We start from the raw sequence: 72,089 nt of genomic DNA, 5'->3' as shown, positions 1-72,089 counted from the left end.
AATCCACATGTGCTCCTTCTGACCTTATGTTATAAATTTGTGGCAGCAGGAAAGCAGGAAAACATTTCACAGGTGAAAATATGGAATTCAGTTTACACCAACCCTTATGAAGCCATCATGGCTACAAAATAAATTAATTCCACTCATGACTGGCAATTGATGGGAGCAGTGGCAGGGCCAGGCTGTCTGAGGGGCAGGGGCAAAGAAAATCAAATGGGCACCAGCATGCGGAAAGTTGTCATGCATTTACGGTGAAATACTTCCAATGTCTGGTTTCGATTACAACACCTACATTGCATTGCATTTTCTCCACTGGAAGGTGCACGTCATCATGTGTTGTCCCCTGGGAGGTCACCCTAGTGAGCGCTTTATTATGTTTTGTCCACTAGAAGAGCACCCTAGAGGGCCGTTTATCATGTTTTGTCTGCTGGAAGGGCACCCTATTGAGCACTGTATATCATGTTTTTTTCCCGCTGGAACGGCACCCTAGATGGTACTTTATCTTAGCAAAATATGCAAAATACAAATTAATTACATTGATGATTGACAATGGAGGGGAGTGAGGTAAATAAAGCCTTTCTTCATTACAGTAAAATACCTCAGGTTATATTGCATTCTGAGTCATTTTAAGCACACAGAACACTCCCAGCTTGATGTGGTCACCAGATATCATTACTGGAGAAGGAGAATCGATGCTACAGAGCGGGGTGCTAATTCCTCTGTCTCTATCAGGATCTTTTTCATAATGTTGTCAGACACTTCAAACAACAATCTGAGCCTGTCTGTAGCAAAAAAACAACACTTTTAGTGCCCATAAGAATGCCATGGCAAAAGTAAGTTAGTATGTATTCAGCAAGGTCAGGCATAAGCTCATGATTTTTACTACCCTAGATGTATTGTTAGAGTGTATGAAATACACAGCGGTGTATTAGCCTATACATTCTCAACAAGTAACACATCATTGAATCAATTTTAATTTGATTTATTACAGCTCTACGCTACAAGTGGCATCCATTTGTCTTTGCACCAAGAGGAGGGCATCCCTGCAGTTTATAGAATTTGCTATAAGTATCTGCCATATTAAAACAGGGATTTTAAACCTTAAATCTTGTATGTGTTTTGTTTTGTTATAGAGTTTTCTTTCACCATTTCTCTCTTACACTGTCTTGTTTATCTAATGCAGTTAAGAGTTTTTTTTTCCTGTGCTGTCTTTCTCACTGTGTGTGACTTGAGTTTCACCATCGCTGACCCGTTTTGATAATCACTGAGGGGTCCAATCTTCACCGGGTTCCCAGACAGACACTCCAGTCCATGTACCCACTGATGTTTTAACTGATGTCCCTGAACTTTCAGGAAATATGTTGTTTTAAATGTTTAAATTAATTGATTGAATAAAACTATTTTTGTCAAGAACATTGTTTGGACTGTTTTTTGATATTTTTTGTTATGCTGAAGTATAATAATATTGCAATATTAACTAAATGTGGAATATTATATAATTTCAATATTATCTAAAATTATTAGTAGTAGTTATTAACACTAATGTACCCTTATTAGATATTACAGTGCAAAATTGTACAATAGAATGCAACAGAAATAGACCAAATTACAAAATACAGTGAAAATAGAGTAAAATATTGTTTTGTGGCCATACCATATTGTTCTATATTATGAAAATTACATTAGTGTACAATTACAGTAGTTTATTGTATATCCAAATACAACTGCAACTTGCCGGCAACCATGCTGCCAGCAGCTTACTTCAAATAAACAAGGAAATCATTTACAATTATGTTACATGTGCAGCAGCAAATGAATCCATACATGGATGCACCAACACTTATGAAGCCATCATGGTGAAGAAAATCAATCAATTACGCTGATGATTGACAATATATTTTCATGAATAAAAAGAAAGCAACTCTAGAAGCAACACCCAGGAGAGCTTTGTTAGATCCTATTGAACCAACTCAGTGTAGCTGTGCAAACTTCAGATTTGGATTCTTGAATTGTTCTGTGGCGTATCTTCAACCTGCTGGTTGTCACAAGGACTAAGGGTAACAAAACAGAGGCACTGTTCCTCTCTGCTCCGCCATTAGTGATGTTGTGTCACCCACTCCTGGGGCTCCGGCTTTGTTTTCCCATCATGCCCTCGCTGCCTGCTGGTTGGTTTAAACAAGCAGTATTCTTCTTCAGCCTTTCAATTATACCATGCCCCGCAGCAGCACCCTGCACCCTCCACATACACCGAGACGGGAGCTAAGAGAGTAGGAGGGATTGATTTGAATTTGGCGTTTAATGGGTATTTTGGTGTTCCTGTGTATTGGTATTGTCATTGGTTGGTTTATGACTAGATATTTTCTGTATTAGGTTTTGCATAGAATGACACACCCCTGCAGAGGAACTGGGAAGAGTTCAAGTTAAAGGTCCGGTGTATATGATTTACAACGATTTATTGGAATTAAATCTAATATTAATTAGTATGTTTTCATCACTGTTTAAAATAAAAATGGTTGTGTTTTCATTGCCTTAGAATCTGCCATTTGTAACTACAGAGGGAGCGGGTCCTCTTGGGTGGAGCCATCTTGAACCAAGTAGCTTAGAAAATAAAAACCAAACACTGGCCACTGTAAGTTCTCCTTCACACTCACTGCTAGATGCCACTAAATCCTACACACTGCTCCTTTAAGCCTTGAAGGAAGACGAGAAGTCCATTTTGTGGTGAACCTCAGGCTATGAAAAGAAAACTTAAAGCTGAGGTGGGCAGTTTATTTTTGGTGGCATTGGGCAAAGGTTTCACAATAACCTTTTAGCATGATGCACTTCAAGTGTTCTGAGACAAGCTAGACATCTGCTCCTCCTCTTTGCTCTGTTTTCAGACAATACATGACACTCTGCATATTTACAGATGTTTACATTCAAGCTGCTCATCTACACATTTTGCACAGCATTCCTGAGACTTTTACATTTATACTGCTTTTACATTAAATTTATTATGCTGCTGCTTTCTGCACATTTTTTTTAAACTGGTTATCATATATTGGACAATGTACACAATGTGTACATTTCATGTATTGTATTGTACATATCATTGGTTACTTTATTCATGTTCTTTTCTCTTTATCTCTCTTCATATTTTTATTTATGTCTAATATTTTTATATTCATAGATTCATATCCTTTATGTTTTATATTTTTCTTTACTTTTTCTACATGTGTTTCATTGTTTAATGGTAATCAGAGTGGAAGGCAGAGGAAGAGTTTTATTGTACAGGGAAACTTGTTCTAATTATGCATATGACAATAAAAGCTTTGGTTTAACTTGATATCAGTCAACTAAATTAAGTATTATTATAAGTCAAAATAAACTCTATCCATACTTTATTTGTTCTGTCTGGTATGGTTTGGAGGGAAAAAAGAGTGGATGTGGGTTTATTTTAGACTCTTTTTTTTTTACCTTTATAATACTTAATTTGGTTGGTTGATATGGTATGTGTTGTTTGACATTTGTTTGTTTTATTAGGCTAGATTTCTGAGTTTATTCTTATGTTACTTGAGTGGGTGAAATGCCAGATTGTGGATGCCTTACTGAAGTAAAGTAAAAAATAACTTTACTTTTTATTATTATTATCAATATGTCCCTACCAATATCCAGGGACTACTGATCTGTCCCTAGTAATAATTTGGATAAAAAAATTAAAATATAACGACTGTTATCTGTCACTGTCTAATCAATGTCTAATGTAACTGTTTTCAGTATTATGACAAAGCACCTGTGTTAATTATAGACGTAAAATAACGCATTTTTGAAATATTGTGTCACCCCCTCATTATGTCTCACATTGGTTTGGTTCACTACCTACCTATAGCCAATCGTTTCTTTTTACTGCCAACATATTCAAAATCTAGTGAGCTATTCAGGCCACAAGGAGGAAAGTGAGAAATACACACAAATTTTATTTTGTTATTTATTCCTGTGCATGCTATAATCTCAGTCAGTACTCCTCTGGCAGCAGCAAAGCATCTCTCCATGTTTATTGTCCCGCACCAACTGTGGTATGAAATATCTGCCCTTACATCCACCAAACTGTTGGCCATTTAATCTGCCCTTGTCCACAATAAATTGTGAGAACAGCTTCCTGGATTCTGTGTTTAAATCTGCACCACATAAGATGTTCTGTGAGTCTATTTTACCACAAACAATGTAGGTTTTTGATTTAGAAACTCGAACCCATGACTGGAGCCAGTCACAGGTAAACATCTGTATTTGACGCCTTGTGAGTGAGACTCAACAATTAACTCTTTCTCCAGAAGCATTTACAGCATCTTTAACTTGAGAGGTCAAAAGTCAAAATATCTTTTTCACAGTATTAGTTATCACAAATAAATAATATTCACTTAAGTTTTATCACCCTAAATTTAAAAAGTCAGTTTAATTACCCAAAGTTAATCCTTCCATTGCTGTCCCACTGTCTCGTCGGACCATCTCTCCCTGTCTTCGAGTCCCACGGCAGCTCGACACGGGTCAAGTTCTCTTATTGAAAGGGTGAGATAGAGGCAGGGACCCTGCAACCACAAAAGCGGGCCGTCTAGACAAGGCCCCACAGTCCTGACCCCAGTTAGACCCTGTCCCCCCAGGGGCCTATAATACCTTTGTTTCCATGTTGATAAATTCTATTTCCTGTCGAACTCGCTGCACAACAAACACTGTGACATCCAAACTTCGAAAACTTGGACTACAGGCATGAACATAGCAGTGTGTGAATTAGTGACTTTCAGAGTAGTGAAAAAATGGAGGCTGTATTTTACAGATATGATGTCAAAAAGTAGTTTGAAAATATGTTTATTTGTTGAAACAAATGAATCAACAAAATAAACTAAACAGAAATGCTGCTAATTTGGTGCATTAAAAAAAACTGTGACCTTAAATGCTGGTATTTAAGAGTTTAGTTCAAACTAGTTCAAATATTTCCTCTGATTGTCTTTAGATTTGTCTTGATGACGTGAATATGTCTGGTGTTATGTTGACTGAGGGTCCCTGGTTCCCATAGACGCATGTCTGGATTTTGGTTGTGGTGGGGGTTCAGTCTGGTGATTTAGCCATGAATTATCACCTAGTCACACAGCGTAAATTAACATACAGCCTTTAGACAGAGTATACAAGAGCCGGCCACTTCTATTCAATGGCACACAAGGGAACATGCTCTGCTGGTCTGAGTCTCCTCATAGTGTCTGTGTTAGCACACGGCCTGCTCATGGCTAGGTGGTATGCTAATTAGCTAGTGTTTGCGCATACATATGTGCACTCTGACATCAAAATGTTGGATCGTCTACATGCCAACACTCATTATCGGCCGGCCAGGAATAAAGAGTTTAAAAAGGCAATGTTGTGATCGGGTATAGAAAAGGTGAGAAAAAGGGGAAATATTTTGATAATAATAGTGAATTAATAAATCACCCACAGCACAGAAAATAACACTTATATAGCACATTTCAGATAAACAGCATTTTGAAGGATGATACAGACAGATATTAGAATTTCCATGTAATTTGGCTCTGAACAGACGTTGTCCTCTGTTACATTTGACCCAGTCAGTCGGGACTGAACAGGTCAAAGCAACACAGCAGTTTAAACTTGAACAGTTCATATTATTCTTGTTTTTATTAAAAATGTATGATAATGTCCTTGTTAATATGTAAGTCCGAACATTTTATGTAATTTATATTATTTTTAAAATATATTCACATTTATTTTCAGGTTCAAGTTTAATTTCATCAGATGTTTTACACCAACAGTATCTTTTCTAACAGAAAATTTAACTGTATAACACTGTAAAAATAATGTATTACTTCATTTGATAATAGTTATCCTCTTTTATTTGTTTAATGATTTGTAAAAGTTGAAACACACTGTAGAAAATAATACCAGAATTTAGTGGAATCAACTAATCTTTCCTCTAAGTACACAATTTTTATTTATTCAAGGTAATTATCAAAGAACTAAATATTCAACAAACTCATTATGATGCACTATGTTCAAAAAGAATAGAAATGTATGTTGTAAATAGATTATAATAAATGTTTATCAGTGGTTCAAATTAACATCTTAAGCTTATTAAATATGGTTTCCTGTGTTCAACTGAATTGATAATTAAAAGTTTATTTGTTTTGAGTCATCATAAATTTACCTCAACTTGTCTTTTCGAGTTCAGTCAACTTCAGATTTTAAGGCTGGACACTAACTTTTTAGAGGTGAAGCAAATAGTTCATATTTACAGTGCAATGACAAAAAAGGACAACCAGACGTCTCTCTGTTGTTTTCACCCCGACTGTTGACATATTCTGTTGGTGAAATGTGACACACACATGCTGTAAAACACATCGTGACCACATTAGTGGTGGGGGGAAAGAGGGGCGAACTGTAGAGGGGCAAAAGAAAAAACTGTTGCGTCTGTCCCAACAATGACTCCTAACAATTAAACCTAAACTGCTTCTATACTGCAAAACTCTGACATGGCAAACGTCAGGAAGTGTCAAGTGTCTCTGCAACACTACGATGCATCGTCAAGATTTCTTGTGTTAGTGTTGTGTGCTGTATGTGTTGATGCAGTTTGTCATATCAGACTTGTAAGACTCAGCGATCCTCCGTGTTAATTTCATACTGCATCACTTTCGTACTTTGTTATTTTCATGCCAGCTCTTCCTTAGATTGTAAAAAATTTAGTCCCAAGCTGCCATGAAATTTTAAGTTGCTGAATTACAAAAGACAAGCTGATGATTCAGAACAAAAAACATATTAACATTTATAAGACATTAAGTTGAATCAACAACTCTTCAGCTATACTTGCAAACATTACAAAGAAATGTGATGTCCTTTTAAATTTTCACATTTAGAAAAGTCAGTTCTTCAATTCACACAAAGAACTGAAGCTTCAGTTGCTCCTGTTAGATCCATTTCACTCCAGAATTCACATAAACACAACATGTGAATCTTCTCCCAGTGAATTTATTCATTTTAAATGTAAGGCAGTAGGGATTAAATTCAAAACTGCCCTTCATCATACAGAGTTTTAATCAAAGATTGTGAAAACAAACAATCATGACTTATCTTAAAGTGTATTAGAGATACACACCAAGTTTCCAGTATTTATGTTTTCCTCAAAGTGTCTCAGGAGAGTTTTAACTCTCACACAATACATGCTTGGAAATCTGCTAATATGCTGATCAGGTTTCAACTTAATTTAATGAGTTGACTGAACTGTGTACAGTACATTCATTCAACACACAACATTTCAAGTTAAAAAAACTACAGGTTAGAAGAACTCATGTTTAGAAGTTCTCAAGTGCTCTGAAAATAAATACTTGAAATGTGTATATTTACATTAAATTCAGGAGAAAAGGATGAAGTGACTGAAAATGATGAGTTAAATTCCTGTATGATTTTTTTTACAGTGCATCAGAATAGTCTTTGGTTTCTTATAATAAACTGAATTAATGAAAACAAAGGAGCATAATATGAGTTGCAATAAATGGACAAATTGTCTTCAAATGCACCGATTTTTAGTGTTTTTATCCCAAAATATAAAATATAAAACCTAAAATCTAAATATAATGTGTGAATAATAACAGACTGTGGTTGCAATTTTTCATTCTTTATCAATAAGTTCCTCAAAAGTGTCACCCAGCATTTCAAGACAGTGCATGGGAAACCTGTTCTTTGTCCTCCATTTTCTGCCGCCATGCCAGCTCAACACTCAGAGCCAAAATGCACAGAGATAATAGCAACACATGGTCCTTCTAGCTTTCTTCCATTGTTCCTGCAGACTCCTTGTCCTCCCCTCTCCATCTTCTGCCTCCCCACAGAGAGCCATGAAGTGTCTGAGTCATTCTCGATTACAGTATGTATTTATAGACAGCAGAGTCAGGACCCGGGCCCCGTGTGCATGTGTGAGAGTGTACGTGCGTGTGTGGGTGGATGGGTGTTTCCAACTCACACTGCCTAAAACTAGGGCCCTGAGTCCGATGACTCACCTCCGCTACTGGACGCCGCGACCGGCCAGGAGAGGTGACGTCATCTGTCCTGAGACCAAGAGTTAGTGCTCGCGGTGACCTCACTCTGATCCAGGTTAGGGAAGAAAAGTGTCTGTCATGTCCAGAGCTTAAAGGCACTGCCTTAAGTCCTCATTTTCTGAGCGCAGGTCAAAGTAAATATGTGGCATTGCACTTTGTGGAAACGAATGTGGAGAAGCCGCAGGAATAGTGCAGTTGTTATCTCTCTCTTTGTCTTCCTTCTCACCCACAGACACACAGTCATTTACTTTGTGTATTTCTGCACGAAGGTAAGAGGTGCTAAGAGGTTGGCAAGGGGTGGCAAATATATATATATATATATATATATGCTGATTTAATTGCAAACAATCTCATACACACAGAGGTGGGAAGTAACTAAATAGAAATATTTTGTTCCTGTACTTCAGTAGATTTTTCTGTTCTTTACTTGAGTATTGCTTTTTTGGACTTTCTACTTTTACTTCGTACATTTTAACACAAATATCTGTACTTTCTATTCCAAACATTTTCAAAAACAATGTAACAAGACAAAAATGACATAAAAGACGTAACAGGATGAAAACGGTGTAACAGGACGTAGCAAGAGGAAAGCAACATAAAAACTGCAACAAGACAAAATCAACGTTACAAAATGAAAATGACGTAAAAGACATAAGACAAAAACGATGTAAAACGTCTAACAAGACAAATATGACACAACAATATGAAAATGACATAAGTTTTAGACAACATAACAATACACGAAGATGAAAATGACACAAATGATGTAAAAAGACACAACAAAATACAAAAAGATAAAAGATGTAACAAGACATCATTAGATAAAAATGACATAAAACACATAACATGAAAACGATGAAAAGAAAACAACAAAACAATACATAACAAGACAAAAATGATGTCACAAGGCTGTAACAAGAAAAAAACTACGTAGCAATATATAACAAAATGAAGATGAAGTAAAAGACGTGACAAAACAAAAACGCAACAGGACAAAAATTACTTAAAAGACGATACAAGATAAATATGACGTCACGAGATGCAACAAGACAAAAGCGAGATAAGACATGTAACAGGACATCACAAGATGAAAATGACATGGAAGACATGACAAAATGAAACAGACAGAGAGGGAGGCTCGACCGTGGAGTAAAGGTGAGGTTCAGTTAAGTTTGGAGAGAAACAGCCAGTAGAAATGTCCTTCAGAGGGTTACTTTTTATCTTCATACCTTGAGAGTCTGCACTTTTTCACTTTTACTTAAGTAAGGAAGTTAAATCAGTCTTCTACTTTTATCAGTCTGGCTTTTTTACACAAGTATCTGTACTTCTACTTGAGCACAGAATGTGTGTACTTTTGCCATCTCTGCATATACACAATATTTTCTTGTTAACACCTACAAATGAAGATATTTAAACTTGAAAATATTACATAATTATAGTACATGAGTAAATTATTGAAGTGAAATATCTAAAGTCGGCATTAGAAAGCAATAATGTTTTATTTTCAAATTTTCAAACATTATTTTAAATATCTTAGACCCAACACGCAGCCTAAACTGATCATTAAACTGTGCATTAGAGCATTATCTGTTGCTGCATTCACTCACACTCTGACTTTAGAGATTCACTTTGGTAAATTTTTATTCAGCTGAAACTTTTCATACATATACATAAATATCTATGGAATGCATTATGTTGGTTGGTAATTTGTAATTAATTAATTAATCTACTGTTATAAAATAGACCAAGTAAACATAATTTGAAGAGTTTATCAAGAAATATTTAGGGTGCATTACCTTAAAGCAATACCATACCATGCCATACCAATCAAATGTTGTAATACATACAATGTTACAATACAATGTTGTAATGGAAAATATTTTAATTATACTTATTGCCTCGGCAGTTTAAAATTTATGCCATTTGAAAGTGAAAAACATTAGATATTAACTCTTTTCATAAGTTTGTTTGTTTGGACGGTACCCTCAGGCAACACTGTACCATTGAGAACAGTCTATAGGAATGACTGTGTCCAAAAGAGTACAACCATTTCAGCTAATTTTATATCAACAATCTGTCAAACCAAACTTTCATAATCCTCAAAACAAAACAGTGAGTTACATTTCAATGTTTGAACATTTGTGTTACTTTTAAATGCTTGTTTTCAGTTTCCTGGCACACAGTATGTCGCCGTCATTTGCTGTGTTGCTGCTATCTTTGGCTAAATGCTTATGAGTTAATATAAAATAAAATAGCTATCAATGCATTTTACACCCTGCCTTATATTGATTGAACAGAATATAAACCAGGAACACAAAATACCAAAACTGGGAATCCATAATAGCGTGGTGTGGTGAGAAATGATGGGAGTTAAACCATGTGAATAAGGCCACAAAACAGGGATTCAACATGACCCCCCTGAGAACCATGTGAAAAAATACTGGTATTAGTTTCCATAGGTATTGCACCATAACTGAGGATGTATTGTGTGAGTGTAAAGGACCCAAAATGGGTATGTTAAGGACAATACCGTACCATTCAGGGACATTTTGAACGAGAACTGTCCAAAACTGGGGTGGCAAGGCATCTTTTAGCATGTCACCCCCCCCTCTAGATCCGTCACTGTTTGTGCATGTGTGTGTGTCCTGATTTACACACGCATGAATAGTCTTTCATGCTCAAGTTTGGAAGAAAGACAGAGGAGTGGCTCACACCGCTGCACATGCACACACATACAAACACATATGCATGCGCAAACACAGGGCTGAGGCCTTCGCGTTGTTGATGTCTGAACATTTCAATTGAGACGGCTATAAGACCCGCAGCTGCCCGGCTCGCCCGCTTCAATGGGGGGGCCTTTTTTTTTGGGCGGGAGGGCGGGAAGGCGAGAAGGCGGTGAATGCTTTCCCGATGAGAGATGAGGCATATTGAAAACTATATTAAATTACCCTGATTAACAATTTAGCCACGATCAGGCTAGCCGTGGGGGTGCTCTATGGGGAGGCCCGGAGACTATTCATCCCCACAGCGCCAGGGTCGAAAGGTGCCCCAAGTTCACAGGCTCAGGCCCTTTGTTATGCTAACACCCCATCCCAAATCAGCTGCCTGCTCCACGGCCAGACACAAGCACTTCCCTGAGAACTTTCAGGGATTCGTCATTCCACTTCATCTTAACCCCCCCCCCCCCCACGAATCCAACACACACACACACACACAAACAAAGACAATCCTCAATCCCAAATTCCATGCACAATCATTTTTTTTGCAAGTGGAATATGGGTGTGGGGTGTTGGGTCTGTGTGTCTTCAAGATGGACATGAAATAGGTCTTTTTTTATTTTGAATATTTTGTCTTATCATGCAAAAATACTCCAAGGTCAGAATTTGCATAGTTTATTTTGTTTTAAGACTTTTAAATTGCAAAGAAATGTGGATTTTTTTTTTAAATTCTATATTTCTGCAAGTCCATTTTAGCAAAAACAAACAAACAAACAAAAACACTAAACTAAAAATAATAAAACATGTTTTGGTCTTTCTGTCTTAAGGGACGGATGATCAATACACATTAACAGGCGAGTTGATAAGACATGTAGCAGAGGTCAAGAGTCAAATGCTGGACAAATACCCTTGACCTAAGGTCAAAGTCTTTAGTGTGAACATGCCGTTGGTGCACAATCACATATGTACCAAATCTGGACTCAGTAATGACAACAGTGCATTTGAATTTAACAAAAAGATGCACGAGGTGAGCCTTTTGTTGTGTTTTTTTAATGCATTTTATTATATGAGAATAATAAATCACAATATTTTTACAATATTTCTTAATCCAAAAACATTAGATTTTTATTTAAAATTGTTTTAATGTCTTTAAGATATTCTAATTTATCATGAACTTTTATTTTTAAAAATCCAGTTTTAGTGATAAAGCTTACATACATTTTTTCACACACACCCTCTCTGCTCTCTCACACACTGACATTAACACTGACATTAACAACATCAACAGCAGCACCAATGCACACACTATAGCACATGAAATTGAATAAAGTGTCTCAAAAAAAACATGCAATATAATTATATACCACTGTTTGGAAGATACTGATTGTGGTCCTGAGTTGTAGGCGTGTGTAACTGCCCTCGTCTCTCACTCACTACCGCTGAGCCAAAACCTCAACCAGGAGAGAAAGGAAGAAAAAAAAATCCTCATCAATGCAAATTAGAGCCCAGAACCTGCATGGGGAGCCTTGCTTGCTTGAATCACCGGTTCTCCAAAAAGCCAAAATCACAGGCTTTCACTTCCAAATCTTGTTGTCATACACGACTACAGATGCTCCATATTAACACAGGATAGTCAGTCATATCCATGGATTAGTCTGCAGTCACTTAAAAAACCGTCTCCACACTCAGGCTGCCACAAGAGAAAATAAGGACGCTTCTAATTCTGCCAGCATAATTGCCTGATTATAATGAGCTTCTCTCTCTCTCCCCTCTCTGCCTCTAGCTCTGCCTTTATTTCTCAGTGTCTGTTGCTGCATGCACACACACACACACACACACACATTCACACACTGTAGCCTAATTTTGATATAAATCAGTCTTCAATTGAATAGGAGGAGGAAAAAATCAGCATTAATATTTTCTGGTGCAGTGGCGCTCTGCAGTGTTTGGTGGAACCTGCAGGATTTTCCCGTGACTTCAGCAGACAATAGAGAATGAAATATATAGTAAAACAACAAAATACAGTAAAACAGGCCACTGAGACAGAGAAAAAGAGAGAGAAAAGGCTCACAATATTAACTGATTTTGTAACTTTCGGGGGGTGAGTCTGGCGGTAAGGGTAGGCTAATGTGATGCCAAGCAAATGCCACTGTGCCAATGACGCGTTGTTAGTTTGTTGACCTTCTTTGTGTGAGATACAGAAGAAGAAAACAGCTGAGGAACATGGTTAATTTGACGCAGATGACAACCACAGAAGCCAACTCAAGTCTGCAGCCTCTTACGAGCTACCTATCATACATCTTGTTAGTTAAATTTTCTTTTTAAATTGCACATTTTGGTACATTTTAAAATCAGAAAGTCAGTCCACTGTGCTAAGTACTTAAATCAAGAGTGTAACAGTTTCATCGTCATATCAAAAGTAAAATAAGCACGAGCAAAGACTCACTTTTAACTTGACAAGTTGCAGTGTATTTTGTCTTTTCTCTCTGTGTATTGTGCATTTGTACACTGTTATTTTCAATGTTTCTAAATGCACAGGGATGTAAATCTGCATTTTTGCTCAAATCCGGCATTTGTTTACATCTTTGTTTTTTTACACTGATGTTATAAATGTGTGCTGCCTACATCAAATAGAATTAATACATTTATATATTCTTTTATTATTATGCCTGGTTGTTTAGGATTCCTTGAGGATGAAATATACATTAAGGAGAGGCCTGAAAACAGATTTAATTCTTTAATATCAGAGTTTTTGGTCAAAAAGATTCATCTCATGGTTTGGAAAGAGAAAACCCAAGAAAATAATTATGATTTAATATAGAGATTGTATTCAGTATCACCTACACAGCATCAAATTAATTACATTTGCATAACTATTTTATATTCAAATGAGCACGGAATGGCATCGTTATATAAAATGGAATAGTAACTTATTATTTTGAGCCTTTTTTAAAGCAGATTTTAGAGAGATTTCACAAAAAGGACCAATGTCAGCAATTTTGTTTATTACTATTAAGTTATTATGCTGTTATTATCATCTCCAATTAATTGCTCCACCTGCCGTGAGCAAAAATTTATATTTTTAACCTCAATAATAACAATAATGTCAGCTTTCAGGCATGAAAGTATGCATTTGAAAGAGACTTGGATACTGTTTATACACAAGCAAAAAATCATTCAGAATAAAAGGATAATTAAATATTTTTACAAAAAAAAAACAAAAAACAAAGAATCTTACAACTCCACAGCCATGGCACATCAGTATATGCTCCCATCACAAAAAATCTGCCACAGTCTTTGCAAAGTAAAACACATCAGCAACTTCCCATGACAAAACACTCAAGTATTGCAGACCACACAATGAAAGTATATGTTGCTGACTACATAATGTCACTTAAAAAGATGCATACAAAGTTTTGGAGTAGTTGTTATTCTGTCTGCAATGTTTTCACTTTGGCTATAGCATACATTGCCTTGTTCCACCAGGATTTGTTCTTTCATCCCTCTAAAGCTGTCTAAGCCCAGACGCAGGCTAAATGAGCATGCCCACTCATGAATGCTGTTGGTTAATTACAATCCCTGATGGAAAAACTGCTGAGGGAGAAGCCTGAGCACAGCCACACACGTTAGGGTGGAATCAGAAGCTTTTTTTTATTATTATTAAAAACACAAAATGTATGTGTTCAAGTGTATATGAATGTCATTAATTGTAATAGGTGTAATTTTTCTCCCGGCCTCAACACAAAATACGGAGGCATTCTGCATGTGCTTCAATTTGAGTAACAGAAATTAGATTGATGTACTGGCCGAGGTCCTTGAAAGGCCTTGTTGCTGTGTTGGATGCAGGAGCACCATAGAAGGTATCTGAGAATTGGATCTAATGTCAACAGTGGTTTGGATTGACATTTACATACAGTGTGATGGAGGTATTCAACTATTAGCTGCACTGAATGTGAGAAATAAATGAATGCTGGAAAAAAAAAAATTGAACTCCTGTTGGCTATAACCTTGAGTAAGTTGCCGTCTTGTCAGGCCAGAGTGAGCCAAGCTACACATCGATGCCAAAGAGGAATCAAGGATGTAAAATTCAAGAGTAAGGTTGAGTTGCACCAACACCGATCCATTTTTTAAACCTGATTAAATAACGGTTTAGCTAACTTTAAATTATGTTGCATCAGACTAGCTTAAAATGAAGAAAGATTAAACTCAAACCTCTCTTTAAAACTTTTTGCTCTAGTTCAGCCTGATCAAATTAAGTTCGCGATCCGGTATTAACATTTGAGAAGGTTCAACTTTTAAAATGGCTGCATTTATTAGATTTATTTGGAAAAGTAATCAAGTTCATTGAAGAAAGTTAAGTGATAGACTCAACACAACTGAGTTTCATGACGTGTTCTCTCACACATTTCTCTCACTCCAGTTGCAGCCAATAAGTTTTTCTCAAAGGAGAAATTAGAGCCTCTCACAAACAACCTAGCTTTAAAAAAAAAATGAAAAAAAAAATAGCTAGTTAGCAAACAATTAATTATTGTGTTAACTTTATAGCTAGCAAACAATGTAACTTAAAAAAACTTTTTAGCTAGCTAGCAAACACAAATGCAACATTAAAGAATACAGAGCAGCTGAAAATGAACAGATTTCCCATCTCTTTTGACTTACTATGTCTGGACAGCACTCAAATTTATTTATTTTTTATAATTTATTTTAATTGGGGTGAGCAAGCATCTCTATATTGGTTAAGCTTGTGTTAAATCACTAAGCTTGGATTTACTAAAAAGTTTTTAATTGCACATCAAAACTCTGATTAATTTAAAATCTAATTTTAAACCTGGTTTTGCTAAACTCTGATTTGAACTACCTGAGACTACAACTAACAGTTATTTTCACTATCAATTAATTTGCTGACTATTTTCTGTTGATCAATTAGTTGTTTTGTCCACAAAATGGTGAAAATGTTGTTCAGTGTTTCCCAAAGCCCAAGGTGTCGTCCTCTAATGTCTAATGTCCACAATCCAAAGATATTTAGTTTACTCTCTAGAGAAACCAGAAAATATTCAAATTTGATGCTGAAATCAGAGAATTCTGCCATTTTTCAATTAAAAAATTATTCAAAATGATGAACTGATTATCAAAATAGCTGGCGATTAATTGTCGGTTGATAATCGATTAATCGTTGCATTTTTACACTAATCATAGATAAAATTAACTTTTGTTGGTGCAACGCAGTCTAAGACAAAGAAATGTCTGTTTGCTGTGTCCAGAGCATGATTTTCTCCAGCATCATTACACAGTGAATACACAGTAGAGTGCTGCATTTGAGGTAATACAATTCAGAAATGGAGATTGTGCGTTTTACATTTAATCCTGGTACCTGCAAAACCTCCACTAAATTGTTGAACTGAATTTCACACAATGAATTCTATGGTATATTTCTGTGGTTAACCAAATGTGTGCTCCGAGTGCCACATTACTCTATTTAAGCAAAAAAGCTCCCGCGTTCTGTAAAGGAACTCTATGCTACACATAAATTATTCAGTAGTATTTGCATTTGCATTGTAATTTGCATTCTTGTAGATTACAGGGAATGAAGAAGGAGGCTCTGCACCAAAGAGAATTACATTCTGAACCAATTTCAGTCGTACTGGTGAGGAGTTGACATGAATTTTTGTTCTATTTTCCTCCTCTGCTTCGAGGTATACTGCTGAGATCAGTGACACACATTTCAAACTGTTGTTTGATTAATAAAAGAAGGAAACGATGTATAATGCTCACCAGCACTCACACGCAAAAAGAACTGCCATTAAAAATGAATCGTGACATTGAACAATGAGTCTATTTGATTGACTAGGCTGAATTTTTTTTACTGTAATATTCTCATCATCTTTATTTATATTGCAAGGCTTGTGAGTCGGAACTCAAAGGAACCAGTAGGCACAGAGGAGATGTCATATGGATTAAACACTAGGAAAGGGTGTGAAACTCTCACAGTACACTGAAGATCCTGGCTATTATGTTTCATCTAAAAATAACAAGCCTGACTAAAAAGAACAGACAACACTGAATGTGAAAAGAGAGAAAAAAAACACAAGCTCCAGAGAGAATATAGTTCAAACAGCAGCAGTAATAGTGCTGAGTGTGATATGGAATACAACGAGGAGAATGTACAGTACGAGACTCCCTTCAATTATAAATGAAAAGGAAATCAGTGTGAAATGTATGGAATAACCCAGATACTGAAATAAAACATTGTCTGTCTCTCCAGAGCCACTTTTGTGAAACATCGCCCTGTTTTCAGAGTCGTGAAGATTTCATGTGTCTTGATGCAATTTTTATTTTCTCATGTGAATTACAGCATCGCTTTAACTTAATTGCATTCATTGCTGACATCATCATTATTAAACAGCAGTCTTTAGAGATATACCTGCAGGCCTTGGGGCAGAATGGTAATTAACAGGGGAAATGTAACAGAGTAGATTGAGACAGTGTGGAAGAGGAGCCATCCTGCAGTGTGTGTGCGTGTCGACATGCCATGAGGGGCTGGTACGATGCATCAAGGGGGTGGGGTAGGTATCCCTGCAATAAGAGAGGAGGGCCTAGCCAACGTATGCGCATGTGCAAATACAGCCTAGACCTTACATACCCACATGTTGATGTACATGCCACTCCGTGTCTATATATGCAAATACATGCAAAAACATCTGTATCCTGTGTTTGAGAGTGGAGCAAATGATTGTGTCTGAACCGTGTTGCATGCTATTCTTATATATTTTTAATCAATGTAATTAGGAGACTTGTTGCAACTCATTTTCTTCAAAATATGTAAAGAACAACAACTCTGAACTAGTATAAGGTACTGTAAGTTACAGCAGTGGCACTAAATTGTTGGTGAACTCTAAAGATAATTTCTCACTCAGGTTATTTTATTGAGATCTCCACTCATTTACCACCTCAATGTATTTGTACTGATGGAAAAATTAAAAACTCAATGGGAAGTATACTGTAAGAATTTCAGTATGAGCAGTAGCCTACAATGTCATCAAGTATCAAAAGAATTATTTCTAGAGAAACTGACCCTTTTAAGTATTGTAATCATTTAATATATGATTTAACTAATAATTCACTGTTTATGTATTTTAAAAGAGAAATTTGTAATATATTTACTGTAATTGATCATAAAATGACCATGATATGTTATCAGAGATAAAGGATGCATGCTAATTTGAAATACTTGTTTCTCTAACAACAACGTCACAGCCATGTTTTCCTCCTTTGAAATTTGTATTCCAGTCTGTAACTTGGGTTATTTTTTTCCCCATTCCACATTTATTAGAGTTCAAATTAATCCTGGATGTTCACTGCATCACTCTGTGGCTGTTTATGAGTGAGAAGAGATCATTAATAATCTTTCAGAGGGAGTAGATGTTTAAAACGGTTAAACTGGCCGACATGTTAATGGAGGCATAAGACAGGCAGTCACTGAACTCCAACTCCAGAGTGTGTATTTTCAAAACAGTGGGCTTTTTTGGGGGGGAATAACAGGCTTAATGTCACATTGACAGACAACTGACAATTGTTGCTCGTCTTGCACTCCAGCAGAGATCCTGCAGACTGTCTGAGCTTCCATGTATTTGGGGAGGAGGGGGCAGGGGAAAACAACTCACTTTATCCATAGACTGTATATTAAACAGGGACTCCACCTATTCAATTTACAGCCTATAGCTCCAACTCACTATTTGAACTGCAGTACTCATTTTTGGATATGCAAGTGCTACATATTTAATGCTGTGAGTGATCTAGATTTTAATATTGATACGAAATAGGTTAAACACAGGAGTTACCAATGATACAATTTAAGGTCTTGTTCCATTTAGTGTAGCAGAGCTTTTCCAGTGAGCCGACATGCACCATAGCAGCACCCTGACTCCGTTTGACCTGGAAGGAACAAACCTTAATTATCATCACTGGTAACACCTTTTTTTAAATGACTGTTTGATGTCAAAACATCTGCTGTGAAAAAGCTCTATTGTACTTTACAACACCTGCAGAATCTCATATCTTATCCTTTATTTTGCTTGCAAATGCAATAGATTGTAATCTGCAACACACATCTTCAGTTGTAGTAACCAACTAACTTTCAGGCAAACACAGAGCTCATGTAATGCACAGTAAAAATTCCTAAAATAGTGGTGGTAATCAATTAAGTTTGACAAAACAGCAGCATGCAAGAAAACTACCAGGACCTCAAAATGATATTTAGTATCTGAGCATCTTTGATACATAATCATATGAAACATTATCATTTGTCATCAAAATAGTGTAACCTATGTGCATTATTAGGATTGAAATGTGAATTGTGATCATGGATGTTAAAATAAAAACTCTTAATCATTCACTGTTGGTTTTCTGTGACCACTTGTTTTAAAGTTAAGCTATATATGATACATTTGGGTCTCTCTAATACTTAGTTAGACTTACATGTTTGAAACCTGTTTTTTAATTATTTCAGTTGCTTTTTTTGATATGCCATGCATTTAACTCTACATTATGTAATAATGTCACAGTAGCAAAAACTGTGTGGGTTGAGCATCACTTTGTCATGTTAAAGGAAGGATCGGTGGATTTGTCTGAGCTGTTCATAATCAATCAGGATGTCAAATACCAACATTTTGGGTTGGTGAAATGTCCCCAAGCAGGGCAAAATAATGACAAAAAAAATAAGGAAATACAGCCACAGACACCACCACACATTTCTACTGGGTCACAAATTATATGAAAAGAGATTATGTTTATATGAGTCTATTAAAAGAGATTATGTTTATATGAGTCTATACATTTTTTTTTGCTGGCTATACTTTTAATTAGACTCTGTCATAAACATGACACAATCCCTATCATGAACATGAAAGAATCACCATGAATGTTTATGACTGTTATCCCTAAGTGTCATTCAGTCAATTGTGTAATTTTAAATGCAAAGTTGATGCTGTGTGGGAACCCTAACTTTGCATTAAAAATGACATAATTGACTGAATAACACTCAATGGCAGCAGTCATATACTGTGTTCACAACAGATAAACATCTTACATGGCTGAACACTAAATGCACTTCATGTAATCCTGTGTAGTCTAGCCTCGTCTTGTCATTAGATATCTTAGTTCTGTGTAGTCTCTTTTGTAGTTTTATGTATCACACTGATCCCTCAGGCACGTTGTTTAGTTTCAGTATATACAAGATGTATAGCTGAAATGAAAAGTAAAGACACCGTATACAGTGTAATCTACAAGTGTCATGTCATAGTTATAAAGGTGTCGTGTCAGTCTTATGCATACCTCTTAAATTTAAGTGTTACTGTATAAAAAGAAACCTGGAGACTGTGTTACTTTCCTCTACTCGATGTTCCCTCTGTCCACTGCTAGACATCTAATGCAGGTACTGGTCTGTCATGTGTGGTGGTGACTCTTTGCTCTCTTCCGGTTGCGGTGGTCCTAATGCACACTTATCGTTGTCCTTATTTAAGCCTGCTAAAAATTACAAACTGTGTGTAATATTTAAGTCGAATTAAAAATAATACAGTATATATGTGTATTTGATATATTATATGGTCACAGTTTTGGTTTAATTCGTGACAGTGAGAATAATTAAATGCTCATATTTTATTCTATCTGTACAGGCATTTCTGAAGACACCTACTTTCCCAAAATTTCAGCGTGACCTCTACTGCAGTTGAAAATACTTGGGAGCGGAGGTTGGACCCATTGAATTTTGACGATATAAAGCCTCTCTGCAAGGATACGATGACAATTTGAATGAGAAACCCCTTCATTTTGTGCACAACCATCGCAAGAAGGGCTTATGTGCTCCTCGCCGCTTGATTTCCGACTCGGGGTGCTCAGTGTTGTCGGGGAAGAGTCCGTTTCTGCTGCACTGCATCAACATGGTGAGTGTGACTGACAGCGAGCACCTGAACGCAAAGCTTTCTCTGATTTGTGACACTTCAGTAATAGAGCATTAATTGCTAACATTCATTTTCATGTGTGTTATTTACTGCCACGTTGCTTAGCCATTGATGTGTTGAGCCAATTTATTGCAGGGTGCCGTTAGCTTAGCATGCTAGTTATGGCAGCTTCTAGTAGCCGGCTTGCCAGTGTAGCTGTTTAGCTTGCGTTAGCTAATACTGCACGTCTATAGTGTAGTGACATATATAATATATAACGGCTTTAAGTAATGTTCACTCACATAAAGTGTTTGAGAGTGCTGACATTAGCTAGAGTTGCAGGGGAGAGGTTTGAGATACGTTCAATATACCAGAATGAACCATACTAGCATACAGTTAGCATGTCATTCAGCTGGCAGCAGGATACCTGTGGGAGAAGACAAGGTGTGCTGACCTGCTCAGTTTGACCTCAGGGTGCCCTCAGAGGAACTGTATGTTTAATTTTGTGAAATAGCTTATTGAGGGTACCTAATTCGTAATTATTCAAGCATTTTTTGAACACCCTGATAGATAATTCTAGTTTGATCTTTAAGATTTTATGAAGCGTGACAGGAATATGTTGAACTTACTAAGAGACATTGATAAATGTTAACTGCAATCTTTTTCATTACATTTGTGTATACATAAATGTATGTTAGAAAATGAATTGGTATCCATGACAGTGTCATTTTGTTATAGCTCACAGTGATCTCAAATTTCCCTCCAAAACACAAACAAACAAATTTTGATTGATTTACTATCACAATGACAATATTGGAAGTAGGAAATCTATTTTAAAATGTTAACCAAGGTCTAGTTGAAGGACATTTCCTCAGCTCCAACTACCATATCAAGTCTTTTTATATTTACCAAAATTTATTTTAGATATACTAAAACAAAGAGTGCATAAATGTGTAGCACTGCTATTTCTTTTTTAGTTGTATAAAAGGCAGGTGAGACAAAAACTTAAACAAAAATGTCTGCTAGAACAGGGAGTTAATCTTTGTTTATTGGTATTATGAATATGGAGATATGTTGACTTGTACTATTCTTAAGATAATCAGAATATCCTAGTCTTTTAAATGACAGTATGATAGTGAAACAACTTAGAAAATAACATCAGTAATGTGCAAGTGATAAACAGGCCATTCCTTAAATCAAGCAGGTAGAACAAATAGATAAGGCATGAACATTTCCAGTTTACCACCAGGGTACTGTAATACTAGTGGAGGGAGGAATAAAAAAACTTATGGTAATGACAGATATTCAGGATGTCATCTAGTTTCTTACTACAGTATTGGTATTAGGCCCATTTTTGATATACAGTTTGGCCCGTCTCTAGCCACAGCTGAAATATTTCTATTAGAAAGTGTAGTGTAGTGTGGTGAGTGGGTTCACAGTTTAAGGTGTGGTTCAGGAATCGAACCAGTGCAAGGTTAATGCAGTGTTTTTCCACATCATGTGGTGGAACTGTTGCTTGATTATTGGTCTTACAGTAGGTGGGTAAACAGACAACAAACAAGCCAATTTCTGCCTGGATATCCTACATCATCATCATCATCAAGCACTGTCAGGCTCTGTTCATGTTGGTGTTGATCTGCAGCGGATATTAGCAGACTTAAGTCTGTTTATTTTAGTCTTTATCTGTTAACACAGACATTTCTCACTTCATTGTGAATCCAGGCTTGTCCCCTGCCAGTCCACATTTTGGTTGCAAACGTACTACAAGTTCACCAGTCACCAAAACAATAAGCAAAAACATTTTATAAGAAATGAAACGACGCATACAATGGTGCACTTCAGAAATCAACCACTCCAGAGTGCAATTGACATCAGCCTGGACCACCTCTTAGATATGGACTAGATAGTGGTTGATTGCTCTGCACCAGACTTTGAATTTGATAGTGACAATAACCCAAACAAACTGCATAGAGAAGGCAAACGCTGCAAGGTTTGGTTCTGCCGAACTAAACAAAGCTGGTATAAATCCAAATAGATAGTAGGTGGGGAAAAAATGGATTAAATATGCCAGAAGTAGTTAAAATGAATGAAAATGTGGACTCATGAGTCAATAAAGGGTTCACAGCTTCAAAGTTAGTTTCATGCGCAAAATAGTAGCGAGGCATTTTTAGGTCTTACGGATGGCAGTTATCACTGCAGCTCCCACTCCCCACCCCCTACAGATTTCATTTGGTTGTTGTGTGGAGGGGGTCAAGCGGCCTGGGCAAGATAAGAGAGTCCATGCTGGCTCAATTTCCCCCAGGCCTGGGATCCTTGCACGGCCCCCACAGAGACTGGTCAGCATCTACCAAGTGAAGGCTGTGTGCTTTTGACCTATATAGCATGACCATTACCCTCATGGAGAAATGTCTTGAGTCAGAGAGGTTGTGTTTGGTCACGCGTCACATCTTGAGTGAGTATGATTGCTAAATTAATAGCACCCACTCTCCCCTCTGTGACTCTAGAAGAGGTATTGACTTTAGCTTTTGGAGCTTACCCCATGCTGGGTGACACTGGGGATCCCCATGACCAATCCAGAATCTAGGTCTAGTGTACAGGTCTGGCCTCTCCTATTTAGGAGTCACTCTCTTCCTCCATCTGCAGTCTAACATAGGTTTAACCTACACAAAAATACATTTATCAGTATTATTTGCAAGGTGTTCATTATGATGAGTGTATGCTTGTCCAGCCTTACAATAGAAGCAGGATAATGTGGGAGCTTAGTTAACTTATGTTAGCATGTTCAGGTACCGGCAGTGCAGTTTAAAGTCCTCTCCTGAATTGATTTTTTTCTTCTCTTAGTCCATTAGCTCGATGCTAACACATAATGGGAAGATGCTAGTGTAAAGTAACATCACAGTCGCTGTAATATTATCTGAACAAACAAACCCATTTAATTTGCAGGCTTAACATAAACAGCATATTTGTTCACACTTTCAAGCATATTTTTCTTCTGCTTGTTGAGCAGAAACAACTAAATATAGCAGCTTACTTCAAAAAGTATTGTATTTACCACTTTTATATCCAGTGCACTGATGATGTTGCTGAAATAAAGACAGACTGACATGTGATGTGCAGTGTAGCTATATATAAGGGTTATCCAGGTTCTATGCATGTTACTTCCTCCCTTCCTCTCTGCTAGACTTACCAGCACACTTACATTAATTTGCACTGTTGTTTCTTACCTCTGAGTTAGACCTAAGTGGCTGAGTCGAGCAGACATTAGTTTGATTGTTTGTTACAACAGTTGACAACATTGACATTCCACTTCAAGCCCAAATGCAAAATGTGCAAACATATATGGTGCAAGGGGCTCAGAGGAGTGATTGGAGGGGGAAGGTTTTGCATTGCCTATGTTGAAAATTACCTTCTGCATTTGTAAGTGAAGATGCTGAAGGGTGGACTAATTAAAAAAAGAGGACTAATCAGTTAAAGTGGAAGATCTGCAGAAACCTGAGAATGGTGAGCTTTGGCATCATTTTAATCAGCATTTGTTACCATAAAGAGAGATGATTGTGCACAGAAACTATAAACATTATGCTGGCCAGGATAGGCCAAGCACCCGTTAGATCATAGACCGTCCCATATGATACATTTTCAGAATCTGCATGTCAGCAGAGTCAGTACTTTACTTTTTGAAAAGATTGAGTCCTGTGTAAATTTTCCACTTTGTGAAAAGCATATTTTATTAATGAATCAGCGATTCTCAAAATTGCTATCAAGTTGCACATTAGGTGAATTGAAATTAGCATTCTAAATTGCCCTTTTAGGTTGAATTTAGGCTCTGGTGTAGAATTGAATGAGGCTGGGGAGTTTTGTGTAGTCTAGTGTTATTGATGTGTAAACATCATGTTGAGAAAACACAGAAAGTTACAGGATTTATCTCTGTAGGTGACGAGTTTGTGTTGGTACATGCCCAGGTGCTAGGACAGATATAAGACTGTTGTTGTAGAGGGAAAAAAATACTTTATTTGGGGATTAGTTGGCTAATTGGGTCTCTTTGCTCAAATGTGTGTAGGCACAGATATCAATAATTCCTGCTGATTGTCAAAGAGATACGCCAACCCGCAGACCTTACCCTACAGTGAATGGATAAAAGCGCAGCATGATGGGAATGATTTTGGCCTCTTAAGCCTAAGTGAATATTGATCTAAGTGTGCAGGACTGATATCGAGCTCCTTATGCTGCTAAATCTGTTGGTACCTACCAGGAGAGCGCTGGCTGTTCATTCTCCAGGTCACATGGAGGCTGACATTGTGACAGATTTTGCAGTCATTGCTGAATTTATTGAAAATTGTATTTACACCACAACATTTACTCAAATTACAGAATGTGGTTAGTTAATAAATAAATCTCTTATAATTAAACTTGGAAAAGTTAATGTGTTTAAAAAAATCATTACATATGTTGTATTGAGGTAAATGTAGCAATTTATGATTTAATCTTCTGTCACGCTATAGGTAATTTCAAATTTCATCAACCATACCTATCACCATATTATATATTTTCTATAAATGGAATTGAGAAACAGTTAAATAACCAAATGTGAATGTCATTTTTTTTGGCTAATCTAGTGCCTGCCAATATAATGTAAATCCAGTACTGCTGTGAAACAGTCCTACTCATTGACTTTTTTAAGGCAACCAGAGATATTAAAGGCACATCTTCTGTGGTAGAAACAGTATATAACAAGGGTCTTTCATGCCATGGACCCCATAGTTGATAGAGAGATGGAGCAAGGACCCCTATTACATGTATTGCAATGAATATTTTCAGGTCTTCTCTCATTTACACTTACCCAGCTAAGTCAGCAGCACTAATAGGCCGATGGTAGGTGTGTTAGCTTCGGTCTCTGCATGTTTGCTAGTGGTTAAATAATACAACTAGTTAATTTTCACTCAAAATATGTTGGATTCATGTTAATATGTATTTTCAGACATTTTTGGGGATAAAAAAACCTTCAAAACTAACTCTGTAACTCTGAGAACCCCCAGGGGCCACAGACCCCCTATTTAAGACCCATACTATAGAAAAACAACTTCTGCTTGCCGAACGTCAATCAACTCAAGGTGTAGATCACCATGTCGGCCAACACTAGGTCATCATGTCGACCCCTAAGCTGCAAATTGTAGACCTGAAGTTTCACCAATCCAGCAAGAGGCGTCTTAAATTTTGCTTTGAGTAGTGGGAAGTCCCAGGCACTTGAACATACCGTGTAGTGACAAAAATGCCAGTATATTGGTTGAGGAGTGCTACTTCAGAAATGCAGGTATCAAAAAACAGGTGCTCTTTGGATCCAAGGACATACCTTGAGACCAAAAACAGAAGAGAGAGAGGTTAGCCTTGTACTTTACTTTGCGATCAATAACTACTAACCAAAAAATACTAAGGCCCACTCCTTTGGGAAAATCAGAAAGCCTAAATGTCCATAGCACCTATGCGTTCAAAATCACTGTCTATTTCTGAGTTTTCAGAGTGTTGTCATACAACCCATTTGTTAAAGGCTTTTTAGCTTTAGTTATCAATCACAAAGAGAAGTGCAAGTATAACCTTTCTCTCCCTCCTTTTTTATGTCTCATGTACCGTGCTGTATACCCTGATATCACATGAGAGTTGTTAGTGACGTATGGTAGTCATAGTCACATGAATCAAGGTGGGAGCAGATGTCAAGATGGTAGGCTAATATAATCATGTTGCTAGCCCAAAAGATTTTGCCACAGTGTCTGTACAACTCTGGCACATGGTATACACATAGATAGTGACTTCAAGTAAAATAGGAAAAGATTTGTTTTAGGAATTTAACATGGCCTGATTTATGTTTTTTGGTTTGACTGAATAAAACTGACGTGATCACCTCCTGGGTTGTACACAGTGTACTCCATCTAATCCAAGGTCATTCTGTGTTTGAACTCTGGATCGTAATCAAGGTTTTGAAGCCTAATCTCTCAACTTTCCCTTCTACAGTATTTACAGAGAAAACATGCTTTCCTGTGGTGTTTCATGTAGAGTGGTTGAAACCATCTACCTTTATGCTTTCTTGGCTCTAATATCAATCAAACCAGGGCTCCATCCTGAAAAACATTTTTAACCATCCCAACATGAATGTAAACCCTCCCAAAATCAAAATGTTGTTTATTTACTTTATCTTCTATGTAATTCTTTAGAAGCATAATAAATACACCGCTAAAATGTTGAGGAAATATTTACATTTATTATATTTATTTTGAGTTAACTGCTGTGTCTTCTTTTATATTTATTTCATGTAAAGCACTTTGATAACAAAAAGGGTATGTAGCTGTTGACTACAAAGTATAAATACCTCAGCTACTGTACGTAGAATAAATGACGAAATTTATCTGGTTACTTTCACCCCTGACAGAAATCTGGTGAAATACAAATACTAATGCAAATTCTCTGTTACACCAAACTCAAATTAACATTACTTTTACCTACAAAGTGTACTTGGCTGAAGTACTGGAGTATGTCCATTTACTGTAAACTTATTGTGTTGTTACATTAAACTGCAGTTCGTTGTTTACTGTTTCATTGGTTCCTCAAAACAGAAACCCCCTGTCCTCCCTGTTAGCTCCATTAGCTGTAAGGTTTATTAGCTCCATTGGCCAAACACACCACAGGACTCTGCTACCTACCGGGTCCTAGCAGCTAAGTATCTCTCCTGTTGCTGATTTCAGTACAGATGTGTTGTTCTCAATGTAGCATTATTAGGGAAAAAATAGGGTACATTCCCCTGCCTCCTTTTGGATTTTAACATCTGAACCAAAACATCATGGAATCAACCAATTATGTATGCTTTAGCTCAGTCATACACAGCCAGGGTAGTGCCTGGCGAAAGTTGGCAAGGTAGTATCAAGCAGCTGGCCAGACGGTCTTAAAAAATATATCCATTTAAATTTTGGGATGCATGAACCAGCACCATGGGAACATTTGAGAATCTTAGGTCTCACACTGAGTAACCAACCAAGGATAGTAACTATAGAGACAGCATGAGAATACGCACACCATTATAACCAAATCTTTTATCTCACCTCTGTCAATTAAGCCAACTCCCTCATTATACTGCAAAAGAGTTGTCCTCAGAAGAGTGTGTATTATAATACCGTCAACATATGCACAATTTATGTTGCTGGATAGTATCAGCAAAACATTCAAAATCTCTCATAACAAGTAATCACAAGCCTTTCTGCACTGCACGTTTGTTTGTTGGCCCAACATACTATATGCGGTCCCTATTAAAAATCATGTTATTTTGTGCATCAAGTATCAACAACTTTGTCTGTTGGTTTGTAGCAGGCATCTTTAAAAAAATATTGATGACAGGAGCACTTGCAATTAACATGTGATGCCAAGACTTTTCATCTTAGATTGGTAACAGAAGTTTGGACTTCAAATTACATTTGAAACACAGTTTATGACGCCATTATAAGATCTGCGTCAGCCTTTATCAGTCTACAGTATATAAACCTATACTTCTTGTGTGTAACTTCTTTATGGCATGTCTAATTACTATTTAAATATGGTTTTAAACTCCCTTCCTATTTCCACAGGGTGTGATCGGTGTGCAGCTGGTGGTTACCATGGTAATGGCCAGTGTAATTCAGAAAATCATACCTCATTATTCCTTCGCAAGATGGCTACTGTGCAGTGGCAGGTAATGTATTATCCTGTACATGCTGTTTCTGTAAATGCTACAGTTTCATTTCTTCAGTTAACTTGCCTTCTAAGAAGCTGATTTCAAAGAGTCCAGAACAATGGGGATCAAAATGTTTACTCCGACAACAGTGTGAGTGTTCAAAAGGGTTTGGATAAAAAAAGAGAAGAAGAAAAAAAGATCATTAAATCATCCTGCAAAGACCAAAGGGCGTCAAAATATTGGGGTGACCCGAGAGGACGGTACTTAAAAATAAAGTGCCTGCCTCATTTCCTCTTATTAGTGCCACGTATGTTTTTCAGCAGCTTCTTGGAACACATTTAATAATTAATTCATGTTCCTTTTCAGGGCACGGTTGAAACATTTTTTGAAAACTTTTACCCCAAGCAGACCTGGAGTCTCCCTCCAGAATATTTTGCAATTAATTTTCAATAATAAATAAATGTGCGTGAGGAAAAACAAGCTGTGCTCCTTCTCTCTGCCTCCGCCACACAGAGCTCCTCTCTGGATGCTCTGACAAGAGGGTTTCTAAACAAAGTTAAAGGAGGGTGTTTGTCTTCTAAAGGATGCTCTTAAATTAGCTCCCATTTCAAACTCGGTCCTTAAGGACAGATAACCTTCCTGTTGTGAAGCCTCTCACAAGTGCTTTTTAGATGTGTATCAAAGTCACTGATATAAAGTAAAGCTTTGAGAATTGTCTGTTTTGCGAGTGCGTTGTTTGCAAGTTAATCATAAAGCTGTGAGCTGTTAGAAATTTATGCTTTGAGTCATGTCCAGAGAATAAAAGAGCATTTTTCAGTGAGATTTTTGAAATTATCACTGTAAGGAGAGATGCAAAGGCATTTTAAGCTTTTAATAATAAGCAAATTCCCCTTATTCTCACAAGGAATGGAAGTGAACAAACAAGCGATTATCTTACCAGACTTCAGAATCAATGTGATGAATTATTTTATAATGTATGTCTTAATAATTGCAACAAATCTATCTATTTTTTTGTCTCTGGTCCACAACTTTAAAATATCTGCTTTACTGTGTCTTTTTTCTTGCTCTTTCCTCCTCCGTCCATTTCTGAGCCTGATTCCACATCTCTCTCCTCTTCTTTGTTCACAGTCTGCGGTGGTATCAGCACCCCACGGAAGATGAGTTGAGGAGCTTAGCTGGGAAACAAAAAGGACAGAAGAGGAAAGACAGGTAGGTAGGATGGGGGGGCTGGAATGAAGAAGGGCTATTGTTTGGGGGGTTGGGGAAATGCAGTGGCACAGAAGAGGTACGAAAGGCACCCCTTTCATCAGAGAGGAAAGAAAAGATGAGAAGCAGACATTTGAGATGGATGGAGACCACAGGCATGTCAGCAAACAGATGAAGCTGATGTGTTTATGTGGCTCATTTAAGGCCTGTTTGAAGTAAGGAGACAGAAGTCTGTTTTTGTTGTTTTGTTCCTTTATGGCTCTTCATCGAGGCTCAGTGCAACGCGGCTTAGAAGTGGCCCTGTCTAGCAGATGTGAGGAAAGTTGGTCCTGTTTTTTGGAGCCATTACTATTTAGGCTATTTTAGGGGATGACAGTTTAAAAGGATTGCATCCTCTCTGAAATCAAAGTTTCCCAAACAGCATTATGTCTTCAAAGTGGTCAGATGTCAAGCTTTGATTCTGGAAGATGATTTTCCTTCAAGACTACTTTGCAATTCAAAAAAACTGTTATTCAATTTTTGGGGCTGCAGGTGGAAGTTGAACCATATGTTGAACACGCAAATTTAGTGCCGTTTCCTTTGTACTCCCCGTTTAAATGTGAATTTAAATTGAAGTCACAACTCAGAGTTAATCCTCGCTGTTCCTCATGGTGTCCAGCTCCTAATTTAAGGCGGTTTTGTAGTGCAGTCCTTTCTCTGACCCCGTATGAGGCAGGTCAAGGCTCTCCAGCACCACATGTTCAGTAATCCCTCGAAGAAAAAGATGAACCCACTGTCCTTTTGCCTGCTCGTGCCATGCAGCTCCATTCCCTTTGTTAACAGTCTGACTCCCTCAGTCAGGGGTGAAGCTGAGCCCCTTTTTTTCCTGTCAGGTGCCTCAGAGATGAAATCTGTCCAGGGCATGTTTGGCCCTTGAGTCTTACAGTGGTATTGTCCTGTGAATCCAGCGCACACACAGCGCTGAACAAACAAAGCCCAGAGGCCCACCAGACAGTTCTTCGAGCCTGAAGGACAGCTCTCCCTTGGCCTGCTGTTGGCGATTTAGCACTGCATGCCTTTTGGTCATGGAAGAGTTCAGTAGTATTAGTTGTAATAAAAGTAACAAGACCTCTGCCAACTATTAAATTTGAATGCCAAAGCTTCATTTAACAACACAACAGAGAAGGATTTTTCCTGTGATGGATTTACTATCAAAATGACTATTTGGGAGGTAGAAAGTCAATTTAAAGTTCTAGTTGAAGGGCAGTTCAGACCACCATATCACTAATCCTTCGATAGTTACAAATATTTACTGGAGAAATTCCAAAGAAAAAGAAAGAAGGAAAAAGAGCCCAGAAATGTGTGGAAATGCTTTTTTTCAGTTGTATAATAGATAAGTTGAGACAAAAATCAAAACAAAAATGTCTACTTGAACAAACCCCACAGTTTTCTTTTCAGTATAATGGTGTCTTTTATACAACTCAGATTCCAAAAAAGCTGGGGAGCTTTGTAAAACATGAATTAAAAACAAAATGTAATGAGTTGCAAATCCCTTTTGATTATATGATATTCAATTTATACAAACAACTTTAATGTTCAAACTGATAAACTTTATTGTTTTTTTGTAAATATACAGTCATTTTGAATTTTATACCTGCAAAGTTAGGACACGTATACCGCTCTGATTCATTCCCTTATTGCTGAACAACACTGGGAACTGAGGATTTGAGTTGTTGAAGTTTTGAAAGTTAAATTCTTTCTTATTCTTGCTTGATATATGACTTCAGTAGCAGAGTCCAGGGTCTCTGTTGACGTATTTTGCTCTTCATAATATACTACACATTTTCAATAGGAGACAAGTCTGGACTGCAGGCAGGCTATTCTTGTAACCAAACTCTTTTGCAATGAAGCAACACTGTTATAACACATGCAGAATGTGGCTTGTCATTGTCTTGCTGAAATAAGCATGGACGTCCCTGAAAAAGATGTCAGCAACATATGCTGCTCCAAAGTCTGTATGTACCTTTTAGCATTAATGGGGCTTTCACAGTAGGGGTGTCATGATGTTTTTATTTTTTGATACTATGGCCTGCTTACCTGTGAAATGTTGGGAGTCTTTGGTTGGCCTTGTCCCAACTTTTTTGGAATGTGATGCAGGCATCAATTTCACAATGAGTATATTTGCAAAAACAAAAATGTTTGAACATATAATTTCTCATCTTTCTACTACAGTCACAGCATCCCAACCTTTTTTGAATCTGGCTTGTACTTTATATCTCTTCACAGGATAATAAAATGTGAAATGGTGTATTCTGTTCACTCTCATTCTGGAGTTACTTGTTTCTGTTATCCTGACCCTAGCTGTTGTTTTGCTGCTCTCTCCTCTTTGCCCTAGGAAATACAATGGTCACATAGACAATAAGCCGCTAACAGTTCCCAAGGACATAGATTTGCAGCTGGAGACAAAAAGCATCACAGAAGTCGACACATTAGGTATAAACCTAAGAGGACAAATGACTGACAATGAATAGTAACTTTTTCAATCACAGACACTTTATGTTTGTGTGTGCTGTGCTTTACGTGTTTAGATTAACTATACTCTTTTTGCCCCCAGCATTGCACTACTTTCCAGAGTTCCAGTGGCTAGTGGATTTCACAGTAGCGGCAACTGTGGTGTATCTGATAACAGAACTCTACTACAGTGTGGCTCAGGCCTCAGGAGAGATGAACATCAGCGTGGTCTGGTGCCTGCTAGTACTCGCTTTTGTCATGTATCCTTACATCGGTGACTCTTAACATCTTGTTTTTTCTTATCAGACTGTCTCATCAGTGTTTCGGTGTAAACTCTTCTTTAAATAAGAAATACATTTATGCTGTACAGTATGACTGTGTGGGTTGATTTGAGATTTTCTACAGCACTCACACATTTCCTTTATTTTCACTTTGCATTCTTCACCGCTGTCCTATATATGTTGTAGGTTAACATCTCTGTCTTTTAAAGGGGACCTATTCATCTTACTCATCTTACCATGTTGGATGTTCATATTAAATGTGACCAAAATTGCAAATGGAGGTAAATGTATGTAAAAATTAACCCCTGTGAGAAAAAAGCTTAGGCTTCAGACTGCTCTGAGTGCCCTTTTTCCACTGTTGTTTTTTTCTACTTTTGTGACAAGTTGTAAATTTCTTTGCTTGTCATCTGCTCCAGATAGACACACTTGCTCAATACAGGGACGCACCCATCCATCTGCTCAGTCTGTCTCTTCGTAACAATGTGATTAACAGCGACTTGGACCAGGACTCTGATCTAGATCATATTTTATTGAAAAAAAAAAATTCCCAAAGTTCTCCCGCTAACTAGTGCAGTGTCCGTTCAGGGCGTGGCTGTTAAAAGCAGGTGACTGTTAGGGAACGTGCCGATTGCTTGGTTCCCAGTATTGCTACTTGGTGTTACGTGTTGTCAGGAGTCGTGCTTGTTTTGAGTGTGTCGCTGTTCATACGTGCTGTCTGCTGTGTTCTCAAGAACCGTTCATCTGATCGACTTCACATTCGACAGTTCATCGTCATGTGTCCTTAGCCCTACATCCGCCAAGTTTGAAGTTGTTTGGATGAATGGTTTCCTTCCTTTATAGTTAAATTTACTCTGGCTGCTCTGCCTGAATTCTCAATCATTTGTGGATTTTCATGATAGACAGATGGCTGTACTCTTTGAATAACCAGCCCCATACCACTGCTAACTGGAATTTAAGCTGTTTTATTGTATATTACTCTGAACTAAGCCCTGAGAATCAGGTCTGGACATCATCCGAATGTGACCTTGCAAACATGGGAGATTTTGTCTGTGTCAGATGTTCACACGACCTGGAAATGGTCTGTATGGCTAGGCGAGGCGTGGTGCCTTCAGAAAATGCAGAAGGTGAAGTAGGGCTTACCTGTAAAGATGACTGTTTTTGCTTTGATATGGAAAATTAACAAACTGTGATGGAAAAGGAGAAGATGATAGATGCAGAGATCAGCTGACTTCAGTGTGCAAGTTCAGCTGCGATATGATGAAGGCATGTCCTGCCATGCCTTCCTGCCTGGAAAATATCGCTGCCTGGCAAAAGAGACACTTTGTGGTCTGCTGTTTGCAAGACACAAGCACAAGAAACACTCTTCTGATTGAAATCTGATGTTTTCACACATCACAGATGATGAAGAAAGGCCCTAACCCTTGAGCTCAAAAAATATTAGACTCATGTAGGCCAATACTGATCGGCAGATGGTCTGTTTGAAAACAAAGCTATCACTGGCTTCACGGGCGAGTAGCTGCACAACACGCAGCATCATCAACGTGGCTGCTCACTTGCTCCAGACACTGCCCTGCTCAGTTCACATATGTAGCTCACCTGGATTTAGGACTAGGGAGACTAGGGAAAATGCATACATTTGTGTTCACACTTATCGCTCCTCAGCGTAGTTTCTAGGTAATTGCAGAGTTGTGTGAAAGGGATTTTAGCTGGTGTTAGTTCAGTTAACTGTGCAGTTAGCAGTCGTATTAACTGACTTTCCTCACTGTGTCCCCCCACCCTGGCCCTGAAAACCTCCTCTTTCTGGCAGTCTTAAAGAGACAGGAGCTGAAACTGGTTGTTTTAGACAGAGGGTGAATAGAGGGACTGCATAAAGGGCCATTAAAATATAAATAAGGATTTTTTTGAACTGTCTGTGTCCCAGAATAAAGAATATAGAGTTGGACATAAGCATAATAGGTCCTCTTTAAGAGACCAAGTCATTCCAGCTTGATTGTGTGGATGCAGCAGTGGTGCAGAGAGACTATAAAATGACTGCTAAAGCTCCACTGGGTTGACTTCCAGCGCCTTTATGCTCCACAGCTACCTGCTATTTTGCTACACTGAATGATGGTTAAATAATATGCATTATCCTTGCCACCAACCACAGGGATCAATCTTTCCAGTGCTCCTGGTCAGGCCCAGCTCACTGCGGTCAGATGGTGTGTCATTTCCTGCCTACGTCGGAGATTGGAGTCCCAATTTTCACAGCCCAACAGCCTGATGTGCTTGGGGAAAAGGACAGACTGTGGAACAGATGAAATGGGACTATGAAGATGAGGGAATATGTTGGCTCAATATATGTGTTAATGGGACACTTGATTTCAGTTTTCCTATTTCAGCTCTGATGATATGTTTAAGACTCTTGCCCTGGAGATCGGCTCTACTAACTTAACCTTCAGTGATAACCCGGGAGCAGCATGCTCTTCAAGTATTTGCATCTTATGGTATCTCGTTTGTTCTCCGTCTTTACAGAAATTTATGAACGTGACTGCATATCCTCACCTTTGGCCAATGTTGACAGGCCAGCTCTGCAGTATATTAATTGTAGCTCACCACATGATGGCTCAAATACTCTCTTTTCAGCCTCATGCTGGCTCTAACTTGTCTGGTGAGTGTTTATACAGCTGTCTTTGCAGTACTGACTAGAAGAAAAAAGAGAAGAAAGAAAGATGACTCCATTGCAGTGAATACCACTCTTGAAATGGGCTAAAAGGGGAGTGAAATATTGCCGTTCTGTCACCTTACATGTTGAAGAAACTGAGTTTCATCTCCTTGGCGACCAGAGTTTGCTTTAGAAACATGCTCTGTCTTTAGTCTTCTGATAAATGTTGTCAGGGACGGAGTAAAATGCTGTTACAACCTCAGTGGAAGGCATTGGTGCCAAAGACCCTAAAATTCTGTAGCCACACAGGGTTAGTGCGGTGTTAATGGGTGGAGTGTTTTTTTATTGGTTGTTTGCAGAGACTTACAGGATTTCTGTTTCCTTTGAACCTGTAAAATGCATTGAAAATACTGTATCTGCAAAGCTGGTTGTATTTGCTTTGTGTGCCAGTGTGCTTCTAGAGATGTATTTCCTTGACTCAGTCCCCACAGTAAGACCCTTTTCTCTCTCACGGCCCACTACTTCAAGCTGGAGGAAGGAGGCGAGCGCTCACTCTGCATCACTTTTGCTTTCTTCTTTTTTGTCAAAGCCATGGCCATTCTCATTGTCACTGAAAACTACCTAGAGTTTGGTCTGGAGACAGGTGAGTGCTCCACATTCTCAAAGATGACCCTGTAAGTCACAACCAAATTTGATTACTTTTGAGTGAGTCACCGTCAAACATTTCCTCTTCTCCAGGTTTTGCAAACTTCTCCGACAGCGCTCTACACTTTCTGCAACACCAGGGCTTGGAGTCCCAGTAAGTACAAAATCAGTATTCTCATAGTATCATTTTTGTTTTCTCTGCCTTCATGAATTCTTTATGATTCATGAAACTACAGTAGTATCTCACTATGTGTTTTCTCTTTCACAGGGGTCCCATATCTAAACTCACCTTCAAGCTGATCCTGGCCTTGCTCTGCTCCCTGATTGGAGCATTTCTAACTTTTCCTGGTCTGCGATTGGCACAGATGCACCTAGATGCACTCAATCTGACCACAGCCAAATTTACACAGTGAGTCCACTGCAGTAATTGTCTTCACTTCTGTGGTCACTCATGTATTTTTCATTGAATACTTTTGATGTCTTTCTCATTCTAAATAATGAGGATGTAAAAGGTGGAAAGTCACTGCATTGTGTTTTGAATTGAGACCTTAAAGATCAGTTCCTGGTCTGGAAAAACTTGTAATGTGCTTTATGTTTTACTTTTGCTAGTAGCAGTATGTTCTATAGATCTCACTCACTCATTTTCATTAGCAGAGGTGTGGACTTGAATCACATGACTTGAACTTGAGCCAAACTTGAGTCACAGATTTGATTACTTGATGCTTGACTGGACTGGTGCCACTTGACTTTAATGCCTCGTGATAGAGGACTGCATCAGGATTGGGATCGCGCAGGAGCCAGCACAAATCTCTCTGGAGAGAGCATTTTTAACGTAACTGCGGGTGGGAGCAGGCAGTCAAAAAACAAGCTGCAGGTCTTGAGATTTAGCCAGTGTTGCCAACTTTGTGACTGTCTCATTAGATATAGGGACCCTCTTTGGAGAAACCAGTCTAGGCTCTTCTGCCAACCTGACCAGTGTAGGTGTACTTACCCCGGGGTGTCACATTGTTAGCAAGAGGTGTGCATCTCTTTATTAACACCACAGAACTATTACGTTTTTGGCACACTGTTATTGTGCAGGAGTGGAATGTATGCAGGAGCAGTCAGAAGTGAAACACAAACATTGTAGGCAGTAATAGTCAGAAATCCAGCGGGAGGGGGATTGAGAAGGAAGTCCTGTGCCAGGCTGTACTTTGTGACTTCATTTGGATTTTAGCCTTTTGACTTGAAAATACTTGATACCTTCCCCCAAATCCAAAGATTAAAAAGTCTTTTAATTAAAAACTGTGCCACAAATCAATTTATTTCCCTTCATTTCTTCAATCAAATAATGTTAATGCTATACTTATGCTATAAGTAAATATTTAATCCCCTGGATCGACTTTGTTTTGAACCAGTCTGACGGCATCAGGTCCAGTTGCGAAAAACGATACATCACTGAGCTCCAGCTGGAAAAACTTACACCAAAGATAATTTTGTTCATGAACAAAGCTATGTGGTGGTTAACAAAAAGAAAAAATGAATTGCAGTTTGCAAAACATGCTGGTTGAACGTTACAGATGGAGATAAGAGTTTATGTTTTGGCAGTTTTGCATGCATTTGGCCAGCAGAAGAAAATATCATTAGCCAGAATGTCCAGACCATATTAAATATCTGAAATGAAAATAGCATATTAAAAACAAATAATTGAAATGCTGGTGATTATTTTCTATTCATCATTGAAGTTTGCTGCATGCTGTGCACAAAGGTGAATTACATTAACTGCCAGTTCTGGCCCAGTGACTAACCACAGAGCTGAATGGAGAGTTGGAGAGGTTTTAATTCTGGCATGTTAAGTTTTGTTATATACAATCACATCCCCTATGTGTCCCAATGAGGGAAAGAAAAAATAATAATTTGACATATGGCTATTTAAAATAAATGTCCAGTAATTGATCTAAATGGCCAGAATTCTGGAATATCAATGGCTGTATCAGCTCTGTTGTTAAAATTGCATTATATTTGGTGAAGTGAGCATAATGACTTGTTTAGGACTCAGATTTCATTTTAGGATTTTAGGACTTGGGACTTAATTTGAGACTTTTTTGTGTTGACTTGGGACTGGAGTACAGAGACTTGAGACTTACTTGTGACTTGCAAAACAAAGGCTTGTTCCCACCTCTGTATATTAACATACAGCACATAACTTTTGATGTCATCCCACATAAATGAATAAATTGTTTCTATTGATAATGTAAAAAGCTCCGGGACAGTCTGCTGTTTCTGTGCTTCTTGGCTTAATTAATACATGATGTGCTCAGACTGGCCACAAACACGGTTCTCAAGTAGTACCAAGAAGCCAAATATAGAGCAGTTGTACTTGTCCCCTACTGTTCAGAGTGTGTCAAATACGAGAGAGAGAGCACCCTGTGAGTCAGATGAAGACTTCCTCAGTTGGAGCAGATTTCTATTTCAGAACTCTCTGGGTGGCATGTCTACGACCATGATAGGGGGTGCAGAGCAGGGAGCATGTTGCATCCAGATAATCCACTTTGGCATAGCAGACTCTCCAAAATGGCCTCCTCTTCCATTCCCCCTCTTAACTGTCATGAGCTTACATCCTCAGACCCTGTCACTAGCGGGGATTATCTCGGAGCCCTTAAAAATCTGTGCCTTGGTTATCTCCACCCCCCCCTCTTAGTGAAAGTTGCATTGATAGCTTGGACCTTATTCCTCACTGTTAACTTCATAATTTAGATTGAAAAGGGAACATTTCAGTAAGACTTTTTGCTTCTCCTGATAGTCAATAATGATTATTCTCAGCAATTAAGCCTATATGTATCAATCACTGTTTGGATTTTCATCAGTGGTCGGACATGTTTTATTCATCAGAAGTCTGCTGGTACACTTGCTGTACAGGAGGATATGTTTTTGGCTGTTTGGTCTGGTTTAACTGAACATCTTCTCCTTCATGTTCCCCTTTCTGTAGGACTCTGCTTCATATCAACTTCCTGTCCCCTCTTATCATGGTCCTGCTGTGGGTGAAGCCCATTACCAAGGACTACATAATGAACCCCACTCTGGGCAAGGAGAGTGTGCCTTTGTAAGTAAAAACAGTTGTCCGATTACAAAAATTGGAATGTGAATTCCGGCTTAAGCTATAAATAACTTATGGCTGTATACAGCCATAGTCAGTGGGGTTAAAAGCAAACTAATGTATTAAAAATAATGACTGACTTATCTTGACATAATGACTTACTTTCTCAAAATATTGAAACTACTGATAAATTTTCTCATTATTTTCCAACACTAAGTGAATATTTTGTGATACCAAGTCATTACTTCAAGATTCTAAGTCATTATTTTGAAAGTTTCTGATTATTGTACAATACTAAGTCATTATTTTTAGAAAATTTCTCATTATAATCACTTAGAGGATCTTTTTTCTATTGTGGGCTTCCATAGATTCAGTTATTTGAAAGTTCACCTATTCATTGCTAATATTTTTAATAATTGGACAATGAGCTCAGAGTTAAAATGTTTTGTGGCTCATGTCTAAGATTGCCTAAGTATTTCATGAAAACAAGAGTGTGCTGAAGGTGTATGTGCTCGCGCCTTTTGTTGATTGATCTGTACTTGGTAGGCATGCCAGTTGGACTCCCTTGATATCTTGCAAGCTAATTACCTGCCATTCAAACAAGAGGAACGGTACAACACTGCAAAGCTGTGAAAATAAAAGTAATTGTGGCTTTTGTGCTGGAAAATGGATGTAAACAATGCAACAGCAGTTATGAAAATGTAATTTACAAGCGTTCAGTGAGATAAGGAATGTATTCAGCTCATAGATGAAGTGACAATACACTCGTTGTCTACTTGGGTTAAAATTAGACTGTAAACAAATTTAGTCATACCTCAGGGAAAGCTCTTTTTTGTATTTCTAACTACTGTCATTTGTTAGCTCTTTCTCAGATAACATCTTTCATTTGTAGCGAGCTTGAATTCTGTCATGTGTCAAACTTGCTGACAGTGCCTGTGATACAATCAAGGTCAACCATGATTGAGCCCGATTTCATGTTACAGTACCCTCTTTTCACCTTTTTATCTCTCAATTTCACCCTCTTCTACTTTTTCCTCTGAGCTGTTTATGACTCCCTTGCTCTTACTATCTTCCCCGTCTGTCTCATTGTCTCTGTCTACCATCCAAGTGATGGAGCAGATACATGATGTGATGTGTACCAGTTTGCTGGCCAGAAAAGGCTGTCATCTCTTCATCATCTCCCCTCTTACTCACTCTTGTCTTTCTATTAATACCAGGATGACTGAGCAGACGTATGATACTTTGCGGTTATGGACCATCATACTGATGTGTATACTCCGGCTCGCTATGATGAGACATCATTTGCAGGCCTACCTCAACCTGGCCCAGAAGGGTGTGGACCAGATGAAGAAGGAAGCAGGACGGATAAGTACCGTTGACCTGCAGAAGATGGTGAATAAGATAATTGATCAAATAATCCCTATTATACCCTTCTGCAATTCAGCTTCAATTTAGAAATATACAATTATGTCATTATCCCATTTACACTTGGCACACTGTTAAAGAGTTTAAAAGCCAGAGCAGTTAAGATCAGTAATTCATAGATGGAGCTAACAGTGCTGACAGAGAATTTCTCTGTATTAAATATATACGTAAATATAGACACATTTGGGGTCTGTTTTTTGTGAATTGAGGAACAGAGCACAGAATGCATTGTGAAGGCGAAAACCAGCCCACCTGTGGTGCACTTTGATATTATACATTATCAGTGAGTGTGTTTAGAGCCAGCATCAGTTGTGGTCAAACACATCAGCTCCTGTAGTTCCCTTTGAAATCCCCCACCAACAAGAAGTACTGGTACTTTATATACAGTGTATAGCTGTAGCAGAGTAAGAGCTGGTCTGCACTAGAGTAAAGATGGACAACGTGTCTTCCCTTCCACCCAAAAAAAAAAAATACAGCCAAAATATTTTGGAAAGGAGGCCTACCATCTTGCGCTGGTGATGTCATTTGAAGTCAAAAGTCTGTGCATTAGTGATCAGGGTTAGAGCCACCTGGCCAGTGCATTCGTGAGCAGGGTTGTCAGTCATGATGTGAAAACCCCTTTTTATAGCAACAGATTACTTATTAAAAGTCATGTTTAGACAGGAACCTTAGATTTGCACTATTTGCAAAACTCTTGTGAGATCTGTACGTGCTGTTTTGTCATTGTGCACGCTTATCCTCAGGCCGAGTTGAATCCAGAATCTCTTGCTGCACTCCAAAAAAAGTTAATTTATTTTTATTTATTCATCTATTTACACATTTTTTGTTTTTTGTGCAGCATACAGGGACAACAACGAGCATCTTGTTATAAAGAAGATAGTATCTTGTAAAATAGCCAATTAGCCTACAGAAGCATGATCTGTCACTCATTTTGTAGTCATGTAGTCTACTATTACTTATCTTTGTGTTTATATGTAGTCTAAGAAGATAAGTGTTCAGAGTACATATATAATGTACTTACATTCGTAATAAAGTAATTCAGACATGCAAAGAAAATAATAAACTAAATTAATAAATAATATAAAATACTCGACAAGAAGAATATTTTGCAACGGCTCTTGGAGTGTCTTCCAGTGTATCCACCATTGCTGAGTCAAGTGCTATTGTGCTGAATCAAGTGAGCATGTGAGAGAGTTTTGCAAAGCTGGGGTTCCACGACCTTAACTAAAAACAAGTTTATCACACTTGAACATACATCATAAAATGAGAGAAATAATCTTGGGGAAAATTTTATTTGACATGTATTTTGACATTTTAGTTTGGCCCATGTTCCATTTGATAATATAGCGGAGGCAGGATTTATGACCTATACCACAGCCAGCCACCAGGGGGTTGATCATGATGTTCTGTCATGTCGTCCAGCTTTGAATATGTCAGTGGTTACGATGTATATTTGTTAGGAATGTGATACAGACACAAGTATTAACATGCATCAGCCCAAATGAATGCATAGTGCTGCAAATACAGGTATTCTGTCAAGAATGTCTATATTAGATGATGTTTGAGGAGATAAATAGAAAGCCACTGTGAGAGTTTGGTGTTAAACCTCCAGGTTTTGCAAGATGCTTTGTTAAACAGTTTTTGTAAAAACCCATAGTAATGCAGTTCTTGTCTAATTTCACCCAGGTTGCACGTGTTTTTTACTACTTGTGTGTAATCGCACTACAGTATGTGGCACCTCTGGTGATGTTGCTGCATACAACTTTGCTGCTAAAAACCTTGGGTGAGTCCTGCACCGATCATGATTTTTCAGTTTTGAGTATCTCAAGCGTATCTTCAAGTTTAAGCTGTTTTCTTCCTTTGTCTTCTTTATTATAGGTGGGCACTCGTGGTGGGTTTATCCTGAAGAAGACCTGCCTTGCACCCATGAAATGAACTCTGTGGAAGGGGAAATGGGGGCGTCACCAATAGCAGCCCCAACACCAGCTTCGGTGGTAGAAACAGGAGCCCGGGCGTCAGTAGCCCAGCTGTCAGTGGCTCTTGGGGGCCTGCGGACTGTCTTCAGCCCTTTGCTTTTCCGGGGCCTCTTCTCCTTCTTTACTTGGTGGATTGCTGCCTGCCTGTTCTCCACCTCCCTCTTCGGCCTCTTTTACCATCAGTATCTCATGGCGGCATAGCATCACCAATCCAGCAGGGCTACTGTGTGTTCAGCCTGATCAGAAAGGACTGAGTGAGGGCAACAGAGGCTTATGGATGACTTTGCTCCACAACTCCACCTTTTTTCTCTCCTCCCTCTTGACCACCTCACAATGACTGACCATATCATCAGAGCTCCTGGTTCAATGTCCAGTGCTTCCTCCACAGACGACTCTGTGAACTTTTGTCATTGTTTGTAGTACGACAACCACTCCCTTTTTATTTGGAGAGCAAGACCGAATATTAATCTGTCAGTAATTGTTGCAGTTTGTTGTATGAAATTCGAATGATGTGAGGTAAATACTGTATTTCAGATGCTGATTAAAATTTTACATGTTGAAATGTGGGGCAGTTCTGCTCAGTTCCACCAGTTTGAAGGAAGCCAGTGTTGAAATTTTAATGTTCTTGTAATACTTTTTCATGATCAATCAGATGTAATGAGTTTGATCCATCAGCATCTTCAGATCCACGCTGTCTTTTACTTGAGGAAGTCCTAAATGCAGTTACTTACAGTTTCACACATGTCAACAGTCAAATTTCAGACAGTTTTCCTCCCCTGTTTTCACTGGTCACTAAGGCTCCTTTAAACTAATGCTGCGTATTCGGAACTTTTGGAGGTACTCTGCATGACTGCATACATGATGTTAAAGGGAAACTGAATTTTTTGAAGTGTGATTGTTGTAGGTGCTTATAGTCGGTGTCTTACCTACAGTAGATGTCTTACAATCAGAAGGTCAGCAGCAAAACCTATTCTAGCCCACTGAAAAAAACTGACATCAATTTACTTGTGCGCTATATTTAGAATATTTCACTGCTTTACCTTGCCATTAGACAGCCTTTTCTGGCCTGAACCTGCCTTATATAAGCCAAATATTGCTGTCTTACACTCAACCAGACTCCTTTTGCATGAAGAGTAATTTAACCTTGCAAAAAGTGGAGTTCATGGTCTACCACTGCCTTAATCGTGTGGTTTGTTTGTGTTATTTTGTGACTTTACCGTATCTAAACTAGCCTTTTAAAACACAGATGTCACAAAATATCACAAACAAACCAACAGATCGAGGCAGCAGTAGACAAGCAACTCCCGTGGAGTTTGGTTGGTTTGGGGTTAGCGGTATTTGGCTTATATAACTGTGGTTTCCCACCAGAAAAGGTTGTCTCATGGTAAGGTAAAGCAGTTTTGTTTTAAGTGGCTAAAATAAGTTTTGCTGTTGGTCTTGAACGTGGCTTAGTTTTCTACATTGATACTCCTACTCTTCCCCCAGTCGGGGCATGTCAACCACCATGTACTGTAGGTAATACAATGACTGTGAATAAGTACCTCATAAAAGTCATGCAACCATCTGTATTTCAGTCTGCATCACAGTCCGTAATACTGCTAATTCCCCACAGCGGTACATTGTAAAAAGGCTATATTCAGACCTCTGAATATCATAGGGTTTGGATATGTTCATGGAAGCTAATGTGTGATTTCATGTTTGCTTAAACCACCATATTTTTTTCCAAGTTTTGGGGGAACTAATAACTGCCATACGTGTGTCCCATGTTTGTCTTTTGTTCAAAACTTTAAAATGTTTGTTCAAGCAAAATAGCTTGTGTTAATCAAATGTCTAAATTGTATTGCCATAGACCACAAAAGAGTCTTAAAATTCTGCAGTCAGAACCAATGTGTCTCTGTCTGCAAGAGGTGGAGGAGGAGGAAAAAGAGGGAGGAGCTGCCTGTGGATATCAACCCGAATGGCTGGTTGGGGGTAGAGCTGTCATGTACATTATTTAAATGTGTCTAATTGAACTTGCCATTGAGGACAAACTTTAGGGGTTTTCTTGTTTGTTTGTTTTTTTTTAAATGAAAGGCGTTCCAACAGATTTGTGATGTTTCGTTTTGCATTGTGACCTCCCTGGTTTTATCTGAGCCATTTAAGAAGCTATGAGAGGAGTTTAAGCTCGTTTTTCGAGCAGCAGCGATTATTTTAAAGGAAGGACAGCAGCATTTAGGGGCTCAGTCAAGGTATGTGCTTGTCTGTGTGTCTGTCTGCATGTCTAGGATCTCTGCTGTAGGTCAGCTGTAATCTGAAAGGGCATTGTGATCAAGAGACAAGGAGATGATGTCAACTACTGTTGATAAGCTACCGCCTTCATGTTCCACTTTTTTTTATTAACTTCTACCCATCCATTGCTTTTGAAGTCGTTGGAGAACAATCTTCTGTTTGTTTTTATTCTTTTTCTAACGGATTAAATTGTGAATTTGTAAAAGTTTTGATTTTTTTTTTTTAAATGGTGCCAAGTGAGTGTGTTCCCCTGTCCCAATGTCTGTAGATTTAGTGTCTGCTAGTGTTTGAAACTACATCTGGACTACAACTCTGCGGCCTTCTGTTTTCTGTAGATCCATCTTGGTAAAGAGAGAATCGCAAGCTGTGGTTCACAGCAGGATATAACAGTATTTGCTGTACTTCTTTGGTGGGTAAATATACGCACAAACAGTCATTGTGCTCACGAAGCACTGGCCCAATATGATTGTCCAGTCTATTCAGGAATGTACGGTATGTGATGCCAGATTAATTACACATCACACAATCTGGCGGTTTTCATTTTGTCAGTACGTTTATTATATCATAGAGCTGTAATTTATGAATTCCAGCTCTATGAGTTTTGTACACAAAGCATTTTTCAAAGTTGAGCAGCACCATATCAGATTTTTAAACTCCTGATGTCGAAGGTCTTAGCTTCACTTGTGTGTGTTTGAGATGATGGGGAATATGCACATAATGAATGTATCAATCCTGCCTAATTTCTAGATTGTTTTCATGAAAATGATTTGTACGGTGAGTTGATTTAACCCCCTTCCCACCCCATGCACTTCCTGAACTCATTACTACCATCTGTTAAATCTACCTTTCAAAACATCTAATTTGTCCTAATGACTATTTTTATTGATTGATTTGTCTTTGTTTTTGTATTTATTTCACATGTTGAGGCCTGTAAACATTTCTAATTTTAACAGCAAACACTTTATTTTGTTATTGGAGTGCATGAAGTCAGTTAAAAATGTGTTTGACAAATCAGTTGCAGATTAATCTTTTTTTTTTTTTTTTTTTAATTAATGGTCTGTTAAGAAGTAGCTGGGATACTCAGAAATCAGTGGCCTAAACAGGCATTGTTTCTTCTGTTTGTTACCACTCAAAGTGTTTTATTATTCATTGCTCGGTTCACAAAGTAAATTACACACATTGTTGTTCTTTCATGTATTTATTTCTGCTTTAGATTTTGTCTTAAATAAATTATGTTCTTTACTATGTCCTTTTTAATTTATCATTTAGCCTTACCAGGGGCATAACAGGGAGATGGAGTCATTTATGAACCTTTAAAGCATTTGGCACTTTAGGTATGTATTTGTTATGACCTACTGGAAAATTCAAAGCAAGGATTTAAAGGGACAATTGATCTCAAAATCAAAAATCCATATTTTGGGGGTCATGTGATTACAGCTTAGGAGAGTTGTACAGGAGCTCTGTAATCATCCAACACATATTTATGATTCTTGCTTGAAATATGGTTCATTTTTCTAATATCAGGGCAGTAGCATGAGTTCAGAACAGTTCTGGACAACGTTACCACAACATGGCTGTGAGAACGAAGAAAATGACACTGAGATGGAACGGGATCCACAGGTTTACAAGCAACGTGAAAATAAATCCACCTTTTAATTCTTAAAGTTTAAAGAAACAAACACTGAGCTCTTGTCTAGCTGGTCTGCTGGCCCACAGTTTCTTCATTGTTGCTGCAAAGGGTTGAAACGCAAGTGTGAAAATAAATCCCTTTTTTTTTTTAATTCCAAAAGTTTCAAACATACACTCTGAGCACCCTTCCTGCCATTAAAGGAATCGGCATCAGAGTGACTCTGGTGTTTTGTTTTGTTTTTGTTTTTTCTCCTCCAAAAGCTCCACTCTGCCACTGACCCTCTCCTACAGAGCTCCCCAGCTCTGAGCAGCTGTCTGTCAGCTCTGTATCTCTGCCTCCTCTTGGCCCTTGGTGAATGAACTCAACTGAAGGTGAAGTCATAAATAACTAAATGAGCTGACAAACTCCTAGGCTGAGCATGTTGCTCATTATACTCTTTTAAAGATTGTCTTTATTATAATTCCATTCATAGCAACTTTCATCCAGTGATTCAGGGTCTCACTGAAGGAACATGTGTACGCGCACTAGTGCACTAGTTTAACAGCCAATAGGAGCCCCCGGTCTAAGAAGACCTGTGATTGGTTTAAGTTTATTGTCACAGGCCAGTTTCTATGAATGCTGAAAACCGAGACAAGAGGAGGTGCAGAAGTGTAGTTCTGTCTTAGACCACTTGATTTACAATATGCTGAAAGGATATTATGAAATTATTTCTCAGTGATACCAAAACAATGTTGCCTAGCCTAGCTTTAACATTCCAGAGAACATGGAGGGGAGAAATGCTTTGGACTTTTTGAGTGCTGGCTCCCGAATTTTCTCAACATGGATGCCATGGAAGGCCTTGTTAAGCAAGAAATGGCACGCTGCTCTCTGGCACTTTGCTGAAGACAGAAGAAGCTGATGAGACATTTGTTTCAACTCAAGGCTAAAAGCTGTGTGTTTGTCATTCTGTGGTCCAGCCTGAAAATCACATTGATTCAGCTATTTATTACATGATATTTTTAGTTCATATATTCCAAACTATTATTTATCTGACAGAAACTTGGGCAATAACTATTGAAAAAAAAACTGATCATCAGATGTACGTGCTTTATTTAGTCCCCAATGTCACCAAAGGCAGTGTTAAAGAAACAAAATCACGCAAGGCGATGGCAGATCCAGAGTGGATGTCCCACCTGAGGAAGTTTGCCAGCACTGGAGCCTGGCCTGCAGGTGAAGGAAACAGGCCAGAAGAAGTGGTACGAGCTGTACCAAAAGGTATGAGAACATTCATGGCACAGTGCATTTTATTCATCATATATTGGGTCAAATACAATAAGAGGCTGGGTTCCCATGAGTTAATAAACATCTAATGAGCAAATAATGTACATTAGATCTCTGTAATTACACAAATGAAGATAAAAAGGAGGTTTGGATGTCCCCAATATCAGACAGTACCAACTAGCATCTCATCTAAGAATGGGTTAAGGAGGATCCTACCTCTTTTTGGCTGGACCTAGAAAAGTCACAAACCTCTGGCTCCCTACTGAGCCTTCTGTTCTGTAAGATTTTAAAATCGGGAAGGAGCCTCTGTAACAATAATCTAATAGTCCAATACTCCTACGGTGTGGTTTACAACAAAAAACTTGAGGGGAGATCTAATTTAACCTCTTTACTGATCCCAGTTCAAGGTAACCCTGGTTTCTTACTAGGTGATTTATTCAATAGCGCTTCCCTCATGTCTCTTGAGCAACTCCGCAAAAAATATAATCTCCCCAGGCATTTTTTTTTTGATACCATCAAATTTGAGATCCCAGATCTAGAAAAAAACACTTTCAGCATCAATGCCAAATTATCAGCAACAGAGCTGTTACTTCTCCTTTGCTCCAACCAAAAAAACAAGAACTTGATTTTACAGTGTCTTAAACCAGAGTGGTGTGCTGAATGCGCAGGATGTTGCAGAGATGTGGCAAAATGAACTTTGTGTAAATATTGATGAGGATGAATGGGATGTGATATGGGATCATACCAAGAAGGCATCTGTGTGCAGCTGTGTAAGACTTACAATTTAAAATCCCGCACCACTTGCAAATCTCTCCCAGCAAAAGACACAAAATGAAGCCTCGGGTTTCACCTTTGAGCCTAAAATGTAAAATCTCTGTGGGGACCTGCGCTCATTGCGTGTGGTCTTGTCCCAAAATTCAAGCATATTGGATAGATATAATGCAAGATATGGAAAAAAAAAATATTTGGTGCAGCCTTGTATATGAACCCATTTTCTTTGCTTCTCGGGCTTCTGAGTCAAGATGTAACTGTGGATACTAGTTTTCGCAGACTGTACAATATCCTTGCTTATGCTGCTGGGAAGAAAATCTTTTTTTCATGGATAAATGACAAACCTCCTTCCAAAGCAAAGCAGCTCCTTGGAATGTTTCCTCTTGAATGCTTGACATGCCTACTGCACTCATTCAAAGGACAGTTCATGAAAATATGGACACTGTACATCCACTCTTCAGCATCAACTCCATGGTGGCTTCAACACTTGCAAGCATTATATTTGACTGACTATGGATCCACACGCACACCCCTTTTATGCTGATGATATTGCAATCACAATGGCCCTTTGTCATCTGAACTTTGACTGTTATATTTTGATTGTTTATTTTTTCTAAAGAGAATCTATATATTTTTCCGATTATTATTAATGCCAGTTGTGTAGCCTGTGTTTTTGCTGGCTCTTTGTTATTTGTGTGTTCACAAAAACCCTAAAAACTCAGCAAATATACTTGAGAAACCCCTTACCTTACCCCTTACGTGTAGTGCTATTCATCCAACTAGATAGTTGCAGTGTGAGTTTTGGAAATATCACCTGCAGAGATGTCCGCCTTCTCTTGAATGTAATGGACCTAAATGGCACTGGGCCTGTGGTGCTCAAAGCACCACAAAAATACATTTGAGGAATTCAGCACCAGTGTCTCTCTCCAGAAATCGTGACTTAAGACAATCCACAGACCTTGTGAGCAGTTTCATATAGAAACTGTTTTCTTCCTGCAGTAGAATCTACTGGAACTTCTTTCTTTCTACTGGAAAGAACTGCTCACAACCAGGTCTGCGGATTATCTTCAGGAGTCGGATAATGACTTCAGGAAAGAGACGTGTGTGTTGTGTTTTCATTTTGGTGCTTTGACCACCACAAGCTGACTGCTTTCTGGTAGGAATGAGCCGATCTGCTGCTCTGTATCGGTATTGGTCCAGTACTGACTAAAATCACTGGATCGGATATCCAATATTTATTTTCATTTTGAATGGAGGTGACCAATCAAAAACACTTAAAAATTCTGTGTGTGAAAAATTAAATGATAAATGATAAAAAAATATAGCAGCAGTATTGCATAACCGAGTCATGTTATAAGGTATGTGGTCCTTCCTTTAGGGGCGTAGAATATGGCTAAGTCAAGCAAGTTTAACAGATATTAGGTTCATACATTTAAGGTATTATTAACACTTAACACAAAAAAATAAATTGGTGTCAGCAGATACTCAAGGTTGTGATATCAGTATCAGACATGAATCGAGCTATTCCTGTTATCTAGTCCAATTATATTTGACATGTCAGTATCTCCAAAACTCAAATCACACCAAAACAATCTGCATAGAAACTACAGATAAGAGAAAAAATAAACATTTGTAATTTTGGATTGAACTGTCCCGTTAACCATTTGTGGGGGTTTTTTTTACTGTCAGCTCGCAGTCCTATAGGAGTTAAAATCTCAGATGGGTATTTTGGTCACAATCATTAAATGTTGTAGGTGACTTAAGAGAGAAACTGAGCTTGGATATTGACGGTGCATTCACATGCTCCTCGGATGATCCCAGTTTTTGAGATGGAAAGTTGTAATCCTGACATCAGTGTGTTCATGTGCTTTTAAGTTCTAAAATGGAAACAACATGGATGCTACTAAGGGTAGAGGGTAAATTATAGACTGAATTATTATATACTTATATATTATTATACACTGGATCTGTTTGTAGACTACCAGAATTGTTCTCAGGTTTAATTCTAATAAATAACTTGTAACTAATCTAGGTCACTCTGTGTAGACAGCAACTAACAGTTGCAACTATTACATCATAGTATTTTACAAAGTACATGTGACCAAAAAATGTAAATAAATTAGTTAATAAAAAGTTATCAACCAAACTTTTATTCTCATACACCATATTTCTTCATATATGACGTCAACAGACAACATCTTGGCAACTCAAGTAATAAAATTTTCCTCGACTTTCCAAGTTGTTGTTCTGTCTTGAGGGGCCTTTCATTCAGGAAATCATTTTTCCAATTATTCCATCACCACATGAATGCACTGTACATATATTGATCTTCACTTTGATGAGTTTTGTAGGTCAATAAATTACCAGAATTACAGCAAGTCAGTATTTCTATTGAAGTTTGATGACACTGTGTCCCACACAAGAAAATGACTTAAGAAATTATGCCTCACCAAAGACTTGTTTGTGATTGACTCTGTCCGTCTCTCCTTGTTGAAACTCATTCCTCCAAATTACACCAACAGGAGTGAAAGTCCTTGGAATGGAACTTGATTAAAGTGGAGTAGTTTATATGTCCCTTTGGCTTTTACTGCAGAGCTGTGTTTTGTGGTACGGCCTTGTCCTGAAGTTCTTTCTTGAATGTGAAAGAAGGATGTGATGATAATCAAATTCACATGTTAGATCCTGATTTCTATTTCTTTCCTTTCCTTTCCTCTTTTTTTTTTTTTTTTTTTTTACAAAATATTTTATCACACATGGCCCTCTCTTAAGGCTTTAGTGTTTAATTTTGCACTTGGACAGTACATATACAGGTCTTCTTTCCAAAGCAGTGCAACCATTGCCTTCAAGCTTTTCTCTGAATTTACACCGGCTCCTTTTTGGGTCTTCAAGGTCTCAGAAAAGATTAAAATTGAGTCTTTTTTTTTTTTTTTACCAAATTTAATAGTCTTTGAATGATGGTGCTCAATAATGCTGTAATTGTGTTTCAGTATCAGTCTACTTATGAAATATGTCCTTGTGCAAACTGGCATTGATTTAGGCAGTCAGTAGCCATCGATTTGCTTCTCCTAGTTTGGCTTCTCTATTCTTGTGGGAAAGGTTAGTGGAGTAGATAAAGAGATGAAATGACAAACGCTCCCAAACTCCTCTTAATGCACGCCATTCTCTGGGAATAACATAGGCCCAGTTAATACAGGCCTTGAGTGCCATTGTCCACATGAGCGGGAAAACTGGGCCAATGCATTCATTCATAGGTAGACAGATCAATAAGACAGCTTCCAAAACAAACCAGTGGAGAGGTTCCTTTATTCCTCTTGAGTGGGGCCTATTCACCGGGGTCCCTCTCTCCACCGAGCGGCATGGAGCTCCGCTTCGGGAAGGGGAGCAGAGACCCCCGCCCATTCGGTCCCCAAACACAGCCAGAAGAACTGAGAAGCTTCTGGAGGGGTGTCTCTATAATGGTGGGCTTTCTGTCTGACACAGAATGGTGATCCCACCCTCATGTGGATTGTGAGAAGCAGCAGCCAGACTTCATGACTGACCTGACCTTGTATCATGAATGGCCTGAAAGAGAACACTTTGCATTGTCTGAACTCCCCTGACCAGTTTTTTTAAAGACTTTTTTTTACTTTCTTTTTACAGCAATACCACCAAAATTACAACAAAGATAAGAAAAACAGAAGCGCTCCCCTGCTGAATCGAGTACCAATTACAGATTGGTTGACTGAGATCAGCATGTTGCAATCACCTTAACTGTAATACATGCAATTATCATCTTTTCATTTCCATGACAACAGCTGAGGAGGTAGCACAAGAACATTTAAGCGTCTTCAGCTGCAGCGAGACGACTGGTATCAAATATTCAAAATTGTCCATAAATTCCACAAAGAGGCATAAAAGAATGCAGAAAAGAGAAACACAATGACACAATTCAATGTTGAAACAACAATTTTATTGATAATTGAGATAAAAGTGGAGTTTATTGAAAGGTAGTAAATACAGGTACAATACACAATGTTTTCAGGGTACATTTGAGAAAAATCATAATGGAATACAAAATTGAGAAGGTTGTTTTTAATAATAAAAATGGAGAACATGAGTTGGGATTTTTTTTAAAAATCATATTAACAAACAAAAGTTTAAAAAATATCACAACCAACTAATCTTTCCTCACTAACTTAATGTCAATATACACATTTTATTCACTCAAGTTAATTAAATGTAAAATTTCTGGTATTTATTTACAGAAAACTTCAGAACTTGTAAACACAAGTTCTTCTAACTTGAAGTCTTTTGACTTGAAATGATGTGTTAAGTAAAATGTATTACAGAGAGTTCAATCAACTCATTTAATTAAGTTTCTAAAGAAACATGATCAGCATATTAGCAGACTTCCCAGCATGCATTGTTTGAGAGTTGAAACTTCCCAGAGACCCTTTATGGTTTTATAGTTTGATTTATAGTATTAGTTAATTACTAAATTAATTGCCAACTATTCTGATGACTGGTTAAATTGGTTTGAGCAATTTTTCAAGAAAAACAGGTAAAATCCAGTTTCTTAAAATGTGAATATTCTCAGGTTTCTTTACCCCTAAACTGAATATCTTTGGTTTGTGGTCAAAAGAGGACATTTATGGATGTTATCTTGAGCTTTGGAAAAAAAACGGAAAAATGAACACCTGACTAATTAATTGAGAAAGTAATCTACATTAATCGACAATGAAGATAACTGTTAGTTGCAGCACTATATATGAGTACTGAATTCAGTCCATGTCTACTTACACTTCAAATTTAATAAGGTCACTGAAGTTTAAACAAAGCGATTATTTTTACAGTGTTCTGGTGTACAGTGTACTTTTACAGTATTACTTTTGTACATATTATCCTATTGACACACACACATTTTCTGACCCATTCATCATTTACTATCCCCCAAATATTTTTCATCTATAAAGCTGTCTGTGTGTTGTGACCTAATTGAGTTAAACGTGCACCAGTTATCAGGGCAAAGCAGGGAAAAAATGGTGAGGAGGGACAAAAAAAAAAAAAGAAAGAGAGATTCTCGCCATGCAAAGTACATTTAAATCTCGTCATGGTTAAAATTTGAGGTCCACTGCACTCGTGCGGCTCGAAATATGAAATGGCTGACTGCCCTCGTGGTAATCACCACTGCTCTTACATTAATTCATCTCCAGATGAACATTGTTCCTGTGGGGTTTCCATGCTTCATTGTTGCAGGCCTTTAATCAGCAGCCTCCTGATAGACGCAGACACACTGCTACAATACAGCTCCTTGAAGTGTGTGTGTGCACATGTGTGTCTACGTATTTAGCAGTTAAATGAATTGCTTCTCTCTGACGCTTAATGTAAACCAACAGCGACATTTCCCCCTTTTTTTAATTCAATATATTTAGCATTATTATTCCTAATACATCTTGGCCTTTTTTTAATATTATTGAGGATTAAACTGAAATGTATTGTGATCAGAGTGCAGCTTAACATTCTCCACAGTAACAAAAGATGTATTCAGAAACACTGGCCTGCATATTAAAGGAGCCTCCATATATATTACATCAGTCATGTCATATTGTATCATTAAGATGCATTTAACTTTGGCTTTACACTCCTCTAGAAAGGAATATTCACCCACCCAAACAAACAAATGTATATAGATGGAGTGGGCAGGTCCGCCTCAGTATTTAGAACACTTGCATTTGTCCTGCACAATAAAAACATGAAAGTAGCAGAAGACTTTTATTTTGACGAACTGCTTGCAGAAGAGTTTTACTGTGTTATATTCCATTTTTATTCACTTTTACAACATTGGTTCCTTGACAACAGGTCTCACACAACTTCACATGCCAAATAACTAAAAAAGAATGAATAATTGGACCAACTTAAAAAAAATACTTCAAATGGTAACACAAATGAGTGAAGTTTTGTCGAATTAAGTTAGAACAAGTTAGATGAACACAGTTTCTTTGAGCCAGATGTACTGTGTTAAATATAATGAATGTAAATAGCATAACTCAACATTAGTTGGTTTTGTTCAGTGAGTTTATGGAGACTAAAACAGCACAATTTAAGTTAATTTAACATAATACATTATTTGATCACAAAACATAATTTCGTCTTGCATTAAACTTAACCTTCTTTACAACTCACCAAGATAAAATGGTGGGTCAAAGCAGGGTGAAAAATCTGGAGGAGACGTGGACGTCACAACGTCAGATAATAAAGAAATCTTAACTGATGTACTTTTACTGAAATAAGAACTAGTTAAGAGAACAGGATGAAATTTCAAGTTGTTATAACCTGCAAAAATAGGCTAAAGCAAAACATTTAATTACTTTTACTACTACTGAAATACACTTGTTAGAGTAGTAATAGAGATTATCACAATATCTTTAACCAAATACCTCCATATCGATATTTCTGTAAAGATGACTGTAGGTGCCTTCACAAAATATTAACACAATTAGATTTTGGATAAATAATATTTAATAATGTGGATATAATAATTAAGTGGGTAAAGCTAGAACAGTCTGGTAGGTTAAGAAAATTAACCTAATCACTTTACTGTAATGCAGCCTTTAAAATCAGGAACTGAGACAACACTTATGCCATATCACAATATAACGATGTCCAAAAATTAAGATGATGTAGTCTCATATCACAACATAATATTAATATATTGCCCAGCCCTAATTTACTATAAACTGATGCAGAAAATGCTTAATTTAATGCACAAAAATCACCAGAATGAAGCACATGAAGTGCTCAGAATTTCTTTTTTCTGCTTAATATGTGTCCCCCCCAATGTTGAAGCGCCCTTGTATTCTGTGTATTGTTTATGTAATCCATGATTTACTAGAAAATTGTGCTTCACTCTTCAACAAATTAATGGTACATTCCAAATTAATTATCAAAAGCGGCACAGCTTAATGTCTGTCATGGTGAAAAAGCAGGACATTAAGCTGAAGACCCAATAGATTTTTTTAAAGGCATCAACATGAATGAATAAATGATTTATACATTTTTGTGTCCTATTTCTCTTGATGAAAATCCTACTGTAGATGCCTCCTCAACAACAGCAACCAACAGAGTGGACTGCCCCCTAGTGCCACCAGCTGAGTGTGACAGTGTCTGTGGGAAGGGGGAGGGGGTTTAGAGCCATGCTTGCTTTGAGCATTAGTAGAATGCCAGCTTTTTCAGTGCCATCCAATCAGAGAGCGCCTCGGTAACGCGTTCATACATCCAGTGGAACTAGGTGGCGAATGCAAATGCTTCGAGATCAAGGTTTCTCCTTGGCAATGGTGCAGCACTTGTTTCTCTCCTTTCATGTCCGAATGATGATGGTGATAATAAGAGGGGAGGACAGGCCTCAGATTGTGCCAAAGGGGGAACGAGCATCGATGAGATCTTTGATATGGGATGCTGCATCATATGATATTAGTGTCATTCACGGAGCGGTTTGATTGACAGTTTATTAGAAAAATTGTGAGAAATGCACCATTGTCTTCATCCATTTTTCATGTTTGAATTGCTGACACTTTGATGCACTTTGGCGAATGTGGTGCTCAAACTAGGACAAAAGGGAGCTGCTGCAGCCTACATCACGTTTTCTCTTTCTGTTTTCTATTCATAATTTTCACGTGACGTCATGCCTGTATGGAAGTGTGATCCGATGCACTAACCTGGGCTGTTTCTATAGAATCCTGTCTGACAAAGTAAACCCAGACAGGAGGAGATTGTGGATTTGTGCCATTAAATGTGCCTCTGTAGGCGAGGGCAAACAATGCGTATTTACACCAAAAGCTTTACCAAAGTTTTGATTAGAGTTATGTCATGAGATATTATGTTAACTTTATAAAAAAGATACTGTCTTGTCATTACTGCCCTACAACACTGACTACAACTAAAACTCAAGGGTTAATGTTAGATAGCTAATTAATTAGTACTCATTGACCCATCCAGATGTAATATACATAACTGTCTGTACTTTTGTATGCTTTCATCCAGATGAGCAATGTAAGGTGAAGGATTCTCCACAAGATAACTGTAAACAGCACCAAAGTGGAGCTCTGGCAGGGACTTTAGTGTCTCAAATATGGTGCTGTATATGGATCGCAAGTGCCCAAAACTTGCAGTTTGTTTTCATATCTTTGTTTTTCTTTAGTTGAGAGGTGATCAGCTATTTTTGAATAGATGTTAGCAGCTTGTGTTGCATCTCTACGGAGAGTCCGGTGTGAACTGCCATGCTGGCCCATAGTTTTTGCCCTCCAGGTCACGGTGCATGTCACATGACTGAAAAGTATGAATTCCCAAGACAGAATGAATACAGTAACAAACATATTTCTATAATTGCTTCCTTGGTGGTTCTATGCTCGAGCAAATGCGCTTATATAAACACACACACTCAGGAGTGAAACCTGCATCATTTTGCTTCGGGGATCCTGTTGTTCTGCGTGCCTCAGGTCCAACAGACTTAATTTTCAGTGTTATATTATATTAGGCTGATGATGTACATTGCATTCACGCAGCACTTCAACCTGCAGGTCCTCCCACACATGGTTGTAAAACCAGCCTATGTTTCTAATTAAGACAATGTAACTCCGTGCTGCTTTCAGGAAATGTAAAACTGATTGGAATGAAGGCTGCAAATTTGGAACATTACACTGGATAAAGGAGAGAAAACCCGTCAGTTAGCTTGTAGCTTAGACAACATGAATGGTTTCTGGATAACTGTGAATGTTTTCCTTACACATGTACTGCAGGTTCTGATGATAGTGATATACATGCAGTGTAAATGTAAATATAGAGCATTATGTTTGTGTCTCACTGAGTCCAGATGGCATAGTGTGTGACATTAAAGGGCCAGTTCAACAATAATATCCTATCTTACCATATTTTGGGTTTCTCTGTTAATTTTTATCGTTAGTTTAGTTTGTTAGGATCCCCATTAGCTATACTTCCTGGGGTCCCCAAATCCTACATTGTAACAACAAGCACCAACAATTTATATCATAAACAGGATAATATAAGCTCCTGACAAGTAAACAATATACAATGGCTTAATTTATAGATAGTACCCACCACTTACCTGACTCTTATGTAGGGTAGACTGGGCACAGTTGCAACAAGTCTTATTCCTCTATTCAGAGACATGCTAGAGTGATGATACTAATCGTGCACATGCTCAGTTATACCCTCTAACCACCAGAAAGACAGAAGACACATTTAACATCTGCTGCTGCATTTATTGAAAACGAACAAACAAGAACAACTTGTGTTAGAGGTATGAAAGTGTTTTTTTTTCATGATCTGTACTGTCCTGACCTTTTTTAAGAATTAATCAAAATCTACTTAGTTTGAATCCTTGTTTTGTTGACTTTTAAGTGAGAAGTTGTGTGTGTGTGTCTGGCTACAGGATATTCTGTCAATGCTGATAGGTTGGTGGTCCCTAAACTAAGCAACCATGTAAAAACAGACCACACAAGCATAAACGACATTTTCCAGCATAAACGGTTTATAAAATGTGCAAAAATGAAAGATCACCCAAACACAAACGTCTTTACTTTTTCAAAATACACAAGTCATTGTGAGGTAAGTGAAGTTGTGTAAGAATATGTTCACATAGAATGTAAGACAAATCAGCTTTTAAAACAAATGCAATTTTTTTGCAGCATAAATTGTTACATTTTTTCTGCCTCACACTGAAATACAGTAAAAAAAAAAAAAACAACAAAAAAAAAACATAACACAATACTCACAATAGTGTCAATATTTTCTTACATCTCTAATTGTAAAATACTGTAAAATATATCTTTGTCACAAGTATTAACCACTTTTGAGGGATCATTGCAAAAAAAAATGTGTGTTCATGTATATAGTCTATAGTCTGTATATTATATTATGTATATTCTTAACAAGAATGTGTATTTTTTTTTTGAGATCTGAAAAGAAAACCAAAATAAAAAAAAAACTGTCATATTTTAAGAGGAAACCAAATTCGGAAACTAACCATGAATAATTGTACTTGAGGTCAATAATCTTGTCAATCCTTCCACCAAACTTCAAACCCTGACCTTGTTCAGAGAGTTAATTTGCCGTTTGATCCTGTTTGTCTGCACAAGGGTCACATATTGACACCGTGTTGCTTCAGACGACCTCTGACCTCTTGCTGCGACCTGCTGGAGCACACGCCGACCGCTGAGGAGGGTCACTGGAGTCACTTAGGGGAGGTCCCGAGGGGAAAGCCTGTCTGGACACTACATGGACCCCCGGCTTCTCACACATATCTCCAGTCTCCTCGACTACACTGTCGGCAGGGGAAACACAGAAGGGAACGTAAAAAGAGAAATAGCTGTTTGTGACTGAGACATGGAATACATATTTATGCTGTGTATGCATCAAGAGTGGATGTTTTTGCAAAAGACGAAATTATTTGTGTGTGTGTGTATGTGTGTGTGTGTGTGTGTGTGTGTGTGTGTGTGTGTGTGTGTGTGTGTGTGTGTGTGTGTGTGTGTGTGCATGCGTGTGTCTTTTTTCCCCACTTTTTCAGCCCCATATACACTCAAGAGACTATGGGAGGAAAAAAACTGAAAAGCTAACTTTTTTTCTTCCTCCAATATTTCACTCAAGAATATGAAAAAGGAGCAGCTATAGAAAAACGTAGTACACTTTCATCATTATCAATTTTGTTTCTAATGAAAGACTGAGAATTATATATCACTTTTAGCACATTAGGGGGAGAATATAACATAAAAATGCTCAATTCCTTTTGAAGGTATTTCTTTTATTCTTCCTACAAAAAGACTATTATCTGGCAGTGGTGAATGCATATTAAGCAAGAAAAGCAACTATCATTCATCTTCTACAATGCACAGCTGTAAATTATGGCATTATCTCTGCTGGCAGAGAGGGAAGAAGTGGAGGAGGAAAAGAAGGGCTGAGGTAGAGACGAGGGAGGGTTGAAATAAAGAAAAAGGGTGTGGGAAAAAAGGACAAATACACACACACACGCACACACACACACACACACACACTCCGGCCTGGAGTCAATGGGAAAGATTATGCTTGGCCTTATCCAGTAGGGCCTGTCAGATTTATTTCCAACATCAAGGGACTCTCTGCTGCCTCCATCCCCATCCATCAGTGCCCTGTCTGGGGTTCTGTGTGGTCAGAGTCCTGGATGGAGGCTGGATGGAGTGGAGAACTAAAGGACGCTGCGTGGATGGGAGAAGAGGTGTGCATGTGTATGCGTGTGTTGGGGAGGGGTATCTGAAACGAGAGCGGTTGCCAGGGCACACAGGCCCGTGGCATTCTCCACCGTCTGGCATCCTAGGGTGCACTGGGAGCACTAGTCTTCCGTAAGTCACCAGTGGAGGTGAAAAGCACTGTCACAGAGATGAAAGGGGGCTTCCCCCCGCCCTCTGATCTGTGAGGGAAAAATGAAAAAAGGCAGACGAATATGGGGAGAGCGCGGGAGAGTTTTAGCGAGTGTAAAATCGCTCTCACTGTATTTCATGTCAATATGTCTCACATTTGAAATCCTTATTATAGATTGGGTGTGGAAAAAAAGGATGTGCTTTCATTGTTCAGGGACATGTCCCCTCATACACATACACACACACACACACACACACACACACACACACACACACACACACACACACACACACTCACACGCCATTCCACTCGCCCGGGCGCCTGTGCCACACCACCCACCCCTGTCGTTCTGCACGATGTAACCTAGCAACTATTTAATTAAAATAGCATCAGCAAGGATAGAGGCTTTTTCCCTCCCTTGCAAGGATTTCCTCCAATCTCAGTGCTTTTCAGCACACCATGAATCAAAACTGACGCCATATATGCCACTGTATTGTTCCCCCGTCTTTGTTTCTACATTTGCTTATTTCCATAAAACCTAAACCAGGATTTGATCTCTAATTGACAACTGGTTAATATTCGGTCTGATAGTTTAAGACCTCTTTTCACTCTCACCATGTCACAAAACATAAATTTATTTAATTATTCTGATTAATTTATTTAGTTTTTAGTTAACAGAGAGATGATATTGATTAGTGTGAAACAGAGCCGTAGCCAGGACTTTAGAAATACAGAGCTCATGAGTCCTAGCCCCACTTGTGTGGGGGGGTGGGAGGCCTGTCCCCCTTGAGAGATTAAGAGACTAAAGTATAAATCTATGCATTTTAATGCATACATGCAGGACAATAGTCACTTAAAAAATAATGTCAGCACCAGATGAAAACTGAATTAGAATCCAACACAAAATATGTCATAAATTTGGCCAATTTTGAAATTACTCCGTTGAAGTTCAGTTTCTTATTGCATTTAAATCCCTTTGACTGTCAGAAATCGAGCGTAGGAGCACAACTGTATTATCTCCTTTCAATTTTTTCCTTAAAACACCTGAGAAGTATTGTACCACTCATTACTCAAGTTCATCCAAACAAAAAGCTATGATGCAAAAGGTGAGATGAGGCCAACCTTAAAAACACACTGTAAGACCAAGAAAAAATCTTGCCTACATTAAGACATATTTAAGGTTTCACATAAAATGTACTGAGATGCAAACTATATAGGCTGTGTGCTGCCAACAAGAAGCTTCCAACATATCATAATTGGAAACGTAGAAGTGTAGAAATGTAGAATAAAGAAATTATGCTTCTTGTTGTTGCCTAACACGCATGCAAAAGCACTTAAACATATTAGTTACAACTTAGACTGTTCAGAAGGTATATACACCAGGATATGTTACAAAGACTGACAAAAAAGAAGATTTTGTTCTCCAGTGTCCAAATGGCACAAATAGCCTGTACCTCCACCTTGATTGGTTGACAGTCGAGGACAGGATGATTGCTGAGCTTCTACTCTCACCATGAAAAGTTTTACAATCCAAACCTCCATCATATCAGTAAAGTCAATTAAAATACAATTCCGAATGGTGCACACACACCACCAAACAGCCAACAGAAGGTAAAAACACTGAATTCTTTAACCCTGTTACTGACTAAATTAACACAGAAATCAATGTTTAAAACGCAAACAAGGAAACATCGTGGAACATCATATTGGTAGGATGCCATGTATCAGGGATTTGTAGTTTTTGCTGGGAAATCTATTGCAAACTCCCTCTGTGGAGTTCCTAGCAAGAGTTTTAACTTATAAACATTCTTTCGTATATTCCTTATGTTTTTTATCTGTGATGTCTTAAATGTTTAATGTATGTTTTTTCCATGAGTTCATTTGTGTGGACTGTGATGTTTAATGTATTTCCTCTTTTGGATGTATTTGCTCCAGGGCACTGCTTGGGTGACATTTTTTTTTTCTGGCTTTCAACTGACATATTTCAATGTAGCTTCTTAATTAGGCTCCAAGGAGATGATAGACTTTTAATTGCACATAGCAGAGGATGAAAAATGACATCCCTCCAATAAATGGATTCAAATAGTCAGAGAAAACGTTCACTTTTGAACTGATTTTGAGTGTCTTTTTACCAGTGACCACAGTCATCTTTTCAATGGAAAAATGCTCACTGCTGAGATAGCTTGACACCTGATTGGTCGAACGCACCTGATGTCATATATCTGGCATGCTGGCACTATATCTCTGCTTTAACTGGCCGGAGATTTAATGCAGGACATTATTATGCCACAGAGTTGTACAAGCAAGGCCATCACCTCTCTGTCCTTCAGAGTAGTCTATCAGGAATAATAGAATACCTCCTCTTCAAGCCCTTCTACTCCTCCTCCTCCTCCCGCTCTTCTTCTTCTCTCCCCCCCACCTCATGCCTTCTTTTCTCTTTGTATGCCAAATCACAGCACCCTCTGTTTCGACCTAAAAAGCGGCGCCTCTTACCATGCTCTACATGTGTGCCAAGCTCGGGCAATGCGGAGCAATTAGAGGAAATGTGAAGCAGCTCCACATGTCAGCGTACATCGAACTCACTGTCACTCAAACCACATCCATGACTCCTCTGCTCCCAGAAACAAACAATGGAGCAATATTCCGGTTCAGGGCTGTCAAAACAGAAGGCCCGATCTCTTATTTCTTTCTCTCTGTCTTTTTCTCCTCCTGCAGCTAATGGATACCCTGATGTGTCATAGAGCAGCCAAGTTACCTGTCCTTTTCTGCCATGAAACGTTCTGTGTAGCACAGGTGCAGCATGAGGATACACATAACTCTTTTCACTTACCCTCGACAGGAAGACCTCTGTCATTACTTAAGAAGCAAAGCAGTGAAAGTCACGGTAAATGGCTTTAATGATCCTCCCTCCAAATGGTTACATTATAGGGCTGACCTCCACTTCAAGCACATTCATGCTTTCCACCAAAAATTACATATTTCTGCCTCTTATGTCCCTCTTTCCCTCTTTTCTCACGCACACTATTTCCATTTCTGCAGAACTGCAAAGCCACTCCAGACGCTGCAATTCAAACACAGCAGACATTTAAGACCAGTGAAAGAGGAAAGAGTTAAGAAATGTAAAAAGGATAAAATCGCATATGCACTTCTATCTAATAGTCACTGAGAAAATCACTTTAAACCCAATTTAAGAGGGTGCTGGCATTGGACCATTTAGTATGATCTCTTCAATAAAAAGTATCAATGGACGAAAATCCTCTTAACTTGAAGCATATATTCAAATCTGAGCGTGTGTCTGACTGATTTGAAGTGGACTGAAGGCCAAACAGATTTGGAGTTTTTTCATCTATCTATTTGCTTCAAATTCTGATTTAGTTTTGTGGTCTTTAAATGTCTACTATTTAAGAACATTTTTTTATATATACTGAAGAATTAACAGTAAAGAATTTTTTCTTTTTGTGCTGAAAAAATGAGAAAATAGGCAAAATGCTGTAAACACGAATGCTGAATCTAAACAGAAATCAACCTTCAGACAGAGGAAAAAAAAGCAATGATTATGTTATTAAAATGATGGTAATTGGACTGCACTTACATAGTGCTTTTGTACCTTAACTGACAAAGCACTTTACAATTTGCCTGTCATTCACCCATTCACACACACACGCACACACACACACACACACACACACACACACACACACACACACTACGGTTGCGCGCGAATCCAAATATGTTGCACAAATAATGCGATGTAGACAAATATTTCTTTTATCTATCCCAACAATTTTGTGGTTGAACAGAAACAGATATTGACATCTCAGTGCACCTCTAACACGTGACGATTCTCTCCAACTGAAGGATATTTTTCTATACTTTTACATCTGATTTTTCAATATGGCTCATTTACACTGGAGGTGGTGGTGGTGGGCTTCAGACTATTTATAAAACCTAAGGCAAACTAAAGTTTAATTAGAAATAAAAAGAGAGAAAGAGATAGATGTCAAGTACAGTATGGTGATGTGGAAATATTTAATTAAACACCAATGTTAAATAATTTTGAGACTATTATAATGATAATGAAATGATAATTTCCACTCTGTGTATTGTTTCAATTGTGCTGGGTAATGTTTCTGTAATTTCTATAAGGAAATGGGGACATTAATCATAATTTTGTTGGTTGAACACATACAGATACAAATAATGCCATCTCTGTGCACCTCTAACACACACACACACACACACACACACACACACACACACACACACACACACACACACACACACACACACACACACACACCAGGGATGCACCTGAATCTAAATCCATTATTTAGGAGATCACAAGTAATACAATGGAAACAGATATTTCTTCTATCCAAATATTGCTTATAATTATTCGGAAAATATTCAGAATATTAGATTAGCAATTACAACATTAGACAACGTTGTACCTAAACCACACTCACTTCATGTCTTCTATCTGAATAAAGAGATAGATAATTTTGTTGGTTGAAGAAGTACAGATACAAATAATGACATCTCTGTGCACTTCAAACAGACAGACACACACACACACACACACCAGTGGCAATGAAGCTGCCATGAAAGATGCTTTCTTGCCCAAAGACCCTTCAATGTGTTGACAAGAGGAGACAGAAAAACGAACCCCCAACCCTGTGATTATTGCTCTACCTCCTGATCCACCGCCGCCACATACATGTTAATGCAGTGATAATATTTTAACCTTCAAGGGCAAATGTAAAATATTCCTTCATTTTCATAAATGTACATACGCAATATGTATCTGTAGGATTAATTCTGTAATCATCTGAATTCACCATCGCCTATAGCCCATATAGGCTATGTAAATCTTTGAGAGTGTGTGTTCACACGCTGATTTGCATAATGGCACATGATTTTGACAGGCAGGACGAGAGAGTGGGACCCCTTGACATTTTTATAATGGCACTTTACAGGGTGGACAAGGTTGGGGGTAGGATGGGATATGGGCAGCAGTGCTGGTGGAACAAAATATAGGAACCTCCAGTGTGTGTAGCACTCATGAAGCGAGACAGTGACCTACAGTATGTTCTGATATTTTTCACACAGGAGTAAAGGCCTAAACTATGGCAAATATGGACAGACGAGAAATGCATCAGTGATACTGCTACTGGAAATTGAAGTATATATATATATGTGTGTGTGTGTGTGTGTGTGTGTGTGTGTGTGTGTGTGTGTGTGTGTGTGTGTGTGTGTGTGTGTGTGCGTAAAAAATTTGGTGGGCCACAGCCCTGTGTTTGAGAATGCCTGAAATAATTTATGTGCAGTTACTGTTAGTATTATACTATTTAGTTGCTGCTTTTGAGCAAAAGATATTACCTTAACCTGCTAAAAACTACAGGTGCACAGAGAGGTAATTATTTTTGTCTGTATCTGTTCAACCAACAAAATTATCTGTATCTGCATCTGTATCCAAATAGAAGACCAGAGGTGGGCGTGGTTTACATCAGAAGTCATGTGAAATTAAGGAAATCTTGTATTTTCTAACCTAATATCCATTCAATTGCATTGCAATTCCAGTGCATACAAAACATCAAAATGATTTAATATCGGCATATATTTAATTCTGAAATTTATTTCATACTGTACTTTTCATCTATTCCTTTTATATTTAGCCATACTAAGTTTAATGAACTGTCTGAAGCTCACCACCACATCCCCTTTAACGGGAAATATTGAAACATTAGATATACAAGTTTAGGAAAATATCTATCAAATGAAGGGAACAATCTTGGTACATTATATCAGTGACTGATTAGGTAGACACAACCTTTTTTAAGTCTAAATCAATGAGCTGACTTTATCTGAAAAATAACAAGCAATTTTGGATATAAGAAATAATCTGTTTCAATTGCATTATTTGTGCTTTCCTGAATAACATATTCAAATTTGGATGTATGCCTACTAGAAACTTCAAGCTGCTACTCAAAATTGTACATGTACTGATTGATGGAGAAAGTAGAGCAGTGTATCACATCTGTACTGGGTCACATCCTCTGAGATATTCATGTGGATGATCTACAAAATCATTTTAATTCTTCAAAGATGACAATTTCACATTACAGGCCTTGTGGTAATTCTCTCACAGGCCATAACCTTGCAGCATTTAACCTAATTTATCTCTGCCCCCATTGTGGAAATTTTTTTTTACACGTCTGCATTTTTTATTAACAAACCTCTACTTACAGATTTTTCCTCCTGGGTTACATCGTTCAAATTGAATGTAGCAAACATGTCCCTTGTCAATACCGACGAGATTGATAGAGTCCCCCATCACAGAATGGGCCAACACAGAGGTCTGTGGGAGAGGCCAGCGGCAAATTAAAAGGTCACGGACTTTGATGGTATTCCCTTTGCCCTGACACACGCCCCTACGTCTTGTCTGAGTGACACGTGCAACAATGCCATTTTTTTCATCGTAGTCAAACAGCTCAGACAATGCTGCCGCCTAAGGCCATATGCTGTGCCTATGGCCATCCACAAGTCCCCCCGTCTATCTGTCCGTGGGAACGCCGGCGTAGACAGAAAGGGTTGTCTGGGGTGAGGCCCTTAACAGATCTCCAAGGCTAATTTTTTGTCATATAGTCTGGGACATGACAGACACAAGAGCGCTGATAAACAGCAGTCATAATGTGACGTAGCCAGTCGTGAGAAAGTAAATCAGACAGGATTGTTTCCACCACACAATGATCGAGACAGTGCAGGCTGCAGCTGAGGAAGTCATTTTCATTCTATACATTAATAAATAACACTAGTAATAATGAAAAAACAATTATTGCCGCTCTGCACACCTTGAGTTTATGGCTAATGCACAGGCTTGAAGAGGAACAGACTGCATGTAACACAGTTACATAATTAGGATCCAAAAACAAGGCAATGATATTCTATTACACTTACAGAAAAAAAGACTTAATCCCATCAGAGACACATTTAGTAAAAATGGGGATTATTAGAAGGACTGCAATTTTAAAATGCATTTTAAAATAAAGAATGATATACTACCATGTGCATTATTATGGCCCTTTCGTGAAAAAATGCTTCACTAGGTGAAAATTTCAACATTATTTTCTCTTTGAATCAGAAAAGAGGAATGACATGACAGCACAGTGACAGTTCTGTCTTCAGCTGTGAAAATCATTGAGGACCTCAACATCTATTTTAAATAAACCTATACAGGTAAGACCAACCACTAACGTTAGCTACACAGACCAACCGATACTATTAACCACACAGATATCCCATTAACTAGCTAATATGTTGAGATTGTAGGTGGTGATACTGGTGACCGGGATGGTGTGTGGGTAAAAACACAAGCCCTAGTGGGTGCAATATGAAAGACAGTTTACTTGAAGCTTAAGTGTGAAGTGTGAATAGCTAAGTACATTTGAATGTGCATAATTACTAATATTAATCTAAACGTACATTCATGTATAATAAAGGAAGGACCTGCACGTACACAATATGTAAATTCTGCTGTTGCGGGTCTCTGTCATATTAAAATAATAACAAAAGATAGAATTTGATGACTTTGTGAAGTGGTGTGGGAACATGGGAATTGTTGTTTTCATTTTTAAATAACCACCCTAGCTGATGAAAGTCTGTGACTCATGCAAAAAGCATGTTCATGAACAAGGTAATATTAAAGTTTTATTCACGTAACATTTAGCCACATTCGCCACTTTCCCTCATAAGTCTCTGATGTATCCGTCATATCCTGTGTTTTCCAGGACGTTACAGTAACTAGCAACTAGCAAGCAACGGCTAGCAGGAAACGCCCCGTTATCTTGAATAAATTACAGATTTCTCTGCATCGTTTGAAACATTTGGGATTATGCAAGTACAAAGCTTAAAATATATTACATATATCTAGTGCTTTTAGACATTTTAATGTGAAAAAAAATTACATATTGTCGCTTTAATAACCTAACATCAAAAATAAAACATTGTTCTAGGCAAAACAATTTCACCATATGGTTTTGAAGTAATCCATAGGTAACAGAAAGTAACTTTAAGTACAAATAAAAAGTTACTTTTCTTTAGTTATATTGTGATGCTTAGATTATGTTTTTAAGAGGTAATTAGCAACTGTATCAGAATATTTTTTAAAAGTAACCCTCACGACCCTGCTAAGGCAGTCTCCAGTAGCCCTGGTGTGATTTCACCTATACTATGAAGCTGGAAAATATCTTAATATAGAGCTGTAAAAAGATATCGGAGGCAGAATAAAGTCTCAACTTCAGGTAATTCCCAACAAATTATTTCACGACTATTCCTCGATGCATCTGCTGTGTTATGCAGTCTTGAGCCCCTATTTTTAAACCTGGTCGCACATCTCGTCTCACTCCACGCTTCAAATCCCTGTCATCCCGACATGCATACACACACACACTCACACGTACACAGACACCTCATTAAAATGCATAAAACCCTCACACACACCCCTGCTGCATGCATTAATTAGCACGCTGGTAACAAGCTAGCCTCTCCATTCACACCCTGAGCCTCTTTCATTAGCATGACACTGGCTAGCAGCGGCCAGGGGCCCATAGGCTGCAAGGTTCTCTCCTCGGGGCCCCTGATTAAAGGGAGAACCCCTAGGACGCAAAGCTCTCGATTCCTTTCATCATTGCACCCATGCGGCGTCTCGCGGATGATCCCCGGACCGCAAACTGTCAAGTATACCTGTTTCTATGGGCCCGACCCCCTTTTCCATCTCTTTGACTCTCTTCTCCATCTCTGCACACTCCATCTTTCCTCAACTCTCACTGACCCACTCCAGTGTACTTTTCTTCCACCTCAATCTAATTGTCACCTCCTATCTCTCTCCAGACCCTTATGGGCTTCGTTTTTTTTTTTCAGTATGGCTCCTAATACATGTATGCAAAAGGGGGGAGTCGGTCATAGATGCAGATCACACAGGCGTAGTATTTCAGGTTGGCTCTTGGATTCACAATGGCAGCCCCAGGTGACCCGGAGAAGGGTGCTTGTGCTATAAAGGCTTATCCTTATTCCTCACTCCTATAGAAACCACCTTTCCCCTTCTCAGCGGTGAGTGATCCGGACAGCCTTACACCTGACGTACAGGGTGGCTATCATCTCCACCCATCAGGGTCTCCCCCCTATCCAGCCTGGATTTCAAGGCAAAACGTCTCATTAGCTGTGGTCCTTGAAAGAAGGGCACTCAATTTCAAATTCAGTTACACATTCCCTTTGAATGGAACTTGGAGGCAAAGAAGAAGAAGAGAGGGAGAGGAAGGAGAGAAAGAAGGCATGAGGAGATGGTCTCTGTCGAAGGCTGGGGCCTTGGACCCAGAGGGAGGGAGAGCTGAGAGGGGAATAAGGTCTGCTGAGGCAGCCATAATTTCACGCCATCATTACCTCTACGGGCTGGAGATTTATGCTAATGCCATTTCAGGGGAAGAAGTGCTGGACAAAACGGGTTTAGAGGGTCAAAAGAGAGCTGTGTAGTTGCTTGGCCATGGCACATGCCGTATTTTTTTTCAGCCCTGAACATGCATGTCAGTATCTGGTTTTCAATTTGCTCAATTTGTATTGTGGAATATTTGAATTTCCACACTAGCTCACAGCTGATTAAAGGGATAGTTTGGATTATTTAATGTGGGACTGTATGTGGGAATTGTCTATAGTTGGTGTATTACCTAGATGCCCGTTGGCGTGTCACCAGTTTGGAGAAGAAGAGAGGTAAGAGAGGTACTTAAGGACGAGTGTGTAAGATTTAATATATATAAGTACGTGTTCATTAGTGTATAATCACCTTAAAAAAGGAATCATTGTGTTTCCATTACCTTAAAATGAGCAGTTTTTTATCTACAGAGGGCATGGGTCCTGCTCCATCCTGTTTGCCATGTTGAACTGCCATGTTTCTACAGTGGCCTAGAATGGACACAAAAAACTGGCTCTAGATATTCTCTAGATTTTATGTAGTAGCTTCTACTATAGGTCCACTTAAAAAAATCAATATCAGTTTAAAAGAAAGAAGATTTCCACAACTTTATCTTGCTGTCAGACAGCCTTTTCAGATGGGAAACTGCCAAAATATAAGACAAATGTTGCTATCTACAAACTATCCAGACTCCATGTGTGAAATCAGTAACTTAGTCTCACAGAATACAGAAGTTGCTGGTCTTCCACTACATAAATTACCAGTTGTTTTATGAGCCCTTCCACTGCAGTTCAGTGCTTAGCTTCTGTGCTTGTATTCCTCTCTGCTTCTCCAAACTGATCCCATGCCGACCAACATCTACTATAGCTGACACTGACTATGGATAAGTATCTCATACAGCACCACAAAAAATCCTAACTATCCCTTTAAGGATATTTCTATTTTTTTCCCTCAGGAATACCATCATCTGGTGTAAAAAGTATGCAGGGTAGTTTTGCAGGACTGTTTTTACCTCTATCGCTGATAGAGTCCACAAGATACAGCATCTTATCTGACCTGACTCCTGACATCCATTTTGTCAGCCCCATGACACTGCATTTCTCAAGCCAGTCAAAACTCCATCATAGCTTCACACCAGTCTAGACAGAGGTGAAAATCAGATTTGGCTCAATCGGGTGATCCTGTCCTCTTCCCCTGCAGAGCTATGAGCTCAGGTGTTTGTCTCGCTAAGCTCTATGGTGGACTAGAATCACTCTGAGCTGAATGGAGTAAGATTCATGGTGTGGACCCCACACCGCTCCAGGACAGCCTCCCGGAGCTCAAGAATGCAGGTCTGAGAAGGTTGCGGCGTGGCGGCCATACACAGCACTGTCACTCACTAATGATGGTTGTATGGCAGCAGCTACATGCAGCAGGGGGCGAGCTGACTTTCTCCTAACGAGGAACTGCCTCACAGAGAGACAGGTCAGGGGTGTAAGGGCCAGGCAGATATCATAACATAACACATCACACATAGATGAAGAAAATGTCGTCCTCTGGCCCTCCAGCCAGAGCGGAACTAATAATTAGGATTAGTTGATGTTACTAAAAGCAGGCAGGGGGTGCTGGCATCCTGCAGGGCTTCATAGTTAATGACCAACATGCAACAGCAGAGGTTGCAGTGCAATAATGTGGGAATCGATCGGCGCCGACCTTTCAGTGATTCCTCATTCTGACCTATCGATTATGACACCTATTGATCTACCTTTCTGCTGTGTTCTGTTGCAGCTGCGGACATCAGAGATGAGATCAATGGTCGAGGCTTGCACCGTGGTGAGATGGAAGGAGGTGGATGGATACTTATCATCAAGACCACCTGTCACTCCTCTAGCCTTCCTCGACAACCTCATCAGAACTCTCGATAACACCACAGGAGGTCAGGCCGCGGTAATAATAAACCAGTTGAAAGGATAAGGACACGGTCAGAGGCGATGAAATAGGCTATGACAGGCTTCACAGCAAATGGTAAAAGCACCAGTGTCGATATGAAGTGAAAGCAATTCTTCCATCGTATTAATTCAGGCCATCAGCAACACCTGCAAGAGTACGGCAAAGTGATTATTGATTGCACAAAGGGTAAAGGCATTTCTGCCATAAAAGTATAAAAAGTATACAAGTACATAAGTATTTGCTCTGCTCTGCATATTTCACAATAACCTATAAATTACAGCACCTCAGAATCCCCCCCCCCCCCCCCCCCCTTTTTAGTATAAAGAAGTACAAGTACATCCTTAAAGTATAAGTACAGTTGCAATTAATAAGCGATCCATTTACAGAATAGGTGATGATCAGCCTCAGGTTTTCCACATTTAGCCATTCTACTACCATTACATGTGCATAACAGTATACTGGGTCTCCAAACTAACAATTATTTTCATTGTCAGTTAATCTTTTGCAATTGACCCTTAGGTGGGTTCTACCCTACAGGAGATCAGAAAAGATAAGAGATGTAAGAGATCAAGGGAAGAGGTTCTCAAAAAAAGTGTGATCATGTATCAATATTTATAATGACAGGGCTCGAGTTTCTATCTGTTACTAACAAAAGGTGAAGAAGTACCACTACCCAAGAGTAAAATATATTTAGGGCAAACATATAGAGTCTCAGAGTTAGGTGGTGATGAGATTATTCCACTGTTGCAGCACTGCTCTTTGTGATTTAGGCCAACAGAAACTTTTTTACATTAAAATCTTAGTTCTGTAGTTTTAGTTTTTTTTTTTTTTATCAAAAAATCCGCTTCAACTATTTTGAGAACACAGAAAAAGCTTGAATAATTTCCCTTGATGTTTATTTTAAGTGATATGATTCCTATGCACCTACTGAATATAGTTATTCACGTCAGCCTGTTTCCTTGAATTCATTTGTCAAATGAAATTTGATTGCCTGTCACAGAGGCTGAATTGAGCACTAAGAACGTCTGCACTCTGTTTTCAATCAGTGCTCGACATTTGGCTTCACTACTGTATAAGCGTGTTTTACTCACTATATTTCTTAGCATTTGCACAACCGAGTGCCAATCAAGATAATACTATACATTGAGAATATGATATGACTTCCAGGCAAGAGAGTGCTTTTCACCTCCAGACACTGATACGAGTTTGTGAAAGTGTGCACACTTTAA

The 72,089-nt window shown here is 38.3% G+C and overlaps 1 protein-coding gene across 1 annotated transcript; it reads left to right on the top strand.

Annotated features, from left to right (window-relative positions):
• The first annotated feature begins 20,500 nt into the window (after nt 1-20,500).
• tmem161b (transmembrane protein 161B) lies at nt 20,501-43,010 on the top strand. Its single transcript, XM_084729015.1, has 12 exons — nt 20,501-20,724; nt 28,326-28,429; nt 29,540-29,620; nt 31,992-32,089; nt 32,211-32,367; nt 35,521-35,672; nt 35,768-35,828; nt 35,943-36,083; nt 38,643-38,756; nt 39,968-40,142; nt 41,862-41,958; nt 42,054-43,010. Exons 1-12 carry the CDS (start codon nt 20,722-20,724, stop codon nt 42,350-42,352), a joined length of 1,482 nt encoding a protein of 493 aa, XP_084585141.1. The 5' UTR covers nt 20,501-20,721; the 3' UTR covers nt 42,353-43,010.
• The last annotated feature ends 29,079 nt before the right edge of the window (nt 43,011-72,089 follow it).

This window comes from Lutjanus erythropterus, chromosome 10 (assembly GCF_056507025.1).
Source record: "Lutjanus erythropterus isolate fLutEry1 chromosome 10, fLutEry1.hap2, whole genome shotgun sequence".
Classification (NCBI taxonomy): Eukaryota; Metazoa; Chordata; class Actinopteri; order Lutjaniformes; family Lutjanidae; genus Lutjanus; species Lutjanus erythropterus.
Note: the sequence above shows the minus strand (reverse complement) of the source record. Positions and strands in the feature narration are given on the sequence as shown.

Coding starts and splice junctions, on each gene's coding strand:
- tmem161b (XM_084729015.1), top strand. Junction 29,621..31,991: donor GGACAGAAGAGGAAAGACAG/GTAGGTAGGATG, acceptor TCTTTGCCCTAG/GAAATACAATGGTCACATAG. Junction 38,757..39,967: donor GGCAAGGAGAGTGTGCCTTT/GTAAGTAAAAAC, acceptor TATTAATACCAG/GATGACTGAGCAGACGTATG.